General features: G+C 53.2%; 1 protein-coding gene across 1 annotated transcript; it reads right to left on the bottom strand.

Moving 5' to 3' along the window:
• Nucleotides 1-48,891: 48,891 nt before the first annotated feature.
• ETS2 (ETS proto-oncogene 2, transcription factor) lies at nucleotides 48,892-66,813 on the bottom strand. The gene is made up of 10 exons (XM_081086298.1): nucleotides 66,553-66,813; nucleotides 62,337-62,408; nucleotides 59,763-59,874; nucleotides 58,532-58,651; nucleotides 58,001-58,201; nucleotides 56,212-56,295; nucleotides 55,045-55,257; nucleotides 53,888-54,148; nucleotides 51,880-51,998; nucleotides 48,892-51,021 (listed from the first exon to the last, which is right to left on the bottom strand). Exons 2-10 carry the CDS (start codon nucleotides 62,406-62,408, stop codon nucleotides 50,806-50,808), a joined length of 1,398 nt encoding a protein of 465 aa, XP_080942424.1. The 5' UTR covers nucleotides 66,553-66,813; the 3' UTR covers nucleotides 48,892-50,805.
• Nucleotides 66,814-70,531: the final 3,718 nt, after the last annotated feature.

The following is a 70,531-nucleotide window of genomic DNA, read 5'->3' as shown; positions in this document are numbered from 1 at the left end:
GGAACTAGGTACCCACTCGATGCCCATCTTCTGTGCCCCCTCCCCGAGCCCCTCGGAGACAACCTGTGTGGTATCACTGTGATTTCGCTTTGCTCCAGCTACTTCGAGAGAACTTGGGGGAGGGAGTGCTGGGAAGAAGACATCCCGCCCCCCCCACCCCCGCCAAACCCCACCCCCCACACCCAGGAGCTAGCCAAACCCCAAGAGGGCATTGGCAGCTCTTCCTCAGATGGGCAGCCGAAGTCGGGTTTAGGAAACGTGAGAAGCAGGAAAGATACATCAGGAACAGGGCCAGACAGCAGTTTTTGCATCCATCTGACCGCAAGGCACATTTTGGCCGAACTCGGCGTGTTTGTGGCTAAGGCTGCTGCACAAAGCCCCCCAGCCCAGGAGGCTCCACAGCAGACGCTGCCTGACGCCTGGGGCCGGAAGCCGGAGGCCGAGGGGCACAGGGGTGCTTCTTTCCTGGGGGCTCAGAGGAAGCCCCTGCCTTGCCTTTGCCGAGTTTCTGGGAGATGACAACAGTCCGTGGTGCTTGGAGTCACGGCCACCTGGGGCGCTGTTCCCCCTCCCCGTGGCCTCCCTCTGCGTGGCTGTGTCCACACTTCCTCTTCTCATGACACCGGTCATTCGGGTGGGGCCCACTCTGATTCTGTCTGATTTCCTCTTTTTTTTTTTTTTTTTTAAAATATTTTTATTGATTTCAGAGAGGAAGGGAGAGATAAAGAGAGACAGAAACATCAATGATGAGAGAGAACCATGGACCGGCTGCCTCCTGCACGCCTCACGCTGGGGATGGAGCTTGAAACCTCGGCCTATGCCCTGACCGACAATCGAACTGCGACCTCCTGGTTCATAGGTCAACGCTCAACCCCTGAGCCACGCCAGTCTGATCTCATCGCGATGCCCTCCACAAAGACCCCATTTCCAAATAAGGTCACACTTCACAGGTACGGGCGAGGACTCAGCGTGTGTCCCAGGGGGCAGAATGCAGCCTCCACACTGAGCCCTGACTGGCACAGCAGAGTCTGGGGGTGGCGTCTCTGAGCCGCTGGCTCTGTCTCCGCAGGCAGTGGGCAGCCGGGCCAGCCGGGAGCTTTCTCGGAAGGCGCCTGTTCCTCGAGGAAGGGGGCTCCGCGAGGAGCCCTCAGTGGGACCCTCGGAGCCTTGAGAATGGAGGCAGACTTGGGAAATAGAGAGAAAGGGACATGTCTTGGGTTGTTTTTCTGGAACCAGAGATTGCCCATTTAGATTCATTTAATTGGAGGGGGGGGGGAAAGGGGGAGAAGCAGCAACTTAGATCTTTATGACCCTTTTTATTTGCCTGCAGGCAATTTCATAAAGTGGGGGGTGGGCGGGAGCCCTGACGAGGGTGGTCTGGAAACAAAGCCTTCGCCGTCCTCTGCATCTGGACAGAGCATGCTGGGAGGAAGTCGTAGAGGTTTAATGATGTGTTTGTTAGGATTCCCGCTCCCTGTGACGGTTCGGGGTCCAGTTCTTTAAAAGCATGCTTTCAGGGGGGATCGCATGGGTTGGGGGAGAAAATGAGCAAAGCCAACTGCCACTCACACTTTGTAAATCGCACCCAGCTGCGCTTTGGCTGAAGTGACAGAGAAGTGACCTAACTTCCCGTCAGCGATGTATTGCACAACCTGGCGGGAGGAGCGGGGAGATTGAGAGCTGGCCTTGGGTGTTGGGTCCAGAGGGTTTCACGTCCCCGTTGGCCTGAACACTGCTTTTTGTTTGTTTCCTCCAATAGAGGGGTGACTGCTGGCTCACGGCAAGGGGCTCATCACTAATCTTGCCCTTGTCATTTGACCCTTATTCCCTTCATCCAAAGGCATCTTTAAAAATACAAACGTCTCTGGGAACACCTTCTGGGCAGGCCTTGAGAGCATGGCCCCACATCTGCAACACCCCAGCTTCCCCGGGAGCTCCTCCTAAGGCCACATGGTCAAGTAGGTTGTGTCCCATGATTTGGCCATCTGTCCGCCACCTCTGGGGCCCGCCCTCCGGTCTGGCTGCTGGCCCATAGACTGGCCTGGCCTGAGGTGCGTGGGAGGCTGAAGAATGCTCCTCTCCCCAGAGATGTCCTAACCCCGGGGGTCTGCAAACATGCTGCCTTTCACACAAAGGGGACTTTGTGAATGTGAGGAAGGCTCTAGAGAGGGGATGCGATCCTGGAGCACCCAGGTGGGCCCCAAAGGCCTTCGCAAGTGTTACCAGCGGTGGACAGAGGGAGAGCTGACGCAGAGAGAAGGCAGCGATGTGCTGATGCGAACAAGAGGCTACCCTGCTGGCTTCCCAGGTGGAGGAAGGGACCACGGAGCTGTCCACGAGGCATCAGGTCTCCACCAGAAAGCCAGCCAGACAGCCATGTCCCCTGGGGTTTAATCACCCCTGGGGGAGAAGGACCCCCAGTGGAAACCGTAGAGAAAACCAGAGTGGGTGGGAAGGGTGGCCCGGGGCCTGGCTCTGCCTCCTTTGCTGAGAACGCAGGGAGCTGTCAGTGGTGTTGGGTTATGTCTTACATGGTGAAGGTGGGCGGAGGGGGCACCAGGGGAGGAACGCACCTTTGTCAGCTGTGTGTAAGGCGACAGGAGCCCTGCCTCACTGGCTGTTGAGTCAGATGGTTCCTCCACTGGCTTCCTGGTGGCTCAGGGCTCCAGGTGAGAAGAGAGGGCTCCCTCGGAGGTCACTTGGGGGCCATCTTCACGCCTCCCCTGATGCTCTTCATAGGGGACCTGACCACGTCTGTAACTCAGCCGCCTGCATGTCCCACCTTCCTCCACTCTAGCCCCCCCCCACGCACACACATGCACACACATGCACACACACTTGTGCGCGCGCACACACGCACGAGCTGGGTTGCTCCTTAAATACCTTAGACCCCTGCCTGAGGGTCTTTGCACTGACCTGTCACCCACATACAAAGCTTCCCTCTTGTGTTTTTGCTCTCCTGGCTCCTTTCTATCACCGGGTTCTTAGCTTAGCATTACCGCCTGACCACCCATCAAAAATCACTCTGTCCCTTTCTTCACAGCACGTGTCATTATCAGCGGTCAGAGATGTGGCCAGACATCCCTCCGCCTTCCCTGACGAGGTCTTTTCTAGAGTTCTCTGGGGTCTGCGTTGGTTTTTTGTTTTATTTCTGTGCAGGACTCCAACCGCGCGGGCCTTCCGGGACCACGGATGTGTGCTTTGTTGGCAGTGTTCCCCCCTGAGCCATCGGAGGGCCCCAGGAGCCATGGCATCCTTTGCTCTGCCAGGAAAGAGTCGAGGGGAGGGCAACAGCGTGGAGCTGAGGAAACCATGCCCGAGACCTTGGCTGCCTGCCCGGAGCTGGCTGGCAGGGCTGGTGCACGGTGGCCTTGCACCTCGGTGGCAGTCAGCAAAGCCAGCCAGCCCCGCCCTGGGCTCCGTGCTGGCACTGCTGAGGGGGGCTCCCCAGCCCTGGCCAGAGGGAGGGCTTCCCTTGAGTGTCCTGGCAGCGGGTGGAGATGGAGGTCTTATTCATCCTTCTCCTTTGCCCCGAGGGCACGTCCACTGGAGCGTCTGGCAGCGTGAAGCTGAGGGGGAAACCACCCCGGTGTGTCCACCTCACTCCGCTTTAGCCCAGGTAAGACACGGGGAGCGGCCTGCGCATGCAAACCACGCGGCAGGCTTTTCACTTGTAAAGTTCATCTGACAACTCGGCCTCTGTTTGATCCAGTTCCCCGCAGCCCTCGCGTGTCCGAACTCCATCCAGCGCATCGTAAAGAGAAAGGAGGCTGTTTCAGGACAAGGACAAAGACGTTCAGGACGAATCTAGTTAAAACGATTCTATTGCACAAGGACTCTTTGGGGAATGTTCTGACTGGTCACTCCCCGGCTGTATGCACCTTTGCCATGTAATTCTTTTTTAAAAAAATCCTTTATTGTTGAGAGTGTTACAAATGTCCCCCTTTTTCCCCTATTGAGCCCTTCCAGCCCACCCCTGCTGCTCCCCTCACCCCAGGCCTTCAGCTCCCTGTTGTCTGTGTCCATGGGTTATGCACATACGCACACAAGGTCTTTGGTTGATTACCTCCCACCCACCCACCCTCCCCCGCCTTCCCGCTGAGATTCTGCACCCTGTTCCCTGCTTCCATGTCTCTGGATCCACTCCGTTCACCAGTTTATTTTGTTACTTAGATTCCACATATGAATGCAGTCATGTGCATACTTGTCTTTCTCCGACTGATTTACTTCACTTAGCGTGATCCTCTCCAGGTCCCTCCATGCTGTCTCAAAGGGTAAGAGAGCCTTCTTTTTTTTACTGCTGCACAGTATTCCATGGTGTAAATGTCCCACAGCTTTTCCATCCACTCGCCTACTGATCATCTACTGATGGGCAGCCCAAGCACCATGTAATTCTGAACCGGGTGGGGTGCCCCAGGAGGAAGGCTTGAGAACACACGTGACATGGGTGATTATTGCGTCTGCAGTCGTGCCAGGAACTCCTTCAGAAATGAAGTTTTCGAAAGACCTTTCTGGTCTTGGCAAGAAGAAAGATCCTTATTTTTTTACTTAAACCTCAAATAACAGAATCCTCCTGTTGAGGCTTGTGGTCAGCACAGCTCGTTGCCGCTAATGACCCCATGCGAAGTCTTTTACTGTGTGCAACCCTGCTTTACAGGGGTCAACAATTACCCGACAAACGCGACCTTTCCCGGCGGTGGGGGATGGGGCCGAGCCGCCCACAGTTTGGGTGAACTTTATGGCCGAACGCAGGGCCATGTGTCTTTGAACCCTCCGTGGCCGGCTGTTTATTACACAAGAACAAAGGCTTTGCGTGTGAGCTTCTGTAATGACTACGGGGCCTTAAAACAAATCTCAGCAACCATCCAATTTCTACCGCTGAGACTTTCCTCCCAGGAAGGAAGGCCGCGCCTGCCTCTGCCAAGACCGCTCCCCCCGAAGGCTGTCGGGAAACCACCTCCCTGGTTGGAGCGGGCGGGCCTGGATGTGTAGGGTGTAGGTCTGGCCACGTGTTGGCTTTGAAGAAGGGGCACCCCAAGGGAAGGTTTCTGGAGGAGCGGATGGGTAGGATCAGAAACGCCTGGGGAAGGCTGGGGGACTCAGGTGTCTGCTCCCAGGGAAACAGGTGTGTGTGTGTGTGTGTGTGTGTGTGTGCTAAAATGCACATAACAGAAAATTTACCATTTCAAGCATTTTTAAGTGTGTGATTGAATGGATTAAGAACTTTTTCATCTTCCCAAACACAAGCCCCTGGTCCCCAACCCTCTACGTTCCGTCTCTATGAATCTGACTGCGCCAGGGACGCCCCATGAGTGAAGTCACACAGTACTGTCCTTGTGACCGGCCCCTTCGCTCGGCACAATGCCTTGCAGGTTCATGCAGGTGGGATCCTGTGTCAGAATTTCTCTTCTTTTTAATGCTGAGCAATAGCCCATTGGGTGTACGTGCCATGTTTTGCTTCTCGGGTCATTGGTCAGCGGGCATTTGGTGAAGTTTTCAGGCTGTTATCTTCTGCATGGGCAAGAACATTACGCAACTTGTAGTGTAAAGAACATTTGCCCAATCTCGCTAATCGGATGGAAAAAGAGACGATGAAAGGTGAGCGTAAGTGGGCAAACAGCACGCATTTAGATGATGCCAAGTGTGTACACAGCGGTGTGCTCTCCCCCTCCCAGTCATTTTTGTTCTGGGAGAATATTCAGAGTACAAAGCCTGCGTTTCAAAAATAGAACTTATGAGTCTAATCGTATTAACTCAACAGGGAGCATCGCTGCCAGCACAGCCTGGGTGAGTCACTGCTTGGAGTCTGACAGGAATGCGTTTCAGACAGGAGTTTTCTCTTCTTTGAGGTCTGTTTTAAGAAGTTCCAAAAGCAAACAGTAAAAATAACAAAATGCCTGGGGTCACAGATCTCAAGGCAGCCCTTCAAAATAGCAGCCCCGATGGCGGGCGCCAGGGGCTGGCGCTGGGCCTGGGGCTCCTTTCCCCAGGTGGCTCAGGCCCACCCTCTCCCGGGTCTTGCTGGTCTCTAGTCCATTTAAGAAGCCGTGATGTGGAGGGAGTGGGTGGGGGCTGGTGGAGAAGGGGAGTGTAGGAAAGGAAGCAGAAGGAGCTGAGGGCTTTGGAAAAGCCATAACCATTTTTTTAAATGATTTGTTTACCAATTTTTCTGTTTCTAGTTATCAGCCGAGGCCTGGAGAAGCTGAAATTCAGGGTTGTAGCGTGTGGCTGCAGAATGACATCATTCATGCCACCGCGTGAGCAGCGTGTGCTGTTGGGCCTGAATCCTTGTCCCCGAGGCTCTCACCGTGTCGTCCCCCCGCCTCCCCCCACTTGCCTTGCTGTGGGCATTCCCAGGGGCTCCGCCTCCCGGAAGACGGCCTGGTGACACCATGAGTTTCAAGTCTCTCTCTTGTTTTTAGCCATCGCTGAATTGGCCTATTGGCTCAGCTTTATGCACCCCCTTTGCCTGGGGAACAAAACCTCTCTATCAAGAATAGCATGGCCTTGGCTGGTTTGGCTCAGTGGATAGGGCGTGGACTGTGGACTGGAGGGTCCCGATTTGAGTCTAGTCAAGGACACATGCCCGGGTTGCGGGCTTGATCCCCAGTAGGGGGCGTGCAGGGGGCAGTTGATCCAAGATCCTCTTTCATCATCAATGTTTCTATCTCTCTCCCCCTCTCCCTTCCTCTCTGAAATAAAAAAAAAAGAATAGCACAGCCAGTGTGGCTCAGTGGACACTGTTCTGGGGAGATGCTCCTTGATAAGATGGTGTGAGGATTAATCACCTTTAGAGAGGGGCCATCCCTATCTCCAGAAATTTAATGTGCACTGGGAGCCTCCAGGAGCCTCCAGGAAACCCCAATGTAGACCCCGGTGGAATTCAGGAATTTTACACCGTGCTCCACACACTGTAAGTTACCTACAAGTATCCGCAACGTTTCCAGGACCACATATTAAATGCACCAATAACCCCAGACTCTTTTTCCCAACCCACGCCCGGAGTACCCCCACCCAGAATGCCAGCTTTTAGTAGAGGGAGAAGGAAAGAGGGGAAGGGAGCAAATGGTAGCATTTCCCATGAAAAGGTTTGAGAACGACTGTTGCACAGAAAGCTAGGAGCCCCGGCAGTGTGGCTCAGTGGTTGAGCATCAACCTATGAACGAGGCGGTCATGGTTCGATTCCCAGTCAGGGCTCGATCCTCAGTAGGGGGCTTGCAGAAGGCAGCCGATCAGTGATTCTCTCTCATCATTGATGTTTCTCTCTCTCTCCCTCTCCCTTCCTCTCTGAAATCAATAAGAATTAAAAACAATTTTTTTAAGGCAGAAGGAAAGCCATCAGTGTGCCCTGGGAGAGGGGGAGGAGAGGAGGGACATCTCCAAGAACTGAAGTGTGAGGGACAGAGAGAAGGCTGGAGGAAGAAGGCGGCAGAAGTCCCCCCCCCCCCCCCCCCGCACTGTGATGGAATCCTGTGGCTCTTTCGAGAGCCTTCATCTGCTTTTTGTTTTTTCCTTGCCTGCTGGGTCGTCTGGGTTTTGACTCAGACAGCATGCTGTGGCTGGTTCAGGGAGCCAGCAAATCAATCCGACTGAATACAGGCTTCACCAGCAATAACAGTCACTGTTTACTATTATTCTTATCATCCACCCATAGCCAGGTCTCCTCGCTGCTCTCTCCAGAGAGGACAGTGTTGTGGGAACCGTGGTTCTGGGGGCTGACCCGTGGATGTATCAGCTTTGCCAGATGCCTTCACCTTGATGGAGATGAATCTCATCTAAAGACCCCACCTCTCTGCCCCGGCCAGTGGGACTCAGTTGGTTGGACTGTCATCCCATGTACAGAAGGATTGAAGGTTCCATGTCCTCTCAGGGCACACCCCCAGGTTGCAGGTTCCATCCCTGGTAGGGGTGTGCATCGGGAGCAACCCAGTGATGTTTCTCTCTCTCCCTCTTCTCTCTCTAAAACATCAATAAAACATATCTCCGAGGGAGGATTACAAAATAAAGACCCCAAATCTCTAAACCATGGTGAAGCACTGGCCAAGGAAAGGCAGGTTAAGGGGTTCCCTTTTCCAGGCCCTCGGACAGCAAGGTGAACGTCTATGTCCAGCAGGTAACCCGACAGCCTCCTCTGGCCTCAGCCAGGTATCTCCATGCCGGAGCACCTCTCGGGGGGCAGGGTGGTGAGGGGGGCAAGCAGGCCCCAGCCTGCATCGTTGCCTACCTCCTTGTGCCCCAGACGAAAATGATGAGAGGTGTGGACTGGCGCTTTGGCCAAGCTTTGATTCCAGTGGAAGTCACACCTCGGGGCTCTGCCCACTTTGATGAAATCAAAGGAGAACACTTTGTTTCTTGCTTGTAATTTCTGTCTGAAGCATCTCCATGGGTGACCTCAAAGGCTGCTTTGAAATCACTCTCCAAGCACCAAAGGATTCTTTTGCACCTTTTTCTTTCCAGGGACGTAGGGGTCCGGGATCTGACCACACAGTTGATGATGCCACACGAGAGCGCTTCGGGGCAGCTCCGAGTGGCTTGGACAGAGCCCCCTGAGTCCGGTCCAACCAGGACCTGGTTTTTCGTTGCGTTTGTTTTGTTTGTCTCAAGGCTTTTCTGTTAAAGACCTTGATTTCAGTCTTTGCTGGAAGGTTCTGGAGTCTGAGGCGTTGTCCTTGGTGCAGACTTTGGGCAGGGGGGCGGGGGGAGTCGTCTAGATGAGATGCTATCCAGCTACCCCAGGGAGCGCCTGGGTGAGAGCCATCCAAGGTTGTGTTTGGATATAATTTGTGTTTGATGTATCTTTCAATCTTGTAATTTATTTACAAAATTAGAATGGGTTAAAGAATTGGAGCGGGTGCAGGAGGAGGAGTATGGGGAGAAGCGATCTGACCGTGTAACCCTGGCACCCCATCTGCCTTTTGACTTGGTTGGGCTCGTCAGATGCTGGCATTGGCTTTCATATGAGCAGCAGGTGCTATCAGATTCTTCTTCCGTTGTTCATTCATTCATTCATTCATTCACTCCGTCACGACAACGTTCCCTGGCTGACCAGGTGTGGCCTCCTGCATGTCCGAGAGGCTGACTCAGCCAGCTCCGCGTGGGCCAGAGAGCTCTTCGAATGCGAATCTGAACTTTCTCGACTAAGAAAGGCGGTGGGAGGCGGGGGAGTGGCACGAATCAACCAGCAATGACAGAAAACAACTTTCCTGCCCTCCCCCCTGCAGTCTAGCTCCATACAAACACCCTCTAATGCAGTGGTTCTCAACCTTCTGGCCCTTTAAATACAGTTCCTCATGTTGTGGCCTGACCATAAAATTATTTTCGTTGCTACTTCATAACTGTCATGTTGCTACTGTTATGAATCCTCATGTAAATATCTGATATGCAGGATGGTCTTAGGCGACCCCTGTGAAAGGGTCGTTCGACCGCCAGAGGGGTCGCGACCCACAGGTTGAGAACCGCTGCTCTAAGGAGAATTGAAACTGTTTCTGGTTTTAGTCCTGTGCTGACCGCCGCCAGGTTGCTAAGGGATCTATGGAGGTCACGCTAGAAAAGCCGGGTTTGGGCCAACTTTCTGTCCCGGGAAATGGAGGTGCTCATCCTCTCCCCTCCTGTCAGCACAGATGTTAGGCTATCTTGGTTTCTCAAGGGGTTGACTTTGTAAGTTAAAATATCACATTTGTTGCCTCTCAAGAGTGTCCCTTAGGCCCTCACTTTGAAAGATAAAGATATTAGAGTGAGGCCTCCATCCCCACCCCTCCCCCTTCCCTGACCTCCTCCCACCCTCCCCCGCCCTGAGTGTGAACCTGGCTTTGGAACCCGTGTCAGCTCCCTCTGCCCCCCTCTCTAGAAGCCAGACATTGCTCCCCTCTCTCCCCAAAAGCTTAATCGGACATCAACACTTCTCTCCAGAACCCCCACGGCGGGGCATGGGCTTTCGCAGAGGCCGTGATGTCTGTGGTCTGAAGGACACACTCTAAACCCCACGAAACAGGCGACAGGAGCAGCGGCCCTGGTCTGTGTGGTGACTCCACTAATGCAGGAAGTGAGATCGGGGTCCAGCCCGCAGGGTGGGACCGGACACTGTGCCTAAGGGACCACCAGGAGCCCGACTCACTCAGCCATAAATAGTTCTGCAGCTAGATCTTACTCCGTATCATGCTTCTCTCTCTTTTTCTTCCTTTTTCTTTTCATGTCTTTACATATTTCTATTCCAGGGGTATTTTTTCAGTTTACTGTTTCAAGAAAATGAAGGTCTTCATCAATGGGTGTCTGCGCAGGGGGAGGGCCTGCCTGCCCCTCCGGGCAGGAGCAGACAGCAGGCCAGGCCTTTGCTTCTTCCTGGTTTCCATAAAAACAGGTGTGGATGACATAGGGTGAGCTCTGCTTTAAGGGGTCGTGTTTGCTTGGTTAACTCTTTGGCTATCTTTCTTTCTTCCTCTCCTTCTCCTTTTCCTTTCCCTCCCTCCCCACCTCTGTTTCCATTCAGCAAATCTTATTTCTAACAAAAAGATCTAGAAAAAACCCACAAATTTCAATAACCTTATGACTATCGCTTTGATTAGCTCCAGCAAATAAAATAACCAAACCATCATTTCATTGTTTAAACGAAGTCTTTAAGTTCTTAAGAGCCGTTTAGGTTCACAGCAAAACTGAGCTGAAGGTACAGAGATTTCCCATACACGCTTGCCCCCACCCAGGCTCAGCCTCCCTCATCATCAACATCCCCTACCAGGGTGCTGCATTAGTTACCACTGATGGAGCGACATTGACAATCACCATCCCCCCAAACCCATATTTTCCATTAGGGTTCACTCTGCGTTGCACATTCTATGGCTTTGGGTAAATGTGTAATGACATGGATCCACCCTGACATAGTATCATACCGAGTATTTTCACTGCCCTAAAACCCTCTGATGCGCCTATCCATCCTTCCCCCAAACCCTGGCAACTGCGATCTTTTCACTGTCTCCATAGTTTTGCCTTTTCCAGTAGGTCACGTCGTTAGAATCATGCAGTATGAAGCCTTTCAGACGGGCTTCTTTCAGTTAGTCGTGTGTATCCACGTTTCCTCCATGTCTTTGTATGGCTTAATAGCTCATTTCTTTTTAGTGGCGAATGATATTCCATTGTCTGGATGTGCCACAGTTTCATCCTTTCACCTCCTGGAGGACATCTTGGTTGCTTCCAAGTTTGGGCAATTATAGATAAAGCTGCTATAAAAACCCGTGTGCAGGTTTTCGTGTGGACATACATTTCCAACTCCATTGGGTAAATAACATGAAGTGTGATCGCTGGATTGTTTGCTAAGAGTATGTTCAGTTTTGTAGGAAACCATCAAACTGTCCTCCGGAGTGGCTGCACCGTGTCGCATTCCCACCAACAATGACTGAGAGTTCCTATTGCTCCACATCCCCGCCAGCATTTGGTGGTGTCAGCGTTTTGGATTTGGGCCATTCTAATAGGTGTGCCCTGGTATCTCGTTGTTTTCCATTGTATTTCCCTGATGACATAAGACGTGGAGCATCTTTTCATGTGCTTGTTTGCCGTCTGTGTATCTTCTTTGATGAGGTGTCTGTTGAGGACTTTGCCCATTTTTTTAATCAGGTTGTTTTCCTATTGAGTTTTTTTGAGTTCTTTGTATATTTTAGGTAACAGCCCTTTATCAGATGTGCCTTTTGCAAATATTTTCTCCTAGTCTGTGGCTTGTCTTCTTATTCTCTTGACATTGTCTTTCACAGAGCAGACATTTTTTAATTTTAATGAAGTCTAGTTTATCAATTTTTGTTTCCTGAATCCTGCCTTTGATGTTGTATTTTTAAAAGTTACCTAGTTGCCGAAACCGGTTTGGCTCAGTGGATAGAGCGTCGGCCTGCGGACTGAAGGGTCCCAGGTTCGATTCCGGTCAAGGGCATGTACCTGGGTTGCGGGCACATCCCCAGTGGGAGGTGTGCAGGAGGCAGCTGATCGATGTTTCTCTCTCATCGATGTTTCTGACTCTCTATCTCTCTCCCTTTCTCTCTGTAAAAAATCAATAAAATATATATTAAAAAAAAAAAGTTACCTAGTTATCTAGTTGTTGTTTTTTACTATGTTATTGTCTAGGAGATTTATCATTTTGCATTTTGCATCTGAATCTATGTTCCATTTGAGTTCATGTTTCTTCAAAGTGGAAGATCTGTGTCTAGATTCTTTCTTTCTTTTTTTTTTTTTTTTTTTTTGCGTGTGGATGTCCAATTGTTCCAGCACCATTTGTTGAAAAGACTGTTTTGTTTTATTGTATTGTCTTCGCTCCTCTGTCAAAGGTCAGTTGACGATGTCATGGAGGTCATGCTTCTGGGTTCTCTGTTGACCTCCTGTTCCATTGATCTACGATTTGTCTCTTCTCTCACCAGTACCACCCCGTGTTGGTCACTGTAGCTTTATAGTAAGTCTTGAAGTCCGATAATGTCAGTCTTCCAACTTTGGTGTTCTCCTTCAATATTGTGTTGACTGTTTTGAGTCTTTTGCTTCTTCATATAAGTTTTAGAATCAGTTTGTCATCATTTGATTTTTTTCTAAGGTGTTTAAAATTTATTATGGGGGTGGGAGGAACCCAGGGGCAAAAAGTGTCTGATAGCAGCTAGACAACATCTCATGTAGTCTTGACACCAGCCTGAGGAAGGTGGGGGGGGGGGGCACCAAGTCCAGAAGGGGTTAAGCAGCCTGAAGTCATTGAGTGAGTCGATGCTTCTTTAACCCCTTAGCACGCGTAACAAGTTGCCGCTAATTGAGAACACCCAGCACACACCTCCTAACGAGCACATGCAGCTGACCTGGCTGGGTAGCTGAGCATTCCCATCGCGCCAATCAGGAGCCCACCAAGTCCACGCAGCCAGCACTTCACATCACTCGGACCTGAGCACCATTCACCAGATTAAACTGTGAAACGACACCCCCGCCCCGAGTTCATGCCTCGCACTGACAATGTCCACAGCAGCACTTAGGAACTGGTTTTCATTTTTAAAAAATCCACAGTTTTTTAAAAAAAGAAAGTGAAAATGGGTAAGATTTCCGGTGAAGGGCTCAGAACAAAGTTCCCGGGAATGCGCGTGCTCTCTTCTGAAGCTGTTCTAGAGGTTGTGTCCAGCGGCTTCTGTCGCCGTGTCTCTCTCTGACCTTATTTCTTTGTCTTCTCTTCCATGTCTTAAAAACTAGTGAGTGTATGTCTTTATCCTTTATTTATGTGCTGCAATGATCGCTGAGACCGAAGACAGGCAGCTGCCTTTAACGATGAATGAAGAAGCCGGCCCAGCTGTGTGCCCTTGGCTTTGAGGTGGGCGGTTCCTCTTCAAACTTCCTCCGTGACGTACAGATCTGGGAGTGACGGGGTCAGAGAAAGCTGCTTCCACCGAGGTTGGCCTTTCCACGGTGAGACAATGACTCAGCACGTCTTTCCAGCTCCGGGGTCCAGGCCTTCCTACGTCTTGCTGCGTGTGACTGTTTCTGAGAGAGGAAGGGGCCTGCATCCACACGGGGTTTGAACGGGGGCGGAGATTTTGCCCAGGGTCAGCCATCCACAAGCAACAAATAAACAAACAAAAAGGGGACTGCAGGTCCTAGAAGCTCCTTCGCTTGAGGGAAATGTTCTCTTTTCCAGCCCACTAGCATCACCGTCTTCCACGGTGAGTTCGGACAGTGGGGAACTTCTCAGATAGAGTCATCGGTGTGCGGCCCTGGGCCGCTCCTCCCGGGAGGAGGCCTGTGGATGGAGTAACCATGAGTCCCTCCGGTAAATGAGAAATGAATGAACTAGTTCCATGAGCCCCTCTGAGCCCTACCTTTGCCAGCACAGGGAGTGACGGGCAGCTGCCGCCTGGGCCTTCGGAGCCCCCCCCCCCACCCCCCCATTCAGCTTGGCTCTCCCAGGTGGCAGGCCGGAGGCCAGCAGATGGTGCCCATGTGAGGGTGGGATGGCACCTAGAGGTGACCTCAGGTCACCAGCCACCAGCCTCCTTGTCTTTCTGCTTCTTCAACCCTTTAGCACCTGGAGAGCTGGCCCTGCCCTCTGACCTCCTCTGACCTCCTTCCGGGAGACAGCGGGTGGGGGGGAGGGCTGCGGGGGGCAGGGGGGGGAGGGCGTGCTGGCTGATCCTTTCTTGGATTTGCCCGGACCCACCGGGTGGGTGCTTAATTAGTTAGTGTGTGTGAAGGCCTTTGAAGATACCAAGTGCTGCATCAAAGCGGGTCTCATGGTGCGATAATGGGGAGGCCTGCGTGCTGGTCTCTGGTGGGTGCAGGCCTCGCTTCTCCTGCCCTCCCTGTGTGTGGTGTGAGTGTGGTGTGTGGTGTGTGGTGTGTGGTGTGGTGTGTGTATGGTGTGTGGTGTGTGTGGTGTGAGTGTGGTATGTGTGGTGTGTGGTGTGTGGTGTGGTGTGTGTGGCCTGGTCCCTCCTGGCCTCAGCATGTACCTGGGGCTGCAGGACAATGACCGGGACCACTGTCAAGGGCAGGGGCAGAGCTGCTGCGGGCGGGGTCTGGCATGGGTGGCCTGAACTTTTGTCCTGAGCCCCCATCCCCGCCCAGGCAGCCCTCCAGGAGCCAGGAGCCAAGAGCTGCGCCTCCCGCCCCAGCAGCCAGCAGCCCACATGAAAGCCATTAGCTTCCCACTGACAAAGGGGGCGGTAATTTTTTTGAAACCACCCTCGCTGCTGCTTCTCTCCTTTGCCCCGATTCCTGCCAACCTTGATCAGGGCCCCCTCCCGCCTACACTGGCGGGGCTCCAGGCCCCGTGCCCCCTGCTGCTGCCCAGCCGTGGGAGGGCTGCTCGCTGCCACCCCCGCAGGAGGGGCTGCCGTCCAGAATTCCTCCGGATGCAGCCGTGGCCCAAGGACGCTGGGCTACCCTGCAGTCGGGCTGGGCAGGGGACACGTTACTGCAAGGAGCTGCTGCAGGCACCGGGCCGCCTCCCCCCCCCCCCCCCCGGCCCCTCGGTGGCAGCGCTCAGGGGTGCCCCTGCCCTGCAAGGCCCTTCCGGGGTAACCCCACCCGAGAGGCCCTCCCTGCCACGCTGCACCCTCTGGAGAGCTGGGCGGGGGGAGCAGCGGAGAGGACCCGCCCTGACGCCCAGCCCGTTGCCTCCTCGCGGGCCACCAGCAGAAGGGTCCCCGTGGCTGCTTTTCAGAAACGAAGACGCAGTTCACGTGCTGCCAAGTCAGCGTCTAAACCACGACAAGGCGCACAGCTGTGGTTCTGAGTGAGTCACGAGGCTGTGCAGCCACCACCACCTTCTAACCCAGAACCTTCCATTCCCCTCCGGCCCAGCAGCCACCAGGGGCACCCCACCTCCCACAGCCCGTCTCTGGAAGCCACAGCTGCTTCCTCTGCCGTAGGTCTGCCGGCTCGGGACGCTTCACACGAACGAACTCGCATGAAGCGGAGTCTCTGACCGGCTCTTCCCGTCCCTGATTTGTCCAGGTTCCAGGCCAGCCCTGGGGACTTCCCTCCTTTTCGCGGCTGGCCCGTATCCCTGGTGTGGCCAGCGCAGCGGTTTGTGCATCAGTGGACGGGCTGCTGTGGCTTGTAAGTGTCGTTGCTTCACAGACTCCCCACGCCCCTCCCGCCCGGCGGCTGCCCCAGGGCAGGGGTCCAGCCGCCCACTGTGGGGATCTCCTGTGCTGAGCCAGTGGCCGCAGGGCACGTGGGTGGGAGTGTCTGGGTGGGGACGCTGAGCTCCGCACGGATCGGATCGGATCGGCAGCTGGGGTCTCTCGGCACCCCTCCCGCTCCCTGCCTGGCGTCTTCATCAGTAACATGGAGGGCTTGAGCCACGCAGCCTCTCGCATCTCTGGCTTTTGGCAAAGCGATGGTGCAGGCGGGCAGCCTGTGTTATCACCTCTGAGGAAGGAGAGAAAAGCAGACTGTGGGCTGGCAGGGTTGGCGCGGCCATAACTGAAGTGGTTTTGTTTTTTCTTTTAACCCTTGCCCGAGGGTATGTTTTCCATGGATTTTCAGAGAGAATGGAAAGGAGGAAAAAGGGGGTGGAATGAGGGGGAGGGGAGGAGGGAGGAGAGAGAAACATCGATATAAGAGAGACACACCTATTGGTTGCCTCTTAAATACACCCCAACCAGGGCCGGGGATTGAACCTACAACCCAGGTACGTGCCCTTGATCGAGAATCGAACCTGAGACCCTTTGGTGCATAGGCTGGCGCTCTGACCATTTAGCGACACTGGCGAGGGCTGAAATGCTTTTTAAATAATAATCTAAGTCAGTGATGGCGAACCTTGTGAGCTCGGCGTGTCAGCATTTTGAAAAACCCTAACTTAACTCTGGTGCCGTGTCACACATAGAAATTTTTTGATATTTGCAACCACAGTAAAACAAAGACTTATATTTTTGATATTTATTTCATATATTTAAATGCCATTTAGCAAAGAAAAATCAACCAAAAAAATGAGTTTGCGTGTCACCTCTGACACACGTGTCATAGGTTCGCCATCACTGATCTAAGTTGATCCACAGAAGACATCTGCAGTGGGTTCCCAAATGACAGGAAATCCCTGTGAATGACAGGAAGGCATGACCAAATTAAAAAGAGAAGACAGGACAGGAACGAATGCGGAGTGGTGTTGAGCTCCCGATCCCTACAGATCAGTACGGCTGGGGGTGAAGAGGCCAGGCGGTGCCCATCAAAGAGGGGGTTTGCTGGACTCTGCATCGCTCTCATTTCGAGGTGCCATTGGGTTGAGCTGCCACAGCAGCCAACGTGATTTTCGATTACATTGAAGGAGCGCAGGGGCTGACACGGGGCGGTGACCCTGGGGAGACCACGTTCTGGGAGGGAGGCGAAGAGGGCGGCCCCGAGAAGGGCAGGCCTGGAGGAAGGTGACGTGGAGCTGTGACGCCTTAGGAAGCCCGAGAGCCCAGGATGCTCGTCTGCGGAGAGAAACGTCTCCTGGGGCCTGGAAGGAGGCCGGCCCCGAGCTGGTGGGTTGTCACCCAGGACGAGGGAGCCTGCTGTGGCAGCAGAAGGCACCTGGGCGTGGGAGAACAGGTGAGGCGCGCCCAGGCGGGGCAGCCTCTTATCAGGGACTTCCAGTGCCTTTCCTGTTTATGGGGCCTGGGGAATTGCAGTCAGATAAGCAGGGGTAGGATGGGGAGGGGTGGCTGGGCTCTCAGGAGCCTCCCTGCTCAGAGCCAGCCAAAGCCCCGCTGCTGCCCTGCCCGGGGCGATTGAGACTTTCTCTGCAAGTGCACTGTTCCCCTCAGCGCCTGAAACTGCAGCGGTAAATCGCCTGCCGGGGCGATCTCTGCTCCACACGGGCCCCCGTGGCACCAGGCAGGGTGACTCACACATTCGGAGTCAACTGTGGAAGTGGGGTTCTTCCCAGAATGCCTGCCGGTGTCCTGGGTGACCGGTCAGGCCCAGGGCCCGGCGCGGCTGGGGATTGGCCAGCCCATTGGCCGGTTGCCTTTTGCACCCCAAGAATTTGGGAGGGGGATGGGAACCCATGGCTGCTACCTGATCCCAGTTCCGAAAACCATCTGGTTCAGTGCAGCGGCCACCTCTCCACCAGAGCTGCCCTGGGCGCGCTGCAGGCAAAGCCTCGCCGGGGAGGCGGCCCAGGTCACACAGCACGTGGCCTGCGGCGGCCTCAGGGTCAGCGGCCACTTCTTACCGACCCGATGGATTCGGGGATCCCAGCGCGGGCCGGCCTGTAAAGCTCATGTTCAGAGGGAGTGTCTGCTGACACATAAGTCCAAGGCCAGAGACACTCTTAGTCGTTTGATGGCCACACTCCTTTCTGCCGTGCTCCTCGCAGAGGCAGGACGAGCCGGCGGGCCTGAGTGGCACTCCTCGCCGCTTTTCCCGGGGAGGGCTCATGGCTCCGGGAAAGCCGCAGGCGCAGGGCCGGCCTAGGGCTCCTCACCCGTCCTGCAGGGCTCGGGGCTGCCCCATCCTCCCGCGGGGGCCTGGCGGGGCTGGAGCTCAGCCACCTGGAGACCAGCATCGCACATTCCTGAGAGCTTAGTGGACAAGGACAGCCTGAACTTGGGAAACAAAAGGACAGGTGTCTGCTCCCAGAACCTGCCCCCCGCTGTGCGGGCAGCGGGACGGCTGCCAACGCTCCCTGCTCCCTCGGGTCAGGCTGGGGAAGCCTGGCTCTCTCTCCCGAGATGCCTGACGCTGGGAGCGAGTGCAGACGAAGGTCAGCCCTGCACTGAGCTGTAATCTCCAGCTGTCAGACGCAGGCCCTGGGAGGTGTGGCCGAGGCCTGTGAGTCAGACCCCAATCCCGTCTCTGTGCCCGGGAGCTCGCAGGCCCAGAGCACTTCCTGATTGTCTTGCTCAATCTTGCAGTTCCCACCTGCATGGCACACGCAGCTCCTGCCAGCCTGGCACACGCAGCTCCCACCTGCATGGCACACGCAGCTCCCGCCAGCCTGGCACATGCAGCTCCCGCCAGCCTGGCACACGCAGCTCCCACCTGCATGGCACACGCAGCTCCCACCAGCCTGGCACACACAGCTCCTGCCAGCACGGCACACGCAGCTCCTCTGCTGGTACCATATGGGCTCTGGGACGCGTCCAGGGATGTTCCTGCTCACAGGGGCCTGACTCTTACCCATCAGGGACTGCTGGTCTTCAGGGAGCCCTGTTTTGGGTGCTGGGGACCCCTCCCCCAAAGGTTGCCCAGCAGACCTGCACCGGGAGCATGGCTCTCTGCAGTGTGTGCGCTGCTGACACAGCGCCCCCTGTAGCCCAGGTTCTATCTAAACGCACTTTAGATGCGGGAGTGAGGGTGCTTCTGACCACCCTCCTGCTCCCTTTCAGGGACCTCTCCCACTTGGCCCCTCCCTCAACCGGCCTCAGTCAGCGCCACCCACAGGGTCTCAGCACGTGTGGCTCCCAGGGGCGGCATCGAAGACACACAGTAGCTGTTCTGGGCGAGAGGCGAGGCAGGGGCGGGCAGACTCCTTGCCTCTGAGCTTAGGTTTCAGTGGGTGGAAGCTGAATACATGGAAGCTGTTTTGATGGCTTCTGTGATTATTCGCAGCGTCAGCATTTCCCGCTGCACCCACGGCACGGCCGCTCACCCATCGACATTGTCCTGGGCAGGGGGCAAGGATGGGGAGCTTAGAGACAGAGGGAAGCCCCCGTCACCCATTATTGCTTTAATGCCTTGCCCCCACATTCTCTTTCTTACTGATAGTTTATTTCTCCCGTTTTGATATTTTATTTCTTTCTTGCTGATATTTTATTTTATTTATTTCTTACTGATATTTTATTTCTTACTGATATTCTATTTCTTTCTTGCTGATATTTTACTTTATTTCTTACTGATATTTTATTTCTTACTGACATTTTCTTTCTTTCTTTCTTACTGGTATTTTAAAGAAGCCAGTTTGAGCCCCACCCTTACATCCCTAATGAGGAACTTTCACCTCTTTTTCCCAGTAAATGACATAGTCCTCTGTGAACTCTTGCTGAACTGATTTTATGAGCAAACTGTTCTCATTCGTTGAGAACTGGCAAGGCGACCCACATGGGGCCAGTGTGGGCAGGTGAGGCTGCCGCGGCAGGTGACAGCTTTCAGGGCTCTGGCCCGAGGCCGGCGCCGCCTCTGCTGACGTGTGCTGACTGGGCTGGCTGTTTACTACATTGCTTTTAACAGCTTCACTTCCAGTAAACCTGAGAGCACGCCCCGCCACCCTCATTTACAGCACCCGGCGTAGCACAGGGCGGCATGTGGGCCAAGAAAGGGAGAGTCTTGGAAAGGTGAGGCTAGCTGGCAGCCGGGCACATCCCCTGATGTGAAGAAAGAGTCTGGGTGAACCAGATGGCCGCCTCGGCGCTGCCCAGGGACACGCTGCAGGCTGCTCCTTGGAAGTGGATGTGAGCAGAATTTCTTCTTGAGAAAATCTAAGTCATCAAGGGTGTTGGTCTGGGAAGAGGAGCTGGTCTCAGGGTGGCCGGCTGCCAGAGTGATGTGGACAAGTCATTTCTCCTGCTTGAGCCTCAGTTTCGCCCCCTGTATAATCGGGGTGTTCAGTTATGATTTCTTAGTGGGAGGCAGCACAGCACGGTGTAGGCTCGGGGCTCCTGGTTCCAGTCCTTCGTCTTCCCGGCCGCGGGCCCGTGGGAGAGGCCTGCCCTTGTGGAGACTCGGTCTCCCCCTGTGGTCTCTGGGCTGCTTTGAGGGTTTTGTGCGATGAAGCTCCCGTCACTCTTAGCAGAGCGGCAGGGGCCTGGGGGGGAGCTCTTATCAATGTCAGCTCCACCAGGGAGCACTCGTGGGGGCTTCGTGGACGGGGAGCGCTGAGCCACGGTCCACGGAACATCCCCTCACCTGCGACCCCGTGAAAGGCCACAGACTCCATTCAGGTGGAAGTTACCAAAACCTCCATCCCCATTTCATGGAGGTTCCTAAACATGGTCACCTTTTATCTGAAACCATGTCCCTGAGGCAAAGGTCAAGCTGTCCATTTGGGGTGAAAGATAAAAAAAGGTAACAACTTCCTCTACTCGGTACTGTAGCCTTGACAGAGCCCGTTCAAGTGTATGATCTCCGTGGGGCCTCCCGACAGCCGGTGGGGACGGAGGGCAGCTGCAGGTGAGGACACGGAGCCCAGAGGTTGTCCAAGGCGCATGAGCGACAAGGGCCCGGGAGAGGATGAGAAATCACACCCTCTGGTCCCAAATCTCAGGTCTGCCCAGGGCAAACAGCGTGGCGGCTGGCTCCTTAGATCTGGAAATAACGCTGAGAGGCCCTGCTTGTCTTTCCATCTCTGCACGTGGCGGGCTGGCTGCTGGAGCGGCGGTGACCCCATGGTCTAGATGTGCTGTCGGGTGTGTGCGCCCCGTGCAGGGGACAGGCTCCCTGCTGGGGCGGCCTGGACACGTGTCCTCCTCCAGAAAGGGCCTCCCCAGCCTGGCGAAAGGGACCTGCTTCACGAGTCAGCGCTGCACCCCCTCCCGGCCTCGCTGGGTGAGCCCTTGACAGGACAGGGAGTCCGAGTGGAAGCCCGCCACGCAGTCCTCCCAGGGGCGGGGCGAGGTCCCAGCCAGCGATGGGAGGGATTCGCTTGGCGACTAGAGGCGTCTGTGATGAGCGGAGTAGACCTTTAAAACAATACGAACAGTGAGTTTTCTTTTTGTTTTTCTTTTTTGTTAGTCCTCACCCGAGGATTTTTCTATTGATTTTTAGAGAGAGTGGAATGGAGGAAGATGGGGAGAGAGAGAGAAACATCGATGAGAGAGGGAGACACATCAACTGGTTGCCTCTCACATCAGGGCTGGGTATTAAACCTGCAACCCAGGTACGTGCCCTTGACTGAGAATCGAACCTGCGACCCTTCAGTCTGTGGGCCAACGCTCTAACCACTGAGCAGCACTGCCCAGGGGGTACCCGCGAGTTTTAACTGGAAACCGCCAAGCGAAAGAGGATGGGGCAGAGACCACGTGAGAAGGTTGTGGGGGGCGTGGAGGGCTTTGCGAACGAGCCTCCACTCGCTCTCCTGCAGACACAGGGCCCTGGGAGGGAGAGGCCGCCGGCAAGTCCCGTCAGGCTGCAGGCCCTTCCCGGACGCGCTGGCACCCTGGAATAGCCGCTCCTCTGTGCCCACACGTAGGCAGCTTATCTCGGGTCTTGTTGGAGCTTAGAAATCCTTTAATCTCCCAGGATCGTCTTTAAAGGATCAGCCTCTATTTTTATTCTTGGCTGGAGAGGTGAATCAGGGACTCGCTGACTCCCCGGCACTTGTGGAGGCCTGTCCCCGAGCGAGCGCCGAATTCCTTGCAGCTTCCAGCAGGTTAAGGACAGAGCTGAGGCTGAACTGCCAACGCCAGCAAGACGGGGCCTGCTCTTCCCACGGAATCTGAAACATATAGGCAACCAGCAAATACCCCCGAAGACAAACATCGAGGGTGGTGTGGACTCCAGGAGCTTTCTGGCGCCCGCACCCCCAATTCCGTGTGTGGAAGGCAGGCCCATGGCAGCCGGCAGGGGGTTGTCTGCATTGATAAGCCTGATGCCTATAATTTTCCCAAACTAATGTGTTTGTGGCTGTGGCTACATGCATGGAACTTTCTAGGCTTGGTGAAAGCTCGAGGACCTTTGTTTTTTTTCCTACATGTGGTCGCCGCAGTAGGTTACACCCAGACCCTCTCTGGGGATGTGGGGTCCCAGAGGATGCGGGTGTTCTGTTGAGCCAGTGGGCCCTTTAGATGCTTATCGGAAGCCATTCTGGGCCCGTAGAAGTGGGATTTATGTTGTTCTGGATGCCATAGTCTGGGGACCAGGTGGTTACCAGGAACCAGCAGGACTTGGTGGGAGAGGGAAATGGGGGGCCAGGGCTGCTTCCCAAGTGGCTTCCCCTACGTTTGCTGTCACAGGCTTTGTCCAGACCACCCAACGCGCTGATGGAGTCTTTGGTGTTAACACAGGACTCCAGGCTCCCGGGTGGAGGGTTGGGTAGGTGGAGGAAAGAGCTGAGGAGAGAAATGCTCACAGGGGCCATTATAGTCATTCCTTAGGGTCCTTAGAAGGAGCAGAGGAAATACTTTCTCGTTTGATCAGTATTGAGTGAGCACCTGCTATGTGACAGGGAGGGTCTTTGGTGCTTTAAGAGATGTCAATGCCAAGGGGCACTTACACCATAGCAAAGGGAGCAAGGAGGATAAAAAACAACACCCAACATATAAATAAGATGATGTTATAACAAATAGTAAATGTAATACAATACAGTCATCCTATGTAATAAAAGGCCAGCAACCATAAACGTAATGACCGGAATGACCGCCCGACCAGTCGCCATGAGGTGCATTGACCACCACTCTGTCCCCCCCCCCCCACCCCGCCCCCAGCCTGCAGGTTCTGATTGCAGCATGGCGAATGGGGGAACCACAGCGAACCGAGTGGCGGTGGGGCGGGACTGGCAAGTGGGTGGAACGGCCAACCTCTTGGTCCCTCCCCCCCGGCCCACATGATCCGGGGAACCGGAGCCATGTTGTGATCAGGGAACCACGGCGAATGGTGGGGGGGAGGGGAGGGCGCGCAGTCGGGGCGGGGCTGGGACTGGCGAGCGGGCGGAAGATGGCCCTGATCGCAGGCTAGGCCTAGGGACCCTACCCACGCACGATTTCGTGCGCTGGGCCTCTAGTAAAGATAATGAAACCAGCAAATGTCAGCTTGTTGAAGGGGTTGAGTGCACTGGAAAGAAAGGCCACAGAACAGGGAGGAGGGCAGAGAACTTGCCAGAGGGTGGGAAGATTGCAACTTTAAACAGGGAGAGTCAGGGTTGGGCCCAGTAAGAGGAGGGCCTTCATGCAAAGGCCTGCAGGGGTGAAGGCGCTGGTCACGGGGGCATCTGGGGAAGCGTGTTCAGGCAGATGGAGCGGCCACTGCAAAGGTCCTGAGGCAGGAGCACCAGGCCTGTTCCAGAGCAGCAGGGAGGCCAGTGTGGTTGGACCTGGAGGGAGGGAGAGAAATGGGGGCTGGGGTGGAGGAACGGGCCAGACCACTTAGGGTGCTAGGGAGAAAGAGAAAAATCAAGAATGGCCTGGGGCCTGAGCACGTTGATGCTCGATTCGTTTAATCCCCGATGGGATTCTTCGGGTGGGGGAGGGGAGATGTACATCATGACACGCGTGCCCAACCCCAAAGGGGTCACACTGCTCCGCTCTGCAGAACACCACTGTTTCACCGGGCACCAGTTCTGAGGGGCAAGAAGGCAGCTGTCTACACGTCTCGCTCCTTACAGGTGTTAGGGCGGGGGAAGGGTTGAAAACCAATGTTGTAAACACATTGACATCAACACCTATTATCGCCTAATATGTGCAAACTCTCCAATAAGTCTATTCTTTATTTTATTACTTATATTCCAACTAGGTATCTGATATGAAGTACACTGGACAATGAGGGACAATTTTTTAAAGGCTCTAAAGGGGTATATCTGAGTGAAGGAACTAAGTATCTCGGTAGGGTTTTCCACGTGCTCATTTCAGATCACATAACCAATGTACACTTCAGGCTTTGTGGATGGGGCCAGACTCTAAGGAGTGGTGACTATCTGATGGGTCAATATCTTAGTTAATGTGGTTTTATTCCTCAGGAGGTGAGATTTCTGCCAGTTTAAACGTCAGATAAAACACTCTCTGTGGCTTCATCTGGTGTTTCTAATAGTCTTTCTTGCACAGTAATTATGCTTTTGGATTTTAAATTCCCCTCTTTTGATTATTTGCAAGCTGCTGTAGAGGTTCATGATTTGTGGTGAATTTTAATTCCTCTGAAGCCTTGGTTTGAGTCTCAGCTCCTGCAGGGATGGCCCCCAGAGGTGGTTCCAGCTTCCACCCAACATCTGGCCTGACTGTGGCTTCATCGTCCAGTGCTTGCTCCTGAACTTCTGATATGACTGAATGAGCACTTTTTGGTGATGTGATGTTCTAAGGTGATATGAACAAATACTATGGACTGAATGTTAGTGTCTCCCCAAAGTTCATATGTTGAAGCCCTAACCCCCAATGTGATGGTCTGAGGAGGTGGAGCCTTTAGGAGGTGATTAGGGTTAGATGAGGTCATGAGGATGGGGCCCCCATGATGGGATTAGTGTCCTTATAAGAAAAGGAGGATGCCGAAACCAGTTTGGCTCGGTGGATAGAGCATCGGCCTGCAGACTGAAAGGTCCCAGGTTCGATTCCGGTCAAGGGCATGTACCTGGGTTGTGGGCACATCCCCAGTGGGAGATGTGCAGGAGGCAGCTGATCGATGTTTCTCTCTCATCGATGTTTCTAACTCTCTATCTCTCTCCCTTCCTCTCTGTGAAAAATCAATAAAATATATTAAAAAAAAAAAAGAAAGAAAAGGAGGAGATGTCAGAGCGTCCTTTCTCCCCTATCTGAGATACAACAGGAAGATGGCCATCTGTGATCCAGAAGCAAACCCTCACCAACAACTGCATCTGCGGGCACCTTGGTCTTGGATTTCAGCCTACGGAGAAATAAATGTCCATTGTTTAAGCCACTTAGATATTTTGTCATAGCAGCTTGAGCTACAATAACACATATGAGGCTTCTTGTAGTCATTGTGATGCAAACGTACAAATGTCAGTTAGCTACCATTTCTATTTTTTCTTTTCTGAACATTTAAAAAATGAATTACATGCAAACGAATTAAATACAATAAAACGCATAGCTCTTCAGCGTTTAGTTCAGTAAGTTTGAACAATTATGCACCTGTGTAATCATTACCTCCGTCAAGACCAGAGCTTATCTACCACCAGAACATTTCCTTCTGCCCCTTCCCAGTTAATTATCGGCCCACCCACACAACTTTGGAGGCAGCAGATCTCCAGGAGGCAACTCTCACCATAGATTAGCTTGGTCTGTTCTAGAGTTTCAAATCCATAGATTCTTCTTTGTGTGTGTGACCTCTGTCACTCCATGTGATGTTTGGAGATAATTACTAGTACATGTTGTTGAGCCTATGAGCAATCTCTCCCTTTTTATTGCTGAGTAGCAGTCCATGTATGGACATACCACAATTTGTGAATCCACCCTCTAGTGGATGGGCATGTATTTTTTTGACTATTGTGTATATTTTGTCTGTAAAAATTCTTGCATATATCTTTCTGTCGACATGTTTCATTTCTGTTGGGTAATACCTGGAACTGGAATTGTTGAGTCATAGAAGAGACACATACTTAATGTGGAAGGAGCTGCCAGACAGATCCCTAACGTGGTGGTACCATTTCACTCTCTCCGATGGAGCGATGCGTAATAGTTCCAGTTGCTCTGCATCTTGCCAGCATTTGGTGTTGTCAATCGTTTTTTATTTTAGCTACTGTGGTGGGTGTGAAATGGCATCTCACCGTCGCTTTAATTTTCACTTCTCTGATGACAAATGCCATTGAGCAACTTTTCATGTGCTTTCTGGCCTTCATGTATCTCCTTTGGTGAAATGTCTATTCAAGTATGTTGCCCATGTTTAAAATTAAGTTATTTGGTTTTTCATGTTGATTTGTAGGAGTTCTATTTATTTTTGTACTTGTCTCTTCTCCCTTTTACTCCCTAAATTCCTTGAGATATTTTGTCAGTTCTGTCTACAGTGCCTGCCACAATTCTATGTATTAGCAGGTACTTAATAAATACTTATTGGATTATCAGCAAGGATTAGGTTCTGTTTGGACAGTAGCATTACGTGTTGATTTTAGTAAAAGAATTCAGTCAAGGTTATGTGCTTCATCTTTTCTATTGGCAGCATATATTGTTTTTCAGTTATTAAATTTGACATTACTCTTTCCTAGTATGTCCATCTTTTACAAATATTCAGGCTATTTTCAAATGTTTTAGGCCAATCTGGCATATACCGCTTGAGCTTGGAAACTATAGTAAACTGTACAGTTAACTTTTTACAAGACTAAGGAAGATCTGAAGTTTTCATGATAGGTGGTCTCTTCTAGACATTAAAATATTTATAGTCTTAAAAAAATAGAACATTGTGTACTATCCTCTTATGTTTGTCTCCTCTTCTGAAGTTCATGAGACATTTCTTAGCAAGAGCCAGAGCCTAAGGGGCAGAAAGAAGAAATACAAATACTTCTATTTGAAGATAAAGATGGCGAGCATCGACAAAGGGAATATCTGAGGCTTTTAAAATCTTGTCTCCCTTCCAGTTTTGTCAGCCAAAGCATTATAAACTTATGCTCTGCTTTGAAAGAACACCTGCAATGATGTCATCTTCATATTCTTACATTAGTTTCTAGGCTGACCGGCCAGCTCAGGGGAGCCAGAGAAATATTTCTATGCTTGTCCACTTGAACATTATCCCAGACTCTTTGCTCTTGGGTATTAACCCATGTTTTAGCAACACTCTCATGCCCAGGGTGATTCAGAGACTCATAAACTTGAATCTTGAAAATAATATGTAGCCAATAAGTTTATTACTTTTCAGTTGCTTGGATTTAAATTCAAATGAATTCAATAAGTTAATTTTTTTTCTGACCTCAAAAGTAATAATTGCTTGTAGAAATATAGCATGAAAGTATACAGAAATTGAAAACGGTCTGATAATCCATCTCACAAAAATAATAAGTATTAAAACCTCTTAGGTTTACTTGCAGTCATTTCTGTTTGGGGGACTAATATATAATTTCTGTTCTATGAAAAAAGAATCATGTGAATATATTCTATGAATTCTGCTTTTTGTTTATTCCATGTTGCTTTTTCCAGAATGATTTTCACACATCATTACAGATTTTTAATGACTGTATAACATTCCATTATGTGCTGTTCCTCCTTATATTTGTGTGTTTATCAGTCAAGTTTTGTGGTTTTCCTCATGTTGCTAATAAAAATTTAATGTTTTCTTCCCAGGAGAGTATATTTTCTATTTGCTTCCTATTGGTTTATGAAGAAGCTATTGACTGTTGTACATTTAGCATTTTTTTTAAAAACCTGGCCATGGTGCTAAGCTTTCTTGTAAATTCTGAGTGTTTCTGAGTTGATTCCCTTAAGTGTTTCGGTTATCTACTCATATTGTTGGTATATAATACATTTTCGTCCCCTCTGTCCCAATGGTTATAGATTGTATTTCTCTTTCAGATCCTATTACATGAGTCACATCTTCTTAAGCAACAGGAAGCAGTAATACTGGAAGCAAACACACCTGCCCTGATTCTGATGTTCCCTCAGTGTTTTAACGGGAATGCCTCGGTGTTTCACTGTTAAGTAAGATGTTTATGTGATTATTATGTGAAAGGAGTATCCTCTAGTTTTCCCTAAGGATTATTTTATTTTGGGACTATATTTTAGGTGTTATTTAATGCCCTTTAAACTATTATTAAAAGTGGGGGCTGCTGACGTAAAGTATGATGATGTCAGATTTGCTAATATTGAACCCTTTTGGAGTTCCAAGGTAAGATTAGTTTTCCTGGATCAGCTAGAAAATCCTTTTGAGATACTATTTATTTTGCAGCTACTTTATTTAGGATATTAAAATTATATCCAAGTGAGGTTTAGGTGTAGTTTTCTTTATTTTGTATTTTCGTTGCTAGGTGCTGAAATCAGGATTAATACAGCTTCATGGAATAGATTGTGTCGCTTTCCCTCCTTTTCCAGGCTTTGGGATAGTTGGTTTAACCTAATTGTTAAAAGTTTGGTCATAAGCATGGGAAAAGATGCTTAGCATCATTAGTGAGTCAAGAAATGTCAATCAAAAGTATAATTCAGTACACTTCATACCCACAGGAAAGGCTAACATTATTTATTTTTTTGTAAAAAAAGACAGAAAATGATAAATTTTGGCAAGAATGTGGAGAAATTGGAACCCTTGTTCGTAGTTGGTAGCATTTTTAAATTCTTCAAAGCAGAGATAGAAAATGAACATATGCACAAACGAAGGAAGGTAAGAATGACTGTGAACTTTTCGTCAGAAATTATGCAGGCCCTAAGGAACAAAATATTAAAGGGAGATAAATTGATGATAGATAGATAAATTGATAGATAGATAGATAGATAGATAGATAGATGATAGATAGATAGCAAGCAAATCTTGTCAACCTATAATTCTATTCAGGGAAATGAATCCTTTGAAAAATGAATATAAAATCTTTTCAGACAAACACAAGCTGCAAGAATTCACTTGCAGGAGATCTGCTCTACAATAAATAGAAGCCAAGTTCTTTAAATCACAGGAATGTGAAACCTGTGATGACATGAAAGTTCGGGTGTATACAGAGAAATGGAGAGTGCCAAAAATTGGTAAATATATGGTAAATATTAACTTACTGCCTCATTAAAAAGTCCTTTGGAAGGTAACTGAATATCAAAGCCAAATGTAAACATGTATTGTGGGGTTAAAATTATATGAGAAATAAAATGTGACAACAACAAAATAGCACCAACAACAGGGAGGAAAGAGAAAAGTAATGTTCTAAGAATTGTCCATTATACATGATGTGGCATAATATGGATGGTGGTAAGTTAATGTTGAATATTACAAACCTTAATCACTTTCAAAATAAGGAAACAAAAAGTATAGCTTGTCATCAGCCAATAGTGTCGATAAACAGAAAAATAAAAAAATATATACATATACATTTAATCCAAAGGAAAGCAGGAAAAGAGGAAAGAGGAAATAAGGAAGGGTTAGGGCAAATAGAAAAAAGTAGAAACTTGATAGGTTTAGGTTCACCCATATTAAAAATTTTAACATGTGTAATAGTGCACACTCCAATGAAAAGACAGAGCTTCTAAAATAAAAAAGACAGACAAAGGTATGTGTGATCTACTAAAAAACCTACTATAAAGGTGATGACAAAGGCATGTAAAAGATGGACTAGACACCCATGCACACTACAAGCAAAATAAAGTCAGAGCGGCTTTATTAACATGAGAGAAAACAGACTTCAGAAGAGGAATTATTAACAGAGACAGAGATTATAAGGTGGCAGAGGTCAATTCACCAAAAAAATTAACAGTCCTGAATGTGTACATACACAGTAAATGAAGCAAAACTGTCAGTCCTGAAAGACAAGGCAAATTAACAACTTTAGTTGAAAATTTTAGCACTTCTCTCTTAATTTACAAAACAAGCCAACAGAAACTCAGTAAGGATAATACTATTCATCAGCTTGGCCTAATTGACGCAAAAATATCTACCCGACGCCCGCAGAGCAGCCACTTCTTTCAAGTGACCGAGGAACATACACCCAGATCGGCCAGGTGCCGAGTCATACAATAAGCCTTGACAAATATAAAAAGTCTGAAATCATACAAAGTTTATGCTTTGCCCAACAGCAGAATTTAACAGAAAAACAACAGAAGAATATCTGAAAAAAAATCTCCAAATATTAAAAAATTAAACCATATGCTTCTAAATAACATGTGTGTCGAAGAAGAAATCATAAGGGGGGTTAAGAATATTTTTGACTAAAGAATAAAAACACAACCTGGCCACATTTGTGGGGATAGCTTAAAAAAATGATCCACACGTAAACTTAAAATGCCGGGGCGGGTGGTGGGGGGCAGAGGGAGCAAACGAAACCAAAAAAAAAAATAAGAAGGAAGTAATAAACATAAAAGTGGAAATCAATGGAATAAAGAACAAACAAAAAATAACGTGAATGAAATCCATAGCTGGCTCATTGGAAAACAATTTTAAATGAAATCGATAAATCTCTTACTAGACCTATTCAGAAAAACAGGGAGAAGTCACCAATTACCACATCAGGAGCCAAACAGAAGCATTACTACAGATCCTATAGGCTCTGCAAGGATAATAAGGAGACATCATAAGCACTGTTACTCTAATTACTTCGATAATGTAAAAGAAGTAAATTCTTCTTCATAATATTCCTTTGATTGCATAAAAGAATGTCCTTATTCTTAGGCGATACATGCAGACATATTAACAGAGCAAATCACTTTCAAAGGGTTCAGCAAAATCTTAATTGGTGACTCTAAGCCGTGGGTCTACCCATGTTCATTGCGTTCTTTTACCTTTTCTGCATATTGGAGCGTTGTCATAATACAAAGTTGGAATAAACACAAATCAAGACACACTCTGGTTGTTAGGGAGGCTCTGACTCCAGGTTTCTCATTTGAAACAGGTCAGTGATGAAAAGAACAGTGTCATGACCTTTCCCCCCAGAGGGCAGGGTCATGGCCTTCCCTCTGAGTCAGGATGTCGCTTCTGGGTGATGCTGCTGAGCTGGGAGCTCCTCGGAGATGAACACAGGGAGGAAGGACCGAGATCTCTGGGGGCCAGTCTTGCCCCTTTCACCAGCAGCAAGGAAGGGGCAATAAAAAATAAAAAATCGAGTAAACTCGAGATGTGCAGGTCCTAACGACTCATAAAATGCCCCCGGCAGTCAGCATAGACTTTGCTTTATAAACAGAGGCTTGGCCTGCTTAGCTCTTCCCAGAGGTTGGAAAAAAAGAGAGGCCTTGACTCACACAGACATGAAACCTTTGACCTAATTGGATACTAATTATTCATAACAGCTTTGTTTACTCATTCGGCTCTTAAACCGAGCTCAGTGTGAGATTCCAGCGTCCATAAGGCAGCAGAATTGCTGCTGGCAACAAGACACAAAGAGATTTATTGATTCAGCCCAGATGTCCTTCATTTATTCAGGCCCGCCATCCTTTTTTTCAGAAAAGTGGTTGCTAATTGCATAAGAATAAATAATACACGGGTCGATACACCTAGGGATTTATCTACAGAACAGCTTTCCTGCATTCTTACGGAGCTATGGAGTTAGAATCTCGGGTAACATTGGAAGTCAGAGGAACTGGCCATCTGAAGCCACGCTGGGTGGGACCGGCGGGATTTCCCGTGTTGTGATGTATCTCTGTGATAAGAGTCTCTGTAAAGGAAACAAATGGCTGTGTGTTTACTGATTGTGATGAAGTGCCAGGGAAAGAGGCCCAGTAATGCTGGCTTCCTTTTGGCCTTGGGTCCTGGCTGATGGCTGGGCTTCTAACCACCCTCTGTGCTGTGGGGAGACTTGAGGGGGAGTGATAGGTAGGCATCGCATCAGAACTTCTCCGCAAGATGTAATTGGCCCTCTGACTACTTATCTTCCTACGACCCATTTGCTCACCAAATGGAGCATCTCCACTGCTCGATGCTATTGCTGCCGCTAGGTATAGAGGTAAAAATAGACGACATGAATCGCGGTGTGTATGCGGCTCACGTCACGGTTGATTTGGTAAAATCAAAATTCTTTCAATAAAGAACAAAGCATGTGAGGGAGACTTTGGGTTCAGAAAAGCTTTGCAGCCGCTTGCTGGAGAGCCTGAGGGATGAGCCCTTGGACCCACCTCTAGACCTGGAGGTTTCCTCCATCGTGGGCGGGAACTTGACCAGATTTCCAACGGCAGCCCTTCCCGCCCACACTTCCTGAGAGAAGATCTTCCTATGGTCCCGGGCAGAAGAGCGTGGGCTTTGGAGGAAGGCCTGGTGGGTGGGTCCATCATTAAATCTCTGATCTGGCTCAAGTCCTCTAACCACACTGAGCTTCCGTTTCCTTGCTGCAAAATGAGATAAGAATGCTCCAAGAAGGTACCATCGACCAGGGAACCCCCACCGCCCCTGGCACGTCATCAGACCTCCCTCAGGAAGGGATGCGTGAAAAAAAGTTTCGTAATGCAAAAACCACGATCATTTCACCAGCGAAGCAACCAAGACGTGGGGCAATTTCCCCTCAATCGGACGGTCAGTCCGTGCGCAACCTAAAACGCGCGAGGACGGGAAAGGCCTCCTGACTGGTTCCATCCCTTTTGACCACCTTCAGTCTGGAAGACAGGAAGGGTCCCTGCAAATGAAAAACATTCCTGGCACATACATGTTCACTGTCAGTTTTTGGTAAATGTGTCCATAGACAACCAGGGACATTTTTCACGCAGCCTCGCCCGGTCCCCAGAGGCTCAGCAGGAGGCACAGGGGGACACGGCTCGGGGCTGCTGGACAGCACCCTGCCTGGGGCTGTGGACAGCTCTCCTGGTCCCCTGTCAGGGGCAAGGCTCCCTGTGACAACTGTGTGTCATGCCCTCGGGACCTTGAGGTAGAAACACATTTCCCAGGTGGGTCTGCACTCCCCACCGCGGGAGCAGAGGGGGTGCACAGAAGTGGAGCCTGGGGGACAGAGCTCCGCCCCGCCCTTGAACACCTTTCTGAGCATAAGCCAGGGTTGGAGGAGTGGGGCGTGCACTTCCCCACCTCTCTGTCCTGCTGGACCAGTGGCAGAGCCCAGCAAACAATGAGATTTATTCTGCCTGGTCTTCACCACATTACACCCAGGGGCCCACTGAGAACTCATTGTCACTGGTCAAGTTCATGATGAATTTTGTGTCAAGCCCAGGACATTCCCAGAAGGTCGCTTTTAAAATAAATATCTAAGAGAAGAGGTTTACTTTTTCGGGGTTGTTTGTCTAGTTATCTCTGTTTCCTTAAAAGTCAGAGGAATAGGAATCAGATGTACATGCATTTTCCACCAACACGGCTCCCTGTGCCCGTTTGTCTCTCTCAGGAAGTGAGTTGATATAACGGGGCATTCACTTCGCCCAGGAGAGAAGGAAAATGCCTCTTTTATCTCCAGCCTATTCTTCATGAATCTTCGTAGAGGAGGTAATGGCTGCCTAATTTTCTCATCCCATTCAGAGTCCAGGGGTGGGTGGAGATGTGATTTCAGCTCAAAGATCCCACCTGATGCCTGAAATGAGGTATTCAGCAGGCGTGGGCACAGAATTGCCCATGAATGTCAATCTGACAATTATTCCAGTCTGTCAGATTTCATTCATCCTCACCTAGGATTCAGACCTGAAATTTCATCGGCAGTGAGAACCGGAGAGAAGGTTCCAATGTGAAACCGGCTCAGCCCCACGTTGGCCTCGTGGCAACTAACGCTAGAGTTGCCTGGTGCGCGTTTGTCCGCCACAGGGTTGGTGGCCCATGCTGGTGTGGGTGACATGGCAGAGAAGGGGCTCTTGGGATGACGGGAGCTCGGGGGGGGGGGGCTGTTGAATCAGGGGTCTCTCCTGGAATCGTTAATAACTTCTGGGGGCCCAAGGGTGGGGGTTCCAATCAGGACCAGCACCTGCCTCTTCCCTCCTGGCTGTGCGAGGCTGATGAGCGAGCCAGGAGGAGGGCTGGGCAGTGGGGGCCTTGTGTGGGCAGCCCCCGGGGAGGCCTCAGCCCCGGGAAGCTCAGGGGAGACCGGGCTGCAGGGCTGGGGTTGGAAGAACCCTCGGTCAGGGATCCAGACGGCGCCTGGTGTCATTGTTAGGGACAGAGACGCCTGAGTCTGGTCTCTGGTGGCCTTCTCCTTCCCCTGGGGGTCAGCCCCTCCCAGAAGCCTCCCCTGGAGGGAGGCTCCCCTGCACCCAGCGGAGCTCAGCGCCCCAGCCCTGCCCTGCTCCCCGCAGGAGCCGAGGAGGGCCTGGCAGGTCAGTGGTCACGGCTGAGCCTTCACCTCGTGGTCTCTGCTGCGTCCGTGGGGGAGGTTTGGAAGAGGCCTCACGGCGAGGGTGTCCACGCAAGGACGGTGGCTGACTCCCGAGGGAGAAGCCCCGCAAACTTGCAGACGCGGAAACGCCACGCTCTGATGCCTGTTGGGGAGGAGCCAGGTGTGGGCAGCTGACCCCGTGAGCCGTCTCACCGTGCGGCCTTCTGGATGCTGTTCTCTGCACAGAGCGTTCTGCTGAGCACAGGCGTGCTGTCGCAGACTTGTTTTGGAATATAGCCAGTAAGATTCCGTCACAGGCAAGTGGCAGAAACTCAGCTCAAACTGGCTTAGGCCTCAGAGGGGACGGACGCGGTGGTGGAGGTCCTCCCTGAGACTGGGCGGTGAGGCTTCAGGAACAGGGCGATCCAGGGCCCAGCTGTGTGGATTCTGTTTCTCAGTGTCTGTGGGCTCGACTGCTTTCTCTGTGACAGCTCAGTTCTCAAACAGGAGACCTTCCAAGGGGACGGGATGGCCATCGGCGCCCCAGGATGACAGGGCTCTTAGTGCTGGGGATTTCAGGAGATAAGGCTCCTTTGTTGTGGTGTCTGTTCATCTGTGAAAGGGGCTGGACGGGCGGGGGGGGGGGGAGGGCTGGGGGGGGACCGCGGTCATGCCTGCCCCTGTGCTGAGAGGTGGGAGGTCATTGCCAGGTTGAGGGGGCAGTTCCCAGCCTCGGGTTTCACTCCCGGGTGGGGAGCCCCGCCCCCCAGGTGGGATGTGCTCTCGGCCACCTGCTGAGCTGGAGGAGGAATAATTGAGAGCGGGGGAGGGTGGGGAAAAGCCGCTAAAAGCCCCTCCACGCTGACAACCGCTCAGCTCTGAAAGCTTGAAATGCTCCCAAAGTAATGAACAATCAAAGGCTTGGCGGCCCCCCTGCACCAGCTCAGGTGGGTTTGACATTTAAAGTGTTCCGCCCACAGCTTTCCTGTGCGAGAGGCTCGCATGTCTCTGAACTTCACATTCAGGCAAATGAAGGGAGGGCCGGGCCGACTCCGCCTCCGGACGCTGTCATTCAGCGCTGGCCTCCCGGGAGGGAAGGGGCAGGGGCAGGAGGCAGACTGCTCTGCGCCACCCGCCTCCGAGGGCTCCCACCTCCCCTGAGGGGTGAGTCCTCCTGTCCTCACCCCTGCTGCCCCCAGAAGTGACTCCTCACGGTCCACAAATGAGCCTGGGGCGGGGGGAGGGGGGAGCTGCGTCTGAACTTACACTAGCGTCCAACTAAAACGTAGCCTTGTCTTCGGCTACTGAATGGAGGCGACAGAGGTAGCAGCGTGGGCAGCACCGGCTCCATCACCGGTCCAGGTCGCAGGTACCCTGCCACGTGGCTGCTGTGCGCCTCTCGGAATGCCACTTCTCGTCGCTGCTTCGAGACTGCAGTCGCTCTGAGACCTGCCTCCGGTCTACTGCCCGACAGAGAAGCCGCACGGCACTTTCCCACAACCATCACTCCATGTGCATGTCCACGAAATTGGTTTCCTTTTACATTTTCCATTATGCATGCAAGCTAGAATTCTGGCCCAGCCGGCGTGGCTCAGTGGTTGAGTGTCAACCTGTGAACCAGGAGGTCACGGTTCGATTCCCGGTCAGGGCACATGCCCAGGTTTCGGGCTCGATTCCCAGTGTGGGGTGTGCAGGAGACAGCCAATCAGTGATTCTCTCTCATCATTGATGTTTCTCTCTCTCTCCCCCTCTCCCTCCCTCTCTGAAATAAATAAATATATATATTTAAAAAAACACATAACCCCCCACTAGGATTCCGAGAAGGGGTCTATAGCGTCCCCGGCTCTTCCCATAGGGCAGCTTGGGCTGTGAGTTGTACACATGCTGTGAAGGCATCCCATCACCGCACCGTGAGTCAGGGGTTAAAATCCCCCCATTCAGCAGATGGAACGACTGAAGCTCGCAGAGCGGATGAACTCCGCAAGGACACGAGGCCAGTACGGGCAGAGTTGGAATTCAAATCCAGAAAACCTGACGGGGAGCCTCCATCTGCCTCGGCTCAGAGGGGGAACTTGTGCGATGGTCCATCGAGGGACAGGTGTCAGACCTGCTCCTGAGGCAGCGCCTCCCCCCAGAGAAGCGTGTGGACAGAGCAGACACCCTCCAAGGCGCCCTGGAGAGGGAGGGGATGGACTAGAGCAGGCTGGGCCTCGGGCTCCGCCCAGGGGCCACTGCTTGCTCCACAGGCTCCTTGGCAAGTCTTTCCCTAACGTTAGTCTCTGCGATGGCTCCGCGATTATTTCACTTACCCTTTGATGACCGATTTCAGGTACGTCTCCACGTCTAAAGGCGTGTCGGCCATCGTGTTCAGTACAGAGGAGCGCGGAGTCTGGCTGGTAGGACAGTACCCGTCTGGGATCACAGGGAGGTGATATTCTCCCCCCGGCTCGCTCTCCATCAGAGCTGTTCTGAGGGTTTTTACTTTTCAAACTGGAAAAGCTCAGCTCACAGGTAAAGATGTAGGAGCTGGCAGCGAGTAAACAAATAGCTGATGGCTCAGAGAGGATTTAAGTCCAAAATGGGTCCAGAAATCAGAGAGATTTCTCCTTGAAGTCTGATTCATCCTGGGGAAGGGTCCATTTCCCTGCCCTCCTCCCTACCCTCCTCTCTCCTTCCCTGCCTTCCATCTCTCACCCCCCCCCCCCCCCCAGCCACCCAGCAGGTCCCCCGTCCCCAACCCTGAATTCCGCATTAGCAGGGTTTACTGGAGGTGGCTGACTGAATGCTGCATGGAAGTGGAAACCAACCAGAGAGAGCCAAGTGTTCAGCTCACCTTGATTTTTCATGAAAACCCCTGAGCACAGCCCACTTCCCCGCAACTTAGGGCATCTTTACAAATGCTCTGGGTCAGCGAGGAGGCCCACCATCTCCGTGTGCTCAGCACCCACAAAGTGCTCCCTCTGCGGGGCGTCAGGGGGATGCTGGGCAGAGCACCTGGACTTCGGTGGCGGGAGAGGAGGTAAATAAGGAAAAGGAGGAAAAACTGGGGAGAGGGAGGGGCAGGAGGAGGCAGGAAGGGCGGGTGGCAAATAGAGAGTAAATGTGGGCAAAGGGGAAAGGGAAGGGGCAGAGGCCAGCGCCCCGCAGGTGAGGGTTCAGACCCTGCTCTGGCCTCTTGGGCTCTGCGAATCGGATCTTCTGCTTCTCAGCTGGAGACTGGAGACCTCACACCCGCCCCGAAGAATGGGTGGGAGGGCCGTCCCCTCTAGTGTAGACACGGGACGAGGCCTGGCCTCGGCGGGCGCCCAGTCAATGGGTGCTGTGGGCCTGATGGCCCTGTCACCACCAGCCGCTGCTCACCTGGGCTTCAAGGAGAGATCTTTGTCAGGACTTCAGAGGCCCCCAGGGGCTGACATTGAACTTATACCTGATGCTCCACCTGCTCTTCACTCTGAGCCCACCAGGGGCGCCCTGGAGAAGGTGCCACAGCCCCACCCGCAGGCGCTGCAGCCAGGGAAGGTCTGGTGGTGCCATGGAGGTCAGAGTCTCCGTGGAAAGGTTCATCACCGCCTCCCCAGCCCCCCTTCTTGGCTGATCAGTCATAAAGCATCTTAATACCAGGCCACATCTGTTCCCCAATCACAGGTGAGTCCCGATTACAGAGCCCCCTGCCCTGGTCCCCAGCCCACACTGCACTGCGGCATCCATCCTGAGCAGTGGCCGAGGGAAGACCCTGCCCATGTCCTCACCGACTGCTTGACTGCCCAGTCACAGGCAGCATCCGTGTGAGAGTGAAAGACCTTCTCCTGGCCCCTGGTCTGGGGGACCCCGGGCCTGGACAACCCAGCTGCCAGGCAGCACTCTCTCCCCCCGACACAGGCAGCCCAGGCCCTGCCATCTGTTGGCCCCGGTCCCCGCACGCTGGGCGCCCTGGCACCTCAGCTGGTTCGTGTACGTGCTCAGACCAGTGACAGTGACTGGGCGCCGAGGGAGCCAGGATTTCCACACCGTCTTGCCTCCTGTCCCTGGGCTCCCGGCAACGCCGCGGGGTTCACGTTTCACTGCAGCAAGTCCTTACACAATATGCCCAGCCCCCTCTGTCCCTGGCTCTGTCTTCCCGGCATCCTCGCTGGCACAGCCCGGAGACCATAAATAACACGTCCCTTTTCCAAACAAACTCGGGTAAACTCCGCGTGGCCCCTGAAAACAGGCCCGTGCGCCTGCCAGGTGAGGCGCTGGCAGGGTCGGCACCTGGGCCCCTGCTCTCAACAACCGGCTGCCGGATGGGGGACAGACTCCCCATCCCGGGCGTGTGACTGTCCTGATTCCACGCTGGCTGGACGTGTGTGTGTGTGTGAGAGAGTGTGTGTGTGTGTGTGAGTGTGTGTGTGTGTGTGTGTGTGTGTGGAGAGAGAGAGAGAGAGAGAGAGAGAGAGAGAGAGAGAGAGAGAGAGAGAGAGAGAGAGCCTTTCCCATAAGCTCAGGAGAGAAGGCTCAGGGTCCCCCCAGACCAGGGCCGGGCAGAAGGTCTTTCAGACTCACACACACACTGACCTGTGATTGGGGAACGGCTGTGGCCTGGTATTAAGATGCTTCATGACTCCGATGAGCCCAGAAGGGGGGCTGGGGAGGCGGTGATGACCCCTCCCATCGGGACTCTGAGCTCGATGGCGCCACCAGACAGGGTGACCAGGAGACTCGCAGGAAGATCCGCCCAGGACATCGCAGGGTGTCCCGTGTGGACCCGGGAAAGCACCGTGCCAGCCCAGCCCTGCCCGTCTCTGCTGCTCCTGGGAAGACAGTGTCCTCCTGGTCGGGTGTCCCCTTCTGCTTGGCCCAGGAAGCTGGGGAGATGGGGACTCGGCGCTGTGAACTCTTAAAGCCCCACGACCTGCACATCGATCCCAATCTCTTCCTCCCCGTCTCAGTTCTCATTGTCGGGACCAGTCGGGCACTGGAGTTTCCAGCTTCCAGTGTGGTGCCCGCACTGCTGTGGCCTCCTCAACTGGGTGTGGACTGGGGTCCAGGGGAGCAACACGCTCGCCCCTCCATCCTGCCCAGCCAGGGGCTCCCAGTGCCTCGTGATGGGGCTGTGTCCCAGAGGAAACCCTCTCTGGTCCCTCCAGGAGGAGACTAGAATGCGCGCTCCAGTCCAGGGCTCACTGTCCCACGCACCCAGGCCTCCTGAAGTCACTGCGAAGCGCCGTGGGCAGTTAAAACGGTGCGAACGAGGCAGTAAAGCCACACGCACTGTGGATCGCGAACGAGGCAGTAAAGCCACACGCACTGTGGATCGAAATGAGTCAAGCCTGGGGGTCATTCTCCACACTCTTTCAGGCCCTTTCCAGGCCTGCTCTCCCTGGGCCTCTGGGGGGCTGTCCCCTGCTTGGAGTAACTCAGGGCAGGACGACAGGGGGGGGGGACCGGCCCCGCACTGGGCTCAGAGGACCCCACGGCCCTCCTCCCCCCAGGCCCAGGCTCCCGATTGCTGGCATCTGGGCCCGGCCTGGTCCCTCCCTCATGCCTGTCCCGTGGGAGGTGCGCGGGCTCAGTGTCTCCCCCAGCCCCGTCCTGAGCTGCCTCTGGTGGGATCCTGTCGGACGCATCAGCAGCTCTGCTCAGTATGTGTGTGACTCAGGGGCCTTCTCTCTGCGCAAGGGACATGCTCACCGCTTTGTCTCCTAGGGCAGTGATGGCGAACCTGTGACACGTGTGTCAGAGGTGACACGCGAACTCATTTTTTGGTTGATTTTTCTTTGTTAAATGGCATTTAAATATATAAAATAAATATCAAAAATATGTCTTTGTTTTACTATGGTTGCAAAGATCAAAAAATTTCTATATGTGACACGGCACCAGAGTTAAGTTAGGGTTTTTCAAAATGCTGACACGCCGAGCTCAACAGGTTCGCCATCACTGTCCTAGTGACTTAATTATGTAAAACATCTATTCCAGTTGGCAACAGTTTTTACATTACAGTTTTTACATTTTACAGCTAGGACAACCGTGTGTGTGTGTGTGTGTGTGTGTGTGTGAAAGAGAGAATGAGAGTGAGTGTATGTGTGTGTGAATTTGCCATCAAGAGAAAGCTTTTCTATTTGGCGGCATAAAATTTAGAAATGCTAAGCAATAAGCAGTATCTCAGATAAAAAACAATAAGATAAAACTATAAAGCAGGAAAGAAATCTAAAGATTTCTAATCTATGAATTTAGGAATAACCTATCCTATGATTTTTAGGACTAAACTATGAATTTAGGACTAAAGCAACACAAATATTACGTAGTGTGAATGGAGTGTTGTCCTGTTTAAGTGTTTTGTTTTGTTTGCATTGTTTTTAAAACCAACCAAACATTATTTAGGTGCATATTAAATTACTTCTATAGATGTGTAATAATAGCCATAGCAAACAATCATGGCCATTGTTTCAAAGTCCTTGTCAAACTCAGAGGACGGTTTAGGTCATGGTGGTCATTTAAATAAAAATACAACACATCTAGTCTGTGATTCGAAAGGGTCTCCTGGGGGATTTTGTGTCCATGAGCATTATATTAACGGGTCTATATTTGCATGCACTACTGTGAAGCTGCAAAGCTGTGTCTGCTAAGCGTGGTTGTGGCATGAATGCAGTGAGAGCCAAACCAGAGAGAGGCCAGTCAGAGTCACTGGAGCAGAAACACAGGCCGGGCTGTGCCTGGTGCTGGGTGCTCAGGACCCAGCTGCCAGGGATGCTGAGGCACACCTGCAGGATTCCTGAGCTCTCCCCGCAGGACCTTCCTCCTTCCTGGGGGACCCATGACCCAGGGGAGGGTCTGGCGCTGCAGGGCCTCTGTGGGCGGCAGGGGGAGCAGCAGGAGCAGCAGAGCCACCTGGGGACGGCTGGGACTTGGACTTGACCTCGGCCAGCCTTTGCCTGTGGATCATTTTCTCTCCTCAGGTCCTGGAACTTCCTCTCTGTGACCTGGGCTGCCCTCAGCTCCTCTCTGCTGGCCTGGGCTCATTGTCATCGTAGAAGGTGCTTCTTCTCAGCTGCTCCTTCCTGTCTCGGGCATCTCCCTGTGCACGTCCAGAACCCGACTCACGGAGTTCCTGCTTCTCCAGACGTTGAAGTTTCTCCTCCATCTCGAAGCCGCCATTTCTGCCTCAAACAGTTGTTTCTGAAGTTGAGTCACAGGATCTCCGTGTGCATCCGGCAGGCGTGGGAGCTCCAGCTGCAGCCCTGGGATCTCATCGCTCAGGTGTGACTTTCCACGCGGCAAAGATGCTTCCTCGGTTCGCAGACTCCTTCCTGCGGCCGGCTCTTCCTTCATTCGCTTTTGCTCCCACATTGCCTGGCTGTTTCCCGATTTTCCTCGTGGGCACTTTGACGGCCCTCAGTGACGCCAGCATCATGAGGGACGCCCTGGAGAGCAACTTCCGACCCCTGGAGAGTGGATCCCCACGCCCTGCTCCCCTCTTTGGTGGGAATTCCAAGTCCCCATCACCCACGTGACCCTTCGTGTCTTCGATGGCTCCCACCTTCGTTTCTCCTCCTGCCCCTGGGTTTTCTGCTTCCATCCCGTCACTTCTCCTTGGCGCAGCTCTGGACTCTCTGGATAATGAGTGCTTTGGTCAAATCACCCACTGGGTTCTTCCGAGGTTGTTCCCTGTCAATCCCCGATGCGTCTGAGACGGGGTGTCCATCGGTCACGTGGGGACGTGGAGGAGGTTGGCTTTTGCGCCGTTTTCAGGTGGTCATCCGCGTCCCGGTGGCAACCTTGGCAACCTGCTCAGGTGCGTGTTCAGTGCCCACAAGTACAAGGTCTGTAACAGGAGAGGCCCGGCCTCCGCCCCAGGTGATCTGAGGGCGCCCTTGGCTTCTGCCATTGGCCCAACAGTCTCAGGTTTGGCACAGACTTCACAGTGGGCAGAACACCTTTCACCCAGCCCTTCGCACTTCCTGGAGTGTGTGGTCTCTGTACTCTCACAGACACCACCACCAGGGCGCCCACCGGGATCCCCCAGGGGAACGCGATGAGTCTTAGAATGTTTCTCAGGCTCTCAGAAGACACCAGCAGCGCCCCCGCAGGTGCTCCAGGATCGCCTGGACGGCGGAGGTGATGGCCGGCAGCAGGCCCTCCATGGCTGGCCGGGCTGTGCCACTGACTGCCAGGGCCCTGCGGAATGTTCTGTCTCTAAGGTAACCAGGTGCCTAGCAACCAGGCTGATCAGTTGGGCTGGGGGAGGGGAAGCTGGTAGGTCTAGAAAACAGTCCCGAACTTGGCTCTGAAATAGGATGGGGTTGCGCTGCTACAGGCCCAGAGGCAGGAGGAGAGCTCTGATCTCAGCCTGGAGACCCGCCACTCCTGGCCAGGGGTGGGGAACCCTTCTGCCAAGGGCCATTTGGATATTTATAACATCATTCTTGGGCCACTCAAAATTATCAACTTAAAAATTTGCCTGCTTTATTCGGTCAAACATTTAATTAACTTGCCCCTGATGCCTTGGCAGGGCCAGACCCAATGATTTCATGGGCCTTCTATGGCCCGCAGGCCCACCTGGCTCCCCAGCAAGCCTGGGGGGGGGGGGGTCAAAGCAGGGCCGGCCGCGCCCCTTTCTGTGCACAGAGCCAGTCAGGGCAGACGTGGGCTGGTCCCCGGGTGAGGACCATTCCCCTGATTTAACGTTTCCTTCTGCGCTGGTCACCCAGTGCCTGCCCACCAAGGCCCCGGGGCTGTCCCTCTTCCGAGGCTCCCCCTCCTTGTGTGTGATCACTGCGGGCAGGGGCCCAGGACTCAAGGGGTCCCCACAGGTTTTAACTAAGGGGCCTGGATGCCAGCCTTAGCATCTCAGGAGGAACCCATGGAGGCTGGGGCCAGCAGGTTCCCTGAAGGGGGTGACCCTGCTCCCGGGTGACCCCGTGACCTGGGTCCTTCCCAGGGTGCCCCTGCTGTCACTAGCTCACACCTTCCAGGTGGCCCCGGGAAGGGTCTCAGTCCACAGAGTCATCTTTACACGTGGCCTTGGGGAGGGGCATGTCCTTCCTTTGGTTCAATTTGGCATCTTTCGTGTCATGAAACTCATGTCATTCCCCAGCACCTCTGTCCAGCCTTTAGTCTGTCCCCTGGGGCCTGTGTGACAGGATGTCCCAGTCTTTTTACCCGAGAGGAAAAGGAGCCAGCAGTCAGCGAGGCCAGTCTGGGGTCCCCAGGAGGGCAGGGGTCCCCCTGAGAGGAGAGAACAGGGGATTGGTGGTGACAGGGGGAGGTAGCTGTGGTCTGAAGTGAGATTGTTTTTCTTTTTAATTAGACTTTATTTCTTAGAGCAATGTGAAGATTAAAGAAAAATAAGTCTTGCCCTAGCCAGTTTGGCTCAGTGGATAGAGTGTCAGCCTGTGGACTGAAGGGTTCCGGGTTCGATTCCGGTCAAGGGCACGTACCTTGGTTGCAGGCTCTTCCCTGGCCCTGGTCCTGGTCCAGGCGTGTGCAGGAGGCAACCCACCGATGTGTTTCTCTCACATCAATGTTTCTCTGTCTTCTCTCTCTCTTCCACTCTCCCTAAAAATCAATAGAAAAAATATCCTCGGGTTAGGATTAACAAAAAATAAAATAATAAAGAAAAGAAAAATACATCTTCAGCGGAAAGTACAGAGCTCACCTGTGCCCCTGACAGCCCACATGAAGAAGCCAGCGCTGTGGACACCTGGCCTGGCTGGGGTCCGGCCGCAGGGTCAGCGGGTGAACCGATAGTGTCCATCGTTGTCAGCTACAGTCCCTTTACCTCAGGTCCCTACTTTGCGTTGTACCTGCTGAGGTTTTTGACAAATGCGTGATGCCTCTACGCACCCCTGCAGTCCCAGGGAATAGCTGCCCTGCCCTAAAAATCCCTCGTGCTCCAGCAAGTCCCTGGTCACTGTTCTTGCTCTCTACTCTGCGATGCCTGATGTTAACACAGCGACTCCAGCTTTTTAAAAATAGTGTCACATGGTGGCTCGTGCCCACCCCTCTGCTCTTACCTCACTGTGCCTTATAGTGAAGGGGCTTCTTAAAGGCAACACTACAGCTGGGTCTTGTTTTCTAATCCACTCAGACAGCCTCTGTCTTTCAAGTAAGGTATCTAGGCCATTGACATTTAAAGTGGTATTGAGATATTTGAATTCATACTGACCATATTCATTATGGCTTTCTCTTTCTTGCCTTTGTTCTGTTTGTTTTATTTATGGGGTGGGAGTTGCACATTTTTATGTTTCTGTTTATCTCCCCTCTCGGCACGATCATCCTACTTCTCTTTAAACATGTTAGGAGTTGCTCCTGAGTTTGCCCTGTACCTTTTCCGGCGAGCCACACGCACTCGGGCGACTGGTGTCCCCAGGGCCCGCTTTTGCTGATTTTGAGTTATCTAGTGTTGGGACGTGAACCGTGTTCTTCCAGAATTCATACGTTGTCGCCTTAAAGCCCAGTAACTCAGCATGTCACCTTATTTACGGAGGCCCCATCTGTAAAATGGGCACAATAAAACCAACCTCCCACGGTCCCAGGGAGATGACCGACGCCAGGGAGCCTTGCAAATGGTACCGCATTTCACTCTGAGTAATTACGGCTCTGCATTTTGATGAATGCGATTCGGTGGAGGTGGCCCCATACACGGAGATGGACCACAGCTGTGCTGGTCGCCCCCTCACTGCCATGTTCTATTCCCCGGCCAGAGCAGCCACGGGCTCCCACGGAGCTGCATATGTGGCGCCATGCCATGCAAACACACATGTGCGTGCTGAGCCCTGCTTACATACATCAGAGCGTGTAGCCGCAGACACAGCCACGGCTGGCGGGGGCAGATGTGGCAATCCCGGGCTGTTCTGCCATCTGAACATGACTTTGGGAGTCGAGGCGGGGCCGTTACTCAGAGCACGTGGACGGAGGCCGCGTCAGTCCCAGTCACGGTGTCATCACACCAGCTCTGACCAAAAATGGTCTTCCCCCGCCGGGAGGTGCCCAGCAGCATCACATGCGCGGACACGGCCCCGCCAGGAGTTACAGAAGTTCCACGCAGGGGTTCCCCCTGGCCAGGCACGCCCTTCTGTTTGGCTCCTACAGAAAAGAAAGATTAACATCTGGCCCAGATGACGGGATTCTGCATCTGCTCAGACGACACTAGCTGGCGCCAGCTGCGAGGACTGCGTGTTCTTCGGGTGGGAGGTGCGTGGGTCATTTACAATGCAAACCCCGGCTGGGCCAGGAGGAACTGGCAGCATGGGGCAGCCCAGGGAGCAGATGCAGAAGCCAACACACGTGGTTACCGCGGCCAGAGAACCTCGGGGAACAGAGGCCTGGGGTGGAGTCGCGGGGGAGCCGCGTTTCTTCTCCTGGAAAAGGCGCCGCGACCCTCAGGACCCCTATTTTCTCGGCAGCCCCCCTGCTGGACTGCGTGGCTCCCGACTTCAATGGAGCCCTCAGCCACTGACTTCCCACTCTGACACCAAGGGCTCATCACCCACCGCTCTCCAGCGACCCCACTTTAGGAAGGGGAAATTGAGGCACAGAGTTCGAGTCACCTGCCTGAGGCCACAGACCAGTGCACGACCGTGATAACCCAGAGTCTGGCTCCAAAGCACAAAAAAGCCCCCTGCGCCCTGCCTGCTGTTCCCCAAGCAGGTGAGAGGCTGCTCCCTCACCCTGCATCCCCCCCCACCCCCCCACCCCCCACCTACCTCCACCGCCTCCGCCCACTGCCTGCGCCTCAGACACCCAACCAGCAGCCCCGTCAGGCTGCTGTGAGGTCCACCCTGGCGGGGGAGCGGGGGAAGAGAGCTGAAGGCAATTTAATGCTGCTGCTTCCCCACCACGTGGAAAAACCGGGGGACAGGCCACGGGCCCCTCACCGCATCCTTAGTTTTGAGTATATTAAGAAAAACGAATTTAAAGAATTGTGGTAGAAGATACATCTTTTTTTTTTTTTTTTTTTTTTTTTTTAAATATATTTTATTGATTTTTTACAGAGAGGAAGGGAGAGAGATAGAGAGTTAGAAACATCGATGAGAGAGAAACATCGATCAGCTGCCTCCTGCACATCTCCCACCGGAGATATGCCCGCAACCCAGGTACATGCCCTTGACCGGAACCGAACCCGGGACCCTTCAGTCCGCAGGCCGACGCTCTATCCACTGAGCCAAACCGGTTTCGGCTGTGGTAGAAGATACATCTTATTCCAAGTTTAAAACGTTTAGGATTGGAGTGAAGATTAAAAAGGGCAGAGTGAAGGGCGCAGAGGACCCTGAGAGAAGCCAGTTCCCCCACATGAATGAAGTTCATCCGCAGAACCGACGATGCTTTCGGCTGCAAATTTAAAAAAATGCTTCTTGACCGGCTGTGAAAAGACTGGAAGCATAGTCGCCGGGTGAACGAGGAAAATGGTCCTCCCACACTCTCTGCTTCTGGAAACTTCCTCCAAGCGAGGTCTACAGACAATGGGACCTCTGACAGCCTTTCGGCAGGGTGTGGGGGCGGGGGGGTCTCCAGGCTCAGAACGGTTTTTGTAACAATAGGACCACGTCGGGCTCTCTTGCTGGGTTGACATTTGCTCTGATGGGTGTAAAAGCAAAAGCAGAAAAACCGCCCGGACCTTGGCACTCACCTGTGCTGGCGTCACTGCAAGCCTCACCTCCTGGAACTTGCAGGGAAGGTACCAGTCTCCTTGACAATGTCCTACATGGAGCCGAACAAATTAAATTTAAGAATAAGTGAATACACATCTTTTTAATTTCCGGGTAATAAAATGGAAAGTGTACATATCCTTATGCTACTAGAGAATATAGTCAATAATATTATAATTATAAACTAGAGACCTGGTGCACAAAATTCATGCACAGGGGGTGGGGGTCCCTCAGCCTCGCCTGCACCCTCTCCAATCCAGGACACCCCTCTCTTAATCTGGGACCTCTGGCTTCTAATCGTTCACCTGCCTGCCTGCCTGATCACCACTAACCACTCTGCCTGCCTGATCACCCCTAACTGCCTCTGCCTTGGCCCCCACCACCATGGCTTTGTCTGGAAGGAGGACCGGATGACCAGAAGATGTCTGGTCAACCTGGTCTAATTAGCATATTACCCTTTTATTAGTATCGATGGTTACAAGACTTATTGGGGGGATCACTTTGTATGGTATATCAGTGTCTAACCCAGGGGAGGGCAAACTTTTTGACTCGAGGGCCACAATTGGTTCTTAAACTGGACCGGAGGGCCGGAACAAAAGCATGGATGGAGTGTTTGTGTGAACTAATATAAATTCAAAGTAAACATCATTACATAAAAGGGTACGGTCTTTTTTTTTTTTTTTTAGTTTTATTCATTTCAAATGGGCCAGATCCGGCCCGCGGGCCATAGCACTAAGCTACACTTGCAACTACTATGTATAATATTGTATGTCAACTTGTATGGGGGGAAAATTAGAAAAAAGATGCTTTTCTGTTTTAATATTTTAAATTTAATATATAAAGTATATATTTATGCTATCTTCCAAAAAAAATAATTTGAGTTGTAAGCTAAATTAGCCACTTTATTCATGAGCACGGTATTTATTGAAAGAACAACTTGACAAATTATGTTTATTCAGACTTGGGTATTTGACAAGTATTTCCTCAAAAAATAAATGAAATGGGTCTGTCACTTCAAAGAAAAGTTGGTGTTTGTTGCTGATGATAAAATTTGAGCTTTCAAGTACAAATCTGAAATTTTCAAAATTTCTGGCGGCCACTTTGAGCTTGACCGCTTCCCAGTGCTTTGCTGATGAAACTGGTGGTAACAGTAACGAATGTGATTGCTTGATATTGTGTATGGACATGGGCCAACATGGTGAAGCAATATTTTCCATGTGACAGAGGCACGCTTACAAAATCGCACAGGGGTCAAAAGCCACGCAAAGTCCCAGACAGGCCCGGGGGACTTATCACAGCCACAGGGGAGCTCACGGACATGGTTTCACTTCCAGCTGCCGTTTGAGCAGCTTGTCGGCTGTGGTGTCATAGAAGACAATACCCACCGTGATCTGAAAGTTACTCCTCGCCCTAACCTTTTCCAGTGACGTATCTGCGTGAGGCCTGATTTTCTTCAAAGTGTGTCACAACAGACCAAAGGCAGCAGTGTCAGAAACCAGCCCTCTCCCATGAAAACAGACATCAGAGAGATCAGAAAGCAGGGAAAACGCCACTCTCAGAAAAATGGTTATTTTTCATAACAATGTTAATAAGTAGTATGTTATTTTATGTTAAAGCGGATGAACTTCTAATATGGTGGACATGGATGCGCAGTGGCGTGCTGGTCAATGTTTAACGCGCAGCGCCCTGGGCCGGGGCGCCCTCCCTCATCTGCAGTGTGTGCTGATTTCACGGTGCAAATATTCTCATCCGACCAAGTTCAAACGACCAACTGACGCAGACCCGGGAAGAGACAGTGCCTGCCCCCGGGAGCTGGCTCCACCGCCTCCGATGGAATCCGCCCAGTTTTGTGATGTTCTCACTCATTCTGGAGAGTGGAAAGGAGCCCCAAGGACTTGGAGAGGAGGTGTCCCGGGACCATCACCCTCCTGCCTGGTGAAGGCACCCCAGCAATCCCACCTCCGTTACAAAAGTCCTTGAACCTCAAAGCCTACTGTTCTTAAATTTGAACATCCCCAAATCCCTTCTGTGTGCCTGCCAACCCCCTGGCAAAGATGGAACCCAAATCTTCCTCTTCTAGGTGCTTCTTAAATGCACTTTTCACTTTAAGGAACACTCCTTTGGAATGTCTGCAGGGAGGGCTTCCAGCTGGGTCCAGCTTGGTCAGGATTTAATAGGTGGTGGCCGCGTGTAAAATCCCTTAAATGGAGCTGTGACTCAAGGCTGGGGGCGGGGGGGGGGGGGGGGGCGGGGGTGGTACTGAGTGAGCAGGGGCTGAGCGCCGCCTCCTCCCTCCCTGCTGGGGTGGGGACAGAGAGGGACGACTCTAACGCGGAGTTTATATAAACAAAATATTTTATTTGAGAAAGAAAACAGCCAAATTACAAAATCTTTATACTTATGTTCTGTTCGTCACCAGGCCAGAGGCTTCTAAGGGACTTCAGTTCCCACCACTGGTAGGTGGGACCGCCTGAAACTGCCAACGTGGTGGATGAAAACAACAGTCCCATATTGATTTCCTGTGTTCCGACCCCGTAGAAGACGAGCCGATGGCTAACATTTGCTTTGGCAGCAACGTGTCCCGTCACGCGTCTGTCGATGTTATAAACAGACGTCCGAGTGATAAACAGATCCCGCCTGAGAAACATCCTGTGTTTGAAGACGCTGGAGCCCGTCTCATGCGGGTCTGGAGGTGGCTCTGCCCTTCCCAGCGCGTCCTTCTAGCCGAGCGCACGGTCTCGGCACAGGGACGGGCCCAGTGTCCTCTCACGCTCTAGGGACACCTGTCCGGCTCTGCAACCCCCGGGCTGGGTCACGTCCGAAGGCCAGGAAGACGCGCTGCCCAGGTGCTCCTTAGAAGCGGCTGAAAAGTCGCCATCGCCATCAAAACGTCTTCTCCACGTGACACAGTCCCACGCTTTCCCTCCTGCCTTGCTCAGGCCCTGGGCGTTCTGCATCCAGAATGTAAGAATAGAACAAAACGAAGTCGCCGTGGCCGCCCAGCAGGAAGGAGCGGCGTGGTATCCAGACGGACAGCCCAAGACTCGCCGGTGAACAAGGATGGGACCCACACGCTCCATTCATGTCCGAGGTTTCACAAAGGTTCCCCTCCCCCCACCCTCAGCTCCGTACAGCACGTTTACATGGAGCCGAGATAAAAAATAAAAGCTTTCTTACAAATTACTTTTTTTTTTCCAGTGAAATACTTTTACAGTAAAAATAGCTGCTACATAAATCCTTCCTGATCTCAGAAAAGGAGTTGCATATTTCCAAAAATAGTATTCTTATTTTCATCAGAGACACGTGGGGCTTGGGAGTGGGGCGTGGGTGGAATGGCTGGTCAGGAGGGTTAGCTGCAGGAGAAACACACATGAACTAGGAAGTAAGTTTTGTGTATCAACTGGCTTAAAGGCATGCGTAGGAATGGGAAACATATGCCATCCGTCAAGAAAAATACTGCTTTATAAAGGTTGACATTACAATCAAAAGGAAAAGCCAGAGGCCGGAGGCGCCCCCAGATAATAACATTAAGTTTCTTATAAAAATTCCCAAATGAACAAAGTCCTTGCCAGCTAACAGCCCAGGCAAAGCAAAAACACACACACACAAAAACAGGGATGACCCCTCTTAGACTTTCGCCTGTAGGCACAGTAAATGCAAATAAAACACGTTTTACAAATCCTCTTAGCCTGCCCGGGGCAGGTTCACGGTTTGCAAAATGCCGTAGGCGCTCTTGAAACATGGAATACGCGTTGCCTTCTTATTTCACATAGTCATAGAATTATTTTAAATTACAATATACAATTTCTGTTAAATAGAACTGTTAGAGGATTCTGATAACAATTATAAGATTACAATCCTATATACAAACCAACGTCTGAAATGGCACGATCGTTCCCTCGCCCCTCCCGCCCTCTGAAACAGAGAGACCGCTTTCGCGTCCGTGATTCCCGGTTGCAAACGGCCGAAGAAAATAAAAAAACGCGCGCGTCCGGGACAGGATCGCTCCTCGGAGATGTCCACAGCCTCACGCGGCCGCTCGGAGCGCCCCCTCGGCCATTCCACGCGGCTGCAGCCTAAATAGCGGTTTCCCGCCCGCGGGCTTCGGAAGCGACCGGCCGCGCCGCTTGGGGCGAAGAGCTGCAGGGTCGGGTGAAATGAGGCCGCTGCTCTCGGCGACGTTCCTGGAGTGTGGGAGCGGCTGGCAGGGCCCGGGCAGTCGTCAGGGTGGCCCCGCGGAAGTCCCCAGCCTCAGTCCTCCGTGTCCGGCTGGACGCCCAGGATGGCGTGCAGTTCCTCGGGCGTGAACCCCAGCAGGTTCTGCAGGTCGCACACGAAACGGTACACGTAGCGCTTGCCCGACGTCTTGTGGATGATGTTCTTGTCGTAGTAATAGCGCAGGCCCCGGCTCAGCTTCTCGTAGTTCATCTTGGGCTTGTTCTTCCTCTTGCCCCAGCGGCGGGCCACCTGCGGGGGAGACACGGGCGGAGAGGAGCTCAGTTCCATCCCATCGGCAGGCGCCCCGATGACGACAGGACGCGGCCGCGTGCTCGCTGGGGGAACTTGGCCGCTAAAGGACCCCTAAGGTCCCATCTGCCTTAGGACGCGAACCGGGGCTGTGCCCCTCAGCTGGCTCTCCGAGGGCGAGGGGAGGGGCGGAGGGGAGTGTGGCACCCCCACCCACAGTGCCGCCGCCGGGCACAGGGCTCCTGCAGCCTCTCACTCAGCACAACCGCGCAGAAACCAAGGGTTCCGAGTTGGGGGTCCTGAGGCAACGGACAAGCTGTGTTCACCGCCCTGCCCCCCTGGTTCTTACTCCCGTCACCAGATGCTGAGTGGGGTTCTGAGCTGGGTGACATCAGCGATCCTCAATGCTTCTGCTTCCCGGGGGGAGGGGGGGAGGTGACAGGGCTACCAGCCAGACCCAGGGCTTCCCTAATGCTGCCCCCAGCGGGCAGGGGCTGGACCTGCCCTCGGCTCTCTCCTCCTGACACGGCTGGGGCGGCTCTGCCCAGCTCAGCTGGGGGGCACAGAAGCCCAGTCAGTGTGCACATGTGGGGGTACGAGGCTCCCTCCCCCCAACAGGAACAAGCAGCTTTCCCAAGGCATTTTCACACGGCCAGGAGAGAGCCCCAGTTTACTGCTTGCGCCTCTATATTCAATGATAGAGCAAGACGGTCAGCCGGACGCACTCCCGTGTCGGGCCTACCAGGAGAGCTAGCCTGCGAACCCGGACCCTTGTGCCCAGGGAGCTGAGTTTGTGAACCCAAAGGGGTGAGAGCAGGGTTGGGAGCCCAAGACCGATCCCCCGGGCTCTGGCCATACCTCATCGGGGTCAGCGAGCTTGAACTCCCATCCATCGCCGGTCCAGCTGATGAATGACTGGCAGGATTTATCGGAGAGCAACTCCAGGAGAAACTGCCACAGCTGGATGGGTCCGCTTCCTGGGGAGAGGGCAGGCACAGGTTGGTATTGATTTTTAGAGGGAAAGAGGCAGAAACACTGATGAGAGAGAAACATGGACCGGCTGCCTCCTACACACCCCCTACTGGGGATCGAGGCCAAAACCCGGGCATCGAGGCCAAAACCCGGGCATGTGCCCTGACCGGGAACCAAACCGGGGACGTCTTGGTTCCAGGGTCGATGTTCAACCCCTGAGCCACACTGGCCAAGCCAGCTATGGGTTTTTACAGATTTAAAACACGGCAAGGCTCCAGCGGTCCCAATGAAACAGACAGGCTGCGGAACATGAGCCGGATCCTGGGTGCCGACCTGATGGTGCCACTCCAGGTGGCCAGGACAGTCCCGAATGCCCGTGGGATGAGGCTGGACCCCTACGCCAGGAAAAGAGGTCACTGGCCCCGGGTGCCTGGGTTTGGTCTTTTGGGGAAAAAATTCAGGGCCACTGACTCTTGGCATCAAAATTCCAAACCCTGTTCTTCCTGGCGTCACCACTTTCAGCGCTTGTTTCTATACAAGCTGGGCTGGGCCAGGCAGGTGACGGGGGCAGAGAACCAGAGGACCACGTGGTGTTTGTGGAATCCTGTGCTGTGGCTTCTGGCCACGTGACGGTGGCCCAATTGCTTAAACCAAGACTCAGTTTCCTCAAGAGCCACTCGAGCACTGGGAGTGGCCTCCACGGCCTCACCGCCTCCGTGAGCCGCCGCCCACGCTCTGCGCAGGGCCCTTTCTCGGCCAGTATTTACAACCACCACCTTGTGGAGAAGCGGCTCGGCCACACCGTCTACAGACGAGGACCAAGACGTGCTCAGAGGCCAGGGGCCCTGCCCGCTCACACGCCCACCCGGGAGCTGTTCCCCAAGACGCAGAGGCCATCGGCAGCAAGGCGTGGCTGCTGGAACCCACGGGACTGGCTGCCTGTGTGCCCAGGGAGCTGTGTCACCGAGCGCGTTTCCCCATCTGTAAAATGGGTTAATACCCGCCCACGCTGGGCCGGCCTAACGACTCCCGACGACACGCTTGCGAACCCCACGGAGCAGGTAAGCAATACTAGAATGGAAAACACCCACTCCAGGCCTGACCCCCGGGTGTTATTTCATCAGGCCCCGACCCCCAGGGATGAACACCGCAGCCTCTCCCTCCCCCCACGGGCCTTGCCACACGTGTCCGTGGCTGCTGTTTCAGGTGGCAGGAAGACGCTGCGGATGCCTGCACAGCCTTATTTTAACCCATCAGGGTTCATAGTAGGTACTATTTAAATCCCCAGGGGCTCTATATATAGTCAAAGTACAGGGGGGAAAGCTCATTTAAGGACACATGAAGCAATTAAATAAAAAATAAAAAAATCCCGGTATTTTCGCTAAAATGCTGGAAATAATCTAGTTCCAAAAACAGCTTTAATATTTGTCCCCTGCCTAGAATAGCTCTTGCCCAAACCTTAAAAATAAGAGGGGTTTTAGGAGCAAGAAAAGGTAAACAGGCCTGTGTTATTTGAGGCCGGTTGGCTGCCCCTCCCGAACCAGTTTACATTCTTTGAAATTCCTGGAGTGGGTGAGTCAGAGCTGAAGCCTCCATGGCCCAGTGCCTTGGCCCTCCTCCTCCTCCTCCTCCTCCTCCTCCTCCCTGGGAAGGCCGAGGGAGCTGTGTGCCCTTCCATGCACACCACCGAGCAGCTGGCCATTGCAGAACTCAGAGACACAGCTAAGATGTGGCTCAGCGACCAGGGGTCTGGATGCAGGGTTACCCCGCCGCTCCCGGGTCAAATGCGGGGTGCAGATACAATGTGCTCAGACCAGAACCACCCTTGATAAACAAACACGGCTGAGCCAGGCGGGCACAGGGAGGGGACGGACACCCAGAGCCGCACACTCACCTGTGAAGCCGGCCAGCACAGCCGCAGGAATGACCGGTTTGCCCTGCTCGGCCGGGTCGCTCCTCTCCTGGATGTAGTCCTTGAAGGACATGGTGGGCTTGCTGAGGCCCAGGGCCTGGCTGCCGTCGTCCTCGCAGCTCTCGAAGGAGGGCACCCGCTGCTCCAGCAGCGACGACTGGCTGCTCCAGGACTGCAGCAGGGAGTCCGAGCCCTCGAAGCTGTCCCCGCCCTGCTCGGGGGAGTCGCGGTCCCCGGGCTTCCCTGGAGAGAGAAGCAGGCACACACTGACTCCTCCGGACAGGGACATGCCCGGCCGCACAGCTAATACATAACTGCAGGTTGTCTTGGACTCATTGGCAGCGTTGCTGCCAACCACCCCCCCTTCAACGTGTCCCCTGCAGTGTATAACCAGCCAGACTCCAGGAGGCTCTTAAACGGAGGGCTGGCTCCTGGTAAGTGTACCACACAACTGCACCTGCTTCAACAACAGAATCAATAGACTACATGTAGCCGCACAGGGTGGAGTACTATACAGCGGTGAAAAAGGAGAAGGGATGGCTACATCCAACAACATAGATGGATCTCAGGCACAATGATGAGTAAAAGACACACACACACACACCCAAACCCAAACCCAAAAAAGGAAAAAGTGTGATTCTATTTATACCAAGGTCAAGAACAGGAAAAACTATGATGACAAAAGGACAATCAATAGTTTCCTCTTGGGGTGGGGATGCTACTGACGGTTGGGAAAGGGTATGAGGGCCTCCTGGGATGCTGGAAACCTATCTCCCCCTGGGTGGCTGTTACACAGGTGTGCACATATAAAAATTCAGCCAGTTGGATAGCCTGAGATCTGTGCACGGTGTGTACACATCTCTGTAAAAAGAAATCTGTTCCGTTCCTACACTGTCTCCCAAAATATCCCACTGGGTGGAGGAATCTACTCCCAACAGCAGGACTGTGTGTTGTTGGTGCGACACCCTCCGGGCCCAGACCACAGCCCGAAACAGGCCAGGAGGGTGCTGGCGGGGGAATGGTCTGTGAGAAGGGCCTAAGGAGCCCAGGACACCGGTGCAGCAGCTCGGGTGGCCGTCTGACCCCGGCTCCCGCAGTCCAACCACAGCCGCTCCCAGGGACGCGTGGAAGCTCCTTACCGGAACCGCCGGCGATCAGGTTCAAGGTGCTGCCGGCGAAATCCTGCCTGACAGAGCAGTAGCCCATGCCCACCGTGCTGAGCTGGGCCTTGGGGAACATCGGAAACTCCGGCTCGGAGCTGAGGGCGCCGGGCGGGCACATGCTGTCCAGAAGACTGCCTTTGGGGTAGCTCTGCGTCTGCATTCCGTACGGCGCCTGCTCCATGCCAAAGCCTGCAACAGAACCATCGACGGCGGAGCTATTAGGCGACAGACAGTCTGTGATCATCAGAGACCCTCCACCCCTCCAGCCAACCGCACACGCGCAGTTCTGCAGGCCCGGCCTCTGCAAGCCCTCCGTGGACATGGGCTTTGATGGGCAGGCTTACTGGCCCTTTTCCGAAACACCCGCTGCCTCTGGGCCCAGGGCGCCAGCCTCAGCATTAATGTTTCGGTGACTCTCGTCCAACAAGTGCTTTCCGTGACCCGCAGGACGACAAGGGTCACTGGCTTTCAACTTCCAAGGACCCTAAGGCTCAGACTAAGTGACGCGCCCCTGCTATGTGACTCCTAAGGGGCGTCTCCAGCCCTGTCTGTCCCCGGCTGTCACCTACACTCACCGTGTCAGCGCCCAGAGGGAGAACCGGAATTCCCCGACTCCTCTTTCAGCTCCCAAGTTCCGAGCAAATTTGGTATCGCTTCCCACACACTCCCTGCGCCGGCCCAGCCACCTCTCCTCTCTTGTACTAGATGGGACCCCCGCAACCTTCTCCCTGCATCCTGCCCCCCGCTCTGTGCGTGGCCTGGACCAGGCGGCCACCAGGCAATGGTATGTTTTCTGGTAGCCACGTTAAACAAGGAAAAGACAAAACACAAAAAAACCAAAGGAAACATGAGAACTTTAAAAATTATACTTGAGTCCAAGGATGTCAATGATCAGTTCAACGGGTAATCGATATCTTTAAAAGTAGGAAGAGATATTTTACGTTCTGTTTCTGACTAAGGCTCACAGATCTTGTGGGCACTACACTCCTATCACACATCTCCGTGTGGGCCAGCCCCACTGCGAGCGCCCAGCAGCTCAAGAGCCACGTGGCCACCAAATGGGCCAGCGCAAGTCTAGACAGTTCGGACGTCCATGAACTAACAGGAGGACTTCAGGACCTGAAGGGCAGAATCCAGACTGACCTAATGAATTGCTGTTGAGCCAATGGGGAACTGAGTTGAGGTGAGAATTTTCTTCATACTGATCTTCTGCCTTTTCTTGGTTCTCTGGAAGAACAGACACAGGAGAGATAAGATTGCAAATGGAGGTTAAAACGACACGAGCAGCCTGGCCACTGCTGTTCAGTGATCAGAGCACCAGCCAGGGCACAGATGGGTTGTGGGTTCAATTCCTGCTCAAGGGCACACGCGTGGGTGGTAGATTCAATCCTCAGCCCCGGTCGGGGCATACTTGGGAGGCAACCAATCAATGTGTCTCTCACACATCAATGTCTCTCTCTCTCTCTCTCTCTCTCTCTCCCCCCCCCCCCGCCCCCCCCCCCCCGATTACCTCCCTCCCTTCCATTCTCTTTAAAAAATGAATGGAAAAAATATCCTCAGGTGAAGATTAAAAAAAACACACACACACAAAACAGCACAAGAAAAAAAAGCGACTTTCTAAATTACCGCTATTGGGTCATTTCAGGATAAGTCAACGCATTTAGTGGCTCACATTTAACCTGACGGTGTCCCAAGCCATGACGCCTTTTACAAACTCCAGGCGGCGGCTCACTTGTTAGTAAGTAGAGTGAGTGTCCCAACACGAATGCCGTCTGGGCAAAGTTAAATTTCCCACCGCACAGTCTGAAAGACCTGGATGGTGTGTCAATGAGCAGGGCGATATCGGTGAGGTGCCCCCGGCACCCGAGGCTGGGGATGGGGCAGGCGAGGAGGGCAGGCTCCATCCCTGCCTCCGAGAGGCAGTGGCCGTCGGCTGAGACCCTGGAAGCTCCCCAGGGTGCGGTGAGCAGCTACACAGAGAGGGCCACGTGGGGACACACGTGCCCGTGAACTTTGAAAGGGAAAGGTTTGCGGTTCTGTATGCCTACTCCCTGCAAACACACGTAACCACACACACACCCACACACCCATAAACCCAGACCCACAGCCTCACACCGAGTAGTGGCAAGACAGGCCCAACTTGCCAACCAACAGACCCTCCCTAGAACCTTGCCAGGCCCGTCTTGTCCAAGGTCAGGGGGATGTGGGGCCAGGCTCCCTGGCCTCTGGGGCCACGCCAACAAGGGCTGGCGGCGGACTCCCACGGTCTCCGTGAGGTGCCACGTCTCTGACGGCGTTCATTTAAACCGGGACCAGTTCCCCGAACTCTACAAAGGGGCTGGTTTTCTTCAAGTTTTCACTGAAGGGGGCCTTGCTCCGATGTCTCTTTTTTAACTCAATGTACTTTTAACACTGGTCGCAAGGTCTGAATCAGGACTTTCTCTCTATTGGATGACAGTTCTTGGCTGAGTGGCCTGTTTTTATAGAACAAATCAGCATGGAGATATAGATCATCACGTCCACGTTTGTTTAAAAATAATAAAACGCAAAAAATTCTTTGTTGGAATCCATTTGGACTTGGGGGAATTCCCGGTAAAATCCACGGGCTTGTCTGAGCAAAGGTCCCGGTCGTGGGGGCTGAGCTACTTGCTTTGGTTCTGTAAGGGGAGCCACCCCACAGGGGGCATGTCTGTGGCCTCTGCGTCTGCGACAACACGTCCTCCCTCACCAATGCCGCCTAGCACCCGCGAACAGGCCAGTGACTAAGGCTATGGCCTTGGGGCTCTGCTCGATGCCACACACATACACACACTTACGTGGATTCAGATCTGTAGTCACTGCACGTGTGACTCACTCCAGTGGCATTTTCAGGCCACCGACCCCATTAGAAACTCTGACCTCGGCTGCACGCTCTCCCCTCCCACGCTGGTACCTTTGATCATCTGCTCCAGATGCTCCCAGAGAATGTCGCCCACGAAGTCCGGCGCCAGCTCCAGGAAACGCTCCTTGCCCAGGTTGCACAACACCTGGCCGTTCATGCCGAACCTCTGCAGGTTCACGTTCACCAGGCTGAACTCGTTGGTGGCCCAGAGCAGCCACTGGCACACCTGCTGCTCCGTCCACAGCCAGGGGTCTAAAACGGGGAGGAAGACGGAGCTCAGAGGGGGGAGTGGAAGGAGGCGGTGAGACCAGAGAAATGGCTCCTGATTTTCCCACCGCGTCCACGCGGGCACCCAAGACCAGCGACGTGAGCGAGACCCCTGGGTGAACTCTAAGACGCGGACAACAGTGTCCCGCTGACGGGGTTGAAGTAAAAACCGGCGCGGCCTCCCCGTGTCTCTGCCAGCCTTTGGGAGCCGCCTCACACACGAGCTCAAAATACAACCCGTCTCGCGCCCCGGCAGCCCGGCTCGCCCGCCCGCAGGGCACAGACCCCCGACGGCAGCTCGGCAGAGGCACTCACTCTTGGGGATGCCCAGCCGGCGCTGCTCCTTCGTGAAGCCGCTGAAGGTAGCTTTCAAGGCCTGACTCATCACAGCCTTGCTGCAGGGCGTCAGCAGGGGCAGCTCACAGCTGGCCGAGTCTAGGGAGAAACCAGGGCGGACGTTAGCATTTCAAGCTGGTGGCCGCGGAGGAGAATTTAGGGGAGGAATCGTAGTCTTTAGAAAAGAACCATTTTGATCTCAAACCATTTTGATCTCAAACCATTCTGACATCATTTCCTTAAAAGAGTATTCATAGGACCCCCAAACTTTTTTTTGACTGACATTAAAAAATATACATCCCATAACTTGACTTATTCAAATAAAACCACTCAAGTTTTATCTTATGACCCAATGCTTCATACAGCAGCTTATGTCTAGATGAAATGTCTATCTGACTACTTTTAGACAATCAAAGAAAAGCGCATGATCTTGGGGCCAAAGGCTCAAGGGCTTGTAAAGACATAATTTGGAAGTCGATTCCATGAAAACCCAGCCACAGGCAGAGGCCCCGAGACGTTGGCACACTTTGCACTTTTATTAAGAAACAGCCTTCTCTGGATCCCCTCAGCAATTCCAAGAATGATAAATGACTGTCACGTGACGGCCTGCTGACGCAAGCGCACCTGCTTTAATTAATTTTCTGGGCTGTATTTTCTAGCACCTACTTCATGTGACAACGTCACGTCTGGAATGTCTCCAACTAGTAACTATCCCAGTCACGGCAGAGGCGCCGGCTGACATGCCGGTCAGTCCGCCAGAGAGAATCAGTGACCTGAAGGAGCATAGAAGTCAGCGCAGACGGGGAAGACCAGCAAGAGCCACCTGTGGCCACCTGTGGCCCAAACCCCAGGGGAGGGTCTGTGAACCCAGAAGGAAAGCTGAGCTGCATTTGACTGTGGCCTGGTCTGCTTTGGAGTGGCCCCGGGAAGCCGCGGGGGTGACACCCCCCTGGTGGAAACCCCGGGGGCCCCCTGCAGTGTGCCAAGGGCAGGACATTTGCTCTCCCCAGGGTGCGTCTGGCAGGGAAGACACCAGAATCCTCACACTCAGCAAAAGGGAAAATGGCCCTGCCCCAGGTCCAGAGCCTCCATCCGACTTTTCACGCCAGACACGTAAGACACGGACACTCATGGCTCATCCGCTGTCCTCTCCCTTCCCCGCGTTACTCTGGGCAATCGCGCACGACGGCCGGTCTGGGCAGCAGGTTACCGTGAGAGATGGAATCCAAGCCGGTGGGCACTTCCTGGAGCGCTTGCTTTTCATTCAGGGAGGGGAAAATGGCAAACAGGGACCCGTCGAAGGTGTCGAAGGCCGGCTGGCGCTGCAGAAGGGACAGGAAGAAAACGGGAAATATGATACTTACTTACTGAGTTACCTGTTTTCAACGCGGTCCGTGGGTCATCGGACCCCAGGCCCGGATCAAACCGGCCATTGTGAAGCCACACCTGGAGTGGACCCGCCGTACCCAGACGTCTCGGATGGCCCAGGTGACCACAAGGTCATTTAAGCCCCCTCACACAGAGGCAGAATGACCGGGAGTTTATTTCTAGGGGCCTCAGCCACTGAAATTCATAAATGAAGACAAGACACCCAGAAACGCTAGGATCCCAGAAGAACAGTGCAGGGCGGGGCCTCAGAGCCCACCGGCTCCAGCACCTGCCTTTTGTGACATCATCGGAGAGAAATGCCATCAGGCCCCGTGTCTAAGGGAAACGATGGACTGAACACTGAAAACCAAACAATGAAGATCCGCGGAAGCACTTACTTTGAAACGTTTACAATGAAACACTGTCTCTGACATGAGGTGCTTTTTCCTCAACAATCCCAACGGCGCAGAAAAGAGCGAAACACGCGAAAGTTCCTGCAGGTTCACTGTTCTCAAAGTAAGCGCGTTAAAAAGAACTTCTCTGCCCCACACTCCTCGACGGGGAAAGATTCCGAAGGAATCGGGTTTAAAGTGAAACTCCCTACAGTGGAGCGGGAAGGAGAGGAGAGAGGCACCGAGAAAACTGCACACTGTCATTTCTGACCGGCTCATCTCAGATGTATCCAAGAAACAGCCTTTCCTATTAAGACTCATTAATAAGTAACAGATAAGGCCTGGATTCACCATGGCCCAACCAGCCAAGGAAAAAATGTGAAGAAAGAGTCTACTTTTCCAACAGGGGCTGGAACTCCCACGTTGCGTGTCATGTGATGACACGTGTTGAGTCATCAGTAAGAAAATGTGTAACACATTTACAAATAAAATCAGTTCGTGTGCTTTCGTTTTAGAAATGCAGAACAATGGATGACACATTACCCCAGTGGGCGGGCAGAGGTTGGAGCTGGCCCCAGACACTCAGTGGAGCCCAGTCCCCACAAAACCCAAGGCTGTGAAGTCCAACAGATGCCCCAAGACATCGAGGGCACAACCCATCATCTAGTACAGTGGTCGGCAGACGGTGGCTCACGAGCCACATGTGGCTCTTTGGCCCCTTGAATGTGGCTCTTCCACAAAATACTGGCTCTTCCACAAAATACCGACTTCTGCGCATGGGCCATGAAGTTTCAATTGCATGTGGTATGTTGTGGAAGAGCCACAGTAAAGGGGCCAAAGAGCCACGGATTGCCGACCATGGATCTAGTAGATGAACAAACTGCTTTATCATTTGGGACTAACTGTGTATAAAATAGCCAATCCACTTTTAAAACCCCACGAGCTCTGCCCAGGTGACTAAGAAATGCCTTCGCTTCACTGACAGCAAGTTCTTTTTTTTTTAAAACGAGGAAGTTCAAAGACAACATAAGTTCACGCTGCCTCTTTCAACACATGAACTCCGGTGACTGCTTCTCCAAGCCCAGGAGTCGCAGGGACACCATCAAAGTCTTTGAATTTACAGGGAAGTTTCTTCTCTGGGGCTGTGCCTGGCAGCTTGGTGCCATCACAGCTTGTCCACGTCTGCACACTCTGAAAACGTCTGACCACACCGGCAAGGCGCGCCCGCCTGAAGTGGAGGGATGGCCGCCGTAATTCTCAAGAGAGGCCCGAGCCCAGTGTTGGCTCTTTGGGTTCCACAGACAAACAACCTCCCAGCGACCTACAGAGCAACACGGGACCTGCCAGAGACACGCAGCTGTACAAAACCCTGAGCTCAGAGGAGGCCCATCGAAAACCACTGCTCCCGAGATGTGTTTACTCACAAAACCAACAACAGTCAGGCCACGCTCTCACGGATGGAGAAGCCGGCAGGGAATTACCCACTGTGCTGCCACAGAACATTCCCAAGAGGAATTAAGATAGAAGCCCAGGAAATGTGCTTGCTGGGCAGCAGAGGCGGCGTTCATCCTTAATCTGTTTCTTGCTTCACAGATACAGGCTGTCCCGTGGGCTCGGCGGCCTCAAGGAAGCAGCACTCCCTCCACGTCGGAAGCAGCCTTCCCCTCGTCCCGGGAAACCAGCTCCAGCTCCGTTCCACGGAGAACCACAGGCTTATCCACCCGGTCAGAGTCTCAGAAACAAACTACCAGGGCCTCACCTTCCACAAAACAAACGAGTTCCACTCTTGGAGGACAAGCAGAGCAAGCATCAGGACGCCCATTTTACAGGTTAGGAAACTAGGCCCAGAGAGATCCAGCAAACGGTCCAGAGTCACACAGCCAGTAAGCGAAAAGCTGGGGCTTAGAACGGGTCTTCTGGGGCCCCACCCATCGTTGTTTTTTTTCTTTTCTTTTCTTCTAGAGATTGAGCTTTCCAAATTAAAAAAGCAAAAACCCAACTTTTAGTAAGACTTGCTCACTCACCTTGAGTGTCCCTCTGTAACTGTTAGACACAGGGGCCACCTGGTCCATGTTCTTGATTCCAAAATCGTTCATCTTTAAAAAAAAAGAGGAAGAGGAGAATAGTCAGAGGCAAGCGCTCCTTTTTGAAGGAGTCTTCGCTGGCTGCAGACCCCCTCCCCACTCCCCGCGTCAGTCAAATCCTACAACGGAAAATCATTCAGTAACATCATTCAGTAAAATCGTTCAAAACCGAATGCCAGGGATTCTTATTTAAAAGGCCCTTCTCACAAAGGCTATGCCATTTATGTCGCTCAATAATAATGCTGATTCCCACTGACTTCCACTTAGAGATGAGGCATACCGATAAAGGCACTTTCCGGCTGGCTGCCCAAGGCAGCCTGTGTCCCTCCACGGGAATGGCTGCTGTTGGGGGGGGGGGGGGAGGGGGACCCAGAGGGATGCTAGGGGACCAGGGCTACCTCCTGTCTGCAAGAGGGGGATCCTCAGGATTGGGGATCCTCAAGGGTGACCCCCCAGGCAGCTCCAGGAAAGCAGGCAGGGTGGGGCCAGAAGGCCCCTTCCTCTTATTGGAGGAATTTCTGGCCCAGGAAGATCAAAGGGAGGCCCGTGGCTTCAGACCAAACCCTCTCTCAGGGTCCCACCTCCTCCCCAGATCCTGCGGGTCCCAGGTAGGTCCTCCCGTGTTAAATACACGGCTCCAAACACGTTAGCTCCGTGAGTCGCCCAGCTGTGCCCTCCCTCAGAGGAGATTCTAAGCGCAGACCTGCCTTACTTGCCCTGATAGCATCTGGGCTCATGCTAGACCTGCGCTGCCCAGGGGGATGGCCACGGGCCACATGTGGCGGCCGGGCGCCTGGCACATGGCTGATCCGGCCTGAGATGCGCTCTGCATGTAAAATACACATGCAGGTTTCAAAGATCTCACAGGAAAAAGTAAACCCTCTCAGTAATAATGTTAGGTTTACTGCACGTGTATGTAACAGCTTGCATATACTCGGCGAATGGAAATCTACTGAAATTAACTTCACCTATTTTATATATTTAACGTGACTATGACCGCATTTATAGCTACATATGTGACTTGCAACTGAACCGTGCTGAGATAGGCCGAGAACTTACTGGAGACCCTAAAATGGAATTGGTTGGTTATATATTAGTAAGTGAGAAGGGTACACAGATAATGCCACCAGGATGCTAGAGAAAAAAACCCAGAGAAATGAAAATGAAAATTCATTTTCAAATAAGCTGGGTTAGCATAGCTGATCGTAACCTTTACCCTACTGGCTTTCTGGCCTAGGAACTGAAGGCTTACCAGGCAGCTTTAGGGGTTGGCTAATTGCACCCGCCCGCCCCGCCCCATCTCCATGAGGTGTTCCCGCCTGTTACAACTAAGACCTTCGAGTAATTAAAATATTGCTTAATATTGCGCAACTGATAGCACTTACTGGAGGTGGCAAATAGCATATTTCCCCCTAATTGGTTTTTTTGTGCTTTCTTGTTTTTTCTTTATGACCAATGTTATAGCTAAACCAGACCTCCCAACGACTCAACACACACACACACACACACACACACACACACACACACACCCCTCTCCTGGCTGGAAAGGCAGCGTGGGAGGTGAGTGTCTGCTTCAGGGGAGGCCAGAGGCACTGCCCAGGGCTGTTAAACCCTCCAAGTGCCGGTAATTATGGGGGGGCAGTAATTATCCTGGGGGGCCAGAGGAGCCTGGAGCACTGGGAATAATAATAGTGCTGTGGGGGGAGGGCCGGGGTGGGTGGGGAGGGGCTGTCCTGGATCCAACAAGGCCACATTTGCTCAACCTCCACTTGGTGAGCCGTGTCACCCACATGCACTCAGGAATCAATATTCATGCGACGGTGGCTGCACTGACAAGGCTCCTCCTCGCTCAGGGCTGGGCTTGCCGACGCTGAGGGTGGCTGTGACACAGTGCGGCCCAGAGACCTCTGGGAACGTGCCCAGGATCACACAGCTCCGGTGGGGGCTCCTCAGGGGCGCAGTGCGGACCCCATGGCAGCGGAGAGTGGCCCTCAGTCCTGGGCGCCCCCATGTGCCAGGGTAACCCACCACGTCCTACAGGCCGGACAGCACACAGACGTTGTGAGACCCGGCCCCTGCGTGCTACTGTTTAAGGTGAAAGGCTCCTTAATTCAGAGCTTTCTGTCATTGATCTGAAAGTTAACCTGTTGATACAGACACAAGCCTCAAGCAGAAGACCCAACTGCCGATGACCCACCCAGGCCGACTCCTTTTCCACGGCCGGTTCGCAGAGGCTCGGTGACTTGGAAAATGGAGAAAAAGTTCCCACCTTCACTGAGACGGACAGAGAATGGATGTGGAAGGGGCGATGGAAAGCCAGGCGGGGGGGGGGGGGGGGGGGGGTTTGTATACAAATACTTGGGGGAAAAGGCAGTCTACCCCGCCCACATGAAGAGCTGTAATTACTCCTTACAGAACAGAATTCTTTTGTTGTCCGGCTTTTAATTTGTTTTGTAAGAACCATGCAGAATCAAAGTGGATTCGGGCAGACACAGAACTAATCAAATTTAAGTTCACTTCTTTTACTCAACATGGCTCCTTAAGGTGGCAGACAGGCCACGAGTCCTTTCCATATAAATCAATTTCAAGTGTGGGTCCCTTTGGTGTTGCCCTTTGGATCGCTGCTGGGGGGAGGGGGGGGGAAGAGAGAGAGAGAGAGAGAGAGAGAGAGAGAGAGAGAGAGAGAGAGAAGGGAGGGAGGGAGAAAAGGGGAAAAAGAGGCAGAAATGTAAGTGCTGAGGATGGTTAAATTTTTAAAACAAGCAGAACTTGCCTGACAACCGTACCCTTCTTGGAACAAGCGATCACTTATGTGAGATTAGACCACAGGTTTGTATTCGGGCAAATTTGTAAAGAAAAAGAAAGGAGCACCCCCCCCCCCCCAATGTACTTTTTGAAGGTTGGTGCGCTTTTTCCTTTGAAAGTTATCACTTTAGCGAGAGGAATGACTAATCCCAAGGATGAGTGTTTGCTATTCCCTGCAGGACCCACGGTGCTAGCATTTACTGTACTATGATATTACTCAGAATTTTAATAAACCTTAACTTGGAGATTTATCTGCCTGATGGGTGGCGGTGTGGGCAGGCAGATGGCGCACAGGCGCTGCCATTGTCCGGAACACATATAATCTCTTAGTGGTGAATGACAATAAATTACCCTTATCTCCAAGGGGACTGCTCACTGCTTCACTTTCTAATAAGGAGCGCGTCCACTACTTTAGGCTACCTTGAAACTGAATACAGGCCAATATAAAAAGTGCCTTATGCTTAAAAAACAAACACACAAAACAACCCTCAAATGCACAAGCGCTCGCTGATACCTGCATTAAAAAGACTTCAACAGCGAGAAAATAAAGACAGCCCTGCGCACCCACGTCCCCACTTCCCACAGCTCTCGGCGCTCGCCTCGCAGGGCCGAGGGGCCCCATCCACGCCCGGGCGCCCTCAGGGGGTCTTGTCCTCCAGGCCGAGCGCGCGGGCCGCCCCGGCTCTGCTTCCCCGCGCCTCCCTCGCCGGCCGCCCGGGCCGGGCCCCGGACGGGACCGAGCAGGTGACCCCGGCTCTGCGTTTCCCGGGAGCCGCAGCCTCCAGGTGTTTCAGGAGGCGGGCGCCCCAGATCCGCCCGGTCCGGCGCGCTCCAGTAAGTCCCCCGCAAACGCGGGCGCGCCGGGGCCCTCGGGCTCCCTCTCCCGAGTCCCTCCAGCCCCTTCGCGGAATCAGATCGGCCGGGCGTCCCCTGGAAGGACCCCCCCCCCCCAGTAGGCCCCTGGTTCCCTTTAAAAACAAAAGCAAGCGAGACAAGCCGGCGCGCACTCCCGCCCCAGCCGGCTCGGCCACCCCGGGGCCGCGGCCCAAGTTCGCACCAGCTCCGCGCGTCACGATCGGGCCCACCCCGCGCCCTGTCCCGGGCCCCGCGTCTCGGCCGCCCCCAAAGCTCCCCCGACCACCCGGCCCCGCAACACGAGCCCGGAGAGGCACGGAACCCAGACGCGCGGCGCCCGGTCCTAGGAGTCGCCGCCACCCCGCCTGGACCCCGGCGTCCCGACCCGTCGCTGCCGGCTCCCGGGCCCGGGGTCCGAATCCCCCGGGAGAGGAGCCGGAGGGCGCTCTGCACGTACCCCCCAACCCGCGCCCGCCCGCCCGGACCCCGCTCTTACGGCGCCGCTTGGGCAGGGCCGGCGCGCGGTCGGCGGCAGCTCCTCGAGGCCCGGGCTCCTGGGTGAGCGCGCGGCGGGGAAGATCGCAGCCGGGGCGCGGGGGGCGGGGGGGGGGCGCTCCGGGAGGCCGGGCGAAGGCGGGCGAGCGGGCGAGCGGACGAGCGGGCGGCTCCGGGCGCTCGGGGCTGGGCTACACCGCGACCCGCGCCGCCGCTGGAGGAAGTAACCGGCCCGGCCCCTTCGCTGCCAGCTCTTCAGGATCCAGGCGGGGAGGAGGAGGGACAGGGGGAGGGGAGGAGGGGCAAAGAGAGGGGAGGGCGGGGCCGAGGGGCGGAGAAAGAGGAGAGGGGAGGGGGGGGGGAGGGGGGGGGAGGGGGGCGGGGGCGGGGTAGGACGGAGTCGGGGTGTCTGGCGGGACCTCGCCGGCACCCGCTGTCCCGGGCGCTGTCCCCGCTGCGCTGAGCCGGGTGGTGCGCCCGGGAGCGGGGCGCAGAGTCTCCCCTGGGCTTCCTCCCCTTGGCCCGAGGATTTGACATCAAACGCGCCGCCCCCATTCGGCCGGGGCCAGCGGACCGAGCGGCCGCAGGACTTGGTTAATAAAGGGCCCCATTCTTGGGCCTCTAAGTAGACTTTTTGTTTCTGATCATTCTTATCCTGAAAAGACTCTAAATGACATGATGAGCGGACCCTTGGCTGGGTCGCTGAGTCCGCCCGGCTCCCGGAAGCCCGGTCGCCTCCGTGCCAGCGGCGCCCCCTAGAGGCGAGCGGCGCCTTAATCGTGACCAACGTGAGCGTCTCTGGGCTAATGCGCAGGGCAGTTCTCCGCTGCACCATTGTTCCCACTTAAACAGGGAGGGTGAGGGGCGGCGGGGGGGCCGTAAATAACTTGCCCGGTCGTAAGACGTACAACTCCCGCTCATGGTCAAAACCATCAGTTCCCATTTTTAGCAGAAAATACTTGAGTCGGTGGCTAGAAATGTGTGCATTTCCTATGCAAATTCATGTCAAGATTCTCAATATTTTGGAGGGCAATTAGCTGGATATAAAATAAAACAGCCCAGCCTAGGCTAGGCCATGGGACTTAACATCGATACATCTCAGGGACCCAGTGCTGTGAAGGGAGAGGAACGGCCTCACTGTTACCAAGGTTCCGGTTTCCATGGCAACCCTACATCCGGAGTTATTGGGATAATTGAGATACTACCGGTGCCTTAGCGTTTCCAGGTACCTGAGGGTCTCCAGGTATCATCACTGCATGGGCCAGCGGCAGGGTCTACACGGCTGAAACAACCAGGTGCAGAGGGGATGCTGAATTCATCCCGGTGGCTTCTCAGTGTATATTCAGGCCCCATCAGCAACCACAGATGATAGGTCAAGAAGAGTTTCACCAATGGAATACAGATCCACCGTGAGTTACCATGGAGACACGGAGAGTATGCTACTTTTTATTTTGTAACGGTAGCAGAAAATACTGACTCCTCTGGGCTGCGGTTTCAGCTAATAGGGGGGACCCCCCACAGCCCTTAGTAGTGTCTGAGAAGCTGGGTAGTGTCACCCAACCATGGGGTCAAGTTCAGGTGCCTAATGAGACTGCCTGTCCACCTGCTCAGGGCTGAGTCCCTGAGGTCCAGGGACTTTGGGAGGGCACGGTTTCTCCTTGAGGCTCTGGTGCAGACGGGGGGGGGGGGGAGGGCAGGGGGGCACTTTGCTCCCCCTGGGCCATTTCCAACATACCTGAGCAGAAAGACGTCAAAAGAAAGGAGCATGGCGACTTCCAGGCAGTCCCTTCCTGACAAGCAATTTTCCTCTGCTCTAAGTGGTTAAACCGTGGGCTCCTCTCCTCCGTAAACGTGTGCTAGGCAGTCGGACAGACAGGAGCAGCACAAGGACAGGGCCGGGACAGTGGGTCACCAGGGCGAAAAGCCCTGGGTGCACAGCAAAGGGTGGGACCTCACCCCCAGGGTGACCTTTCCTCCCCTAGCATAGGGATAGTCATGCAGTTTGGACCCCTGACCTTTCCTCCCGAGAGATAACATCTCGGCCTCAGTTGTATGTCAGCTCCAGGCCCAGAAAAGCAGCAAAACCAGACCAGCGACCCCATGGCTGCCTCAGGACCAGCGGCATTGAGGAAGGACCCCCTGCCCTGGTGCCAGCCGCCGGTCAATCAGCTCTGAAAGGACACACCTGGAAAGCTGCTGAATATTCCATTAGGAGCTCCTGGGACCTCCCCTCAAATCTCCACCCTTAAAGCCCTAGGACTGAGGACCCAGTGCGCTTGCTCTCCCTCCTGGGAGCTGCCAGAACCTTTCCCTTTTCCTGTTCCCTCCCCATACCACCCCCCCCCCCCCAGGGCTTGTTACCATTATCATTACCTTCCTCACTCCCAAGCTCCCAGGGCTCTTTACCTCATAACTCCTTTCCTCAGCCCGTCTCTTCTACGAATGACTTCCTCTACCTCTGTGACTTTAGAAATAAATATTCTCTTCTAGTTGAGTCTTGGCTCTGAATTCTTCCCCAGACAGAACCCAAGTACCGAGGTTGCTGAACCCAAGTCCAGTCTGACCCTATGGGTCTAAGACCCAGTGCCATCGGCGCCGCCTGCAAGGGAAGAAAAGATGATTCTGGAACCTGCATCATCAGGCTGGAATGGACACTGGGCACAGAACCAAGTAGGTCAAGAATGTATCAGTGTTGAGCACATGGTAGAGAGGCTCAAAACGATCTAGCTATTACATTTCTTTTTCCACGCTCTCCTCTGGGAGCATCTTATGAAAGAGACCCTTTGGGGAATATATATATCTCCTAGTCCGTTTGGCTCAGTGGATAGAGCATCTGCCTGCGGACTGAAGGGTCCCAGGTTTGGTTCTGGTCGAGGGCACATACCTTTGTTGCAGGCCTGATCCTCAGCCCTGGTTGGGGCATGTGTAGGAGGCAACCAATCGATGAGTCTCTCTCACATGGATGTTTCTCTCTGTCTGTCCCCCTCCCTTCCACTCTACAAATCAATGGGAAAATATCCTTGGGTGATGATTAATTAAAAAAAAAAATACACACACACACACACACACACACTCTCGTCCCTACCCTCTCAGTGGTGAGTGTGTGAAACCCTATTGAAAATGATGAGACCAGAGCACACATGGCCGAACCGAGAGGGACAGGAGGCAGGGGAGGGAGCCCAGGTCACACCACCTGGACCCTTGACTCCCACGCAGGCCACACCCTGAGTCCCTCATCCAGCCAGCACCCTTGTCCTGGGCCCTACACTGTGGCCAATCCCGCTCTGTGCCTGGGCTGTCGCATGGTCATAGTAAAATGGCTTATCCTAGTTCTGGGGGATAGCAGGCTTCCTAACATTTCTTACCTCTCTGTTATTAGTTGGTTTCCTAGTTACTCAGCTGCACTAAGACCTGGCCTGGCTGAAGCCTGCGATTACTCATTGACTATTATGGCTTAATTTACCGAGCTTCACAGTAAATCAAACCCAATAAAAGTCCGGCCCTTGTGCTTCAAGATCAAAAGTCGAAGGTGTTAGGAGGAAATTAACAGTCAGAAGTCACCTGGGCTGACATGATCAGAGGCACCATGTCCGCTGAGCGCAGAGCGGCCTCTTTTCCCTTAGAGAGAAGCCCCCAGGGGAGGGGGAAGGGAGACTGCAGGGGGGCGCGTGCGCTCTAAAGGCCAAATGTCTAGGGAGTAAATTGCAGATAAAGAGCTCTTTAAAGTCCAGACGTAATTATTAAAAATGATTAGCTTTCCAAGTCATCCCTTAAAAAATCAGTAAAAACGTTTCCTTAGAAACATGTCTGTTTCCGTTGAAACCCAGCTCAATAGTCAACATACAGTTGGAGGTGGTTTCCCATGCAAGCTAAACAGACGTCCTGGGTCTGAGCGGTCTGATGTAGTCACTCAGCAAACAGTGTCACCTGCTGAGGAGACAAAGGTGAGGAAGGCTTAGAGCTAGAAAGAATTTCATTCA

Source organism: Myotis nattereri (genome assembly GCF_964212035.1).
Source record: "Myotis nattereri genome assembly, chromosome: 3".
In the NCBI taxonomy this organism is placed as follows: Eukaryota; Metazoa; Chordata; class Mammalia; order Chiroptera; family Vespertilionidae; genus Myotis; species Myotis nattereri.
Note: the sequence above shows the minus strand (reverse complement) of the source record. Positions and strands in the feature narration are given on the sequence as shown.

Bases quoted from the DNA above. Each gene is read 5' to 3' on its own strand.
- ETS2 (XM_081086298.1), bottom strand. From the start codon at position 62,408: ATGAACGATTTTGGAATCAAGAACATGGACCAGGTGGCCCCTGTGTCT. The intron at 58,202-58,531 runs GTGAGTGCCTCT...TCCCCGTTTTAG, and splicing joins CCGGCTGGGCATCCCCAAGA to ACCCCTGGCTGTGGACGGAG. The intron at 51,022-51,879 runs GTATGGCCAGAG...TCTCCCCCGCAG, and splicing joins AGCTCGCTGACCCCGATGAG to GTGGCCCGCCGCTGGGGCAA.